This window comes from Lycium ferocissimum, chromosome 6, assembly GCF_029784015.1.
Source record: "Lycium ferocissimum isolate CSIRO_LF1 chromosome 6, AGI_CSIRO_Lferr_CH_V1, whole genome shotgun sequence".
In the NCBI taxonomy this organism is placed as follows: Eukaryota; Viridiplantae; Streptophyta; class Magnoliopsida; order Solanales; family Solanaceae; genus Lycium; species Lycium ferocissimum.
Window position 1 is genome coordinate 25,579,053 of NC_081347.1, and position 59,146 is coordinate 25,638,198.

Here is a 59,146-nt window from a genome sequence, read left to right on the forward strand (position 1 = left end):
GCATAGTTTCGTGGTATAACCTTTTGATATGTACATATGTTGTTATTCGGGGTACGGCGGGGCCCTGTCCGTCATATGATGTCGTTGTCACTCTTAAGTCCGCGGGTCACAAGTGTGGGTCTATGTATGGTTGTTGTTTTGTTATATGCTTATGACTTGTGTCTGAGGCGTACCCATTTGTAGTGGCAGCCTTGTCGGCTTGCGTAGCTATATATGTTTATCATGGCAGCTGTGTATGAAGGTAGCCTTCTCGGCTTATGTTTTGTTGGGACGTTCTTATATATATATGACCTTGCCGGCTTTGGTGCGATATTAACCGTTATAGGTCAGAATCCTTCGGGAGGTAGACAGCTTCGACTTGCATATGTTTCGCCCTTATATTTATAACAGCTCGTTCATGCTAGTAGTGTATGACTATAGATAGCAAGTGTATACGAGTGTCCAGCTCGGGCACTAGTCATGGCCTACGGGGTTGGGTCGTGACAACTACTGTTCATCTTTCAGCAAAAAATGGTAAGAAAAATATAGAAGCAAGGTGTTGGATCCTCTCTATGTAAGAGCACCAGGTGTTTTTTTGGGAGAAATCCAAAAAGAAGAAAAAAAATCAACCGACTCGTGGGAGAAATAGTATGTATTGGTAAGTTCATTTGGTAATATATTTTTGTAATAATCTAATTAGTTTTGTTAGATTATAGTGAAATCTCAAAAATTTGACGCACTGCCAATAAAAAATTTGTTTGAGAACAATGTATACACTCCTCATCAAGCAACACCGCCTATATCAGAAGTTAATTGGTAAGTTAGTTTTCTTTTATTATTTTTTCATAGACATTTCTTATGTTAAACACTTGTTCCATATTATTAATTTATCTTGAATTTGTCTTTTTTTAAGGATACTGCTTTTGACTTGGATTTGGATGATTCAAATGTATCATTTATCATTTTTAACCTTGTTACAAGGTGTTGAGAATACTACATAAGTACTCTCACAACGTTAGGGGTAATACAATTATGATTAGTATATTTGAATTTTTTTTTATTCTAATTATTTCTTATTTGTGTAGCAATCGTCTGCAAGTACATGGAGATCAGGGCGAAACTACAATTGAAGTGTCATATCTTCACGAAGAATGATGGGATACTATGATTTTGAGGCATTCGTAAAAGATCCTTAATTTCTTTTTTTGGGTAGTAAAAATTATTTAGAAAACTTTTGATTGCTTCGTTGGTTAAAGCAACCAGTAACATAATCAAAATTGTACTTGATTTATTTTTATTGCTTGTTGAATTTGTGATGAAGATGTACCTTAAGCTTTTTATTTGGAAAAATTCTCGACTAAAATAATTTTATCCTTATATCTACTAGTTGCACACAAATTTTTCATTACCGAAATCTTCTTTGTTATTGCATATTTCTAATTATTATATTTAGGCAGAGCATTTGTCATCTATCACATCCATACTCTCTTAACTAAGTGATTCAGTGAGGAAACCAGTTGACACGCCTTGATTAGTTTCCGAAATCTCTATGTGCAGTGTAGCTATGATTTTCTTGCTGGTTCATGGTTCTAAAATTTGCTGAACAATATTTAGATATTGCTTTGTTTAAGTGTTTTGTAGCCAAGGAAAGATGTTGGCAACTTGGCATTTCCCTAATAGGAACACAGAGCCTTCAGGCTTTCTGAAATAAAAATCATGTATGAAGAACAACAATATTTTGTTTATATATTGTGGGTGTACCATTGAAAAGAAATATAGCCAATCTAAAAGTAACCAAAAAAAAAAAAAATACCGTCAATCTACTTATCGTTAAGAAGATAAAAGAAACAGTGTGAGAATATTTTTATGTTATTAATTTAGATCATGTGCAAAATATTTTATTAACTATGGTTAAATAGTAATATTTATAATTAAATAATGTGACAAGTGTTATTTATTTATTAGTTGGGTGTATACACCCGATGCGGGTAAGTTTTTTCCTTACCGGTACCCCCTAACCATCTAAAATGTGTATTAAATGTCTTTCTAATACACATATAACCTGTTGCACAAGGGGGAGGTGTTACACACTCGCATCACATCAGCGCCACCATGCTGGAAATCTTCTAAATTTTTGTTATATATTATTTTCCTTTTCTTTATTCATTTAATTTTTCTTTTGTTAATTATATTACACTAATAAATGCCTAATTAACCATTAAAATCCTTCAATAATTAAATCTTATTCATTACTAAACTAAACGACTCCACCATGCCCATCTCACCGGAAACACCATATCCGTTGCCACCGCCATTACCACCAATATTTATATCTTCTAAAAGTGTCATTTTGTTATTGGTTTCATAATTAATTATCATTTATTATAACTTAATATTTTTTCTTTTTCCCTGTATCTTTTCGAAAAATCAGACGGGCCTCCAAAAATGGCAACATCCAAATCTAGTTGCCGGAAAACTCCATTAAAGCGGCAGGAAGCTCCATCTATTGAAATGAAAAAAGCTCCAACAAGAACACAAACGACTAAACACGAAGGAACACCCATTTTTTGCTTGTTTGAAAATTGATGAGACATCAAAAAGCCTTTTGCTATTTCTTTTGTACATCACCGTGGAAGGGTGATAGGGCTACTAGCACAAGTTGAAAAGAAAAAAGAAAAAGGAGAATGGGAAAAGAAAAGAAAGGAGAAAGTAGATGGAGGAGGCGTGAGGGTGTGCAGATGAACGAGAAAGGGAGACGAGCTCATCGGAGCTCCGGCAATGGCGGAAATAGGATGAGGTCGTGAGAAGGGGGAAAATGAAGAAGAAAGGGAGGGGTGGGTGGGGGTGAGGGTGAGGGTGGATTAAAAAAATATGGATTTTGCAATAAAAAAATAAAAATAAAAAATGAATAATTTTTTTATCAAAATGCTCCTTTTTTCAATTATTTTTATATTTTGTGTCACATCAGCTCTCAGGGAGACATTTAATACACTTTTTAGATGGTTAGAAAGTAATAGGTCACCCGATTAGTTGGAGTGTGAACTCGACTTTTCGGAGTCTGCAACTTAATTGACCCACAAAGTGTGGGTTGGAACATAAATACCAACAACTACAACAACATACCTAGTGAAATCCCACTGTTGGAACATAAATACCGACTTAAAAAAAAGGTGACAAAACTACCTTTTGCGGCACAATAGGACTTAACTGTAACATTCATCGTTAAGTCCTATTGCGCATTAATTTAGTATGCAATAGGCGTTTATATAAACCCTAACACTTAGTTGTTTTCAAGTCACTCTTCACCTCCTACATTTTCACTCTTTCAACATACTTTACACCCCCCACCCCCACCCCATAAAAAAATCATGTCTCAAATCTCCGAAACGTCAAACTTTGCTATAGAACCCGATGTTTATGAATGCGGTTATTATAGTAAGCAAAAAACATCAAAGACCCAAGATAATCCTGTTCATCTTTTTGGCGTTGTAAAGTGCCCGAAGTAAGTGTTTTTACAAGTTTTTAGGGTTTATTTTTTTTTCACATTATCTACATATTTTACTTTCAAAAACTGATTTTCTTGTAATGTTTATAGAATATGAATGGTTGCAAATATTTTCGATGGGAAGATAGCATTCCGGTGGATAAAACGATGGCGTCGAAGTTAAAAAAGCCTTTTGTTGATAAAGATACCGCGACTTCACGTATCATTAGAGATTCTGTGAAGTTTGACTTGCAGTTTAAGCTTATGGAAGCCCAAGAAAAAATTGACCTTTTGGAGGTCTTGCTAAAAGAATCCATAGAAAAACAAAACTTTTTCAAGGGTAACCTTAGAGACACTCAACACGAGAAAAATGCTTTGAAAGAAAAACTAAAATTTTGGAAGATTATTTGTGCTATCTTGTTGTTGTTTATTATTTCTATGTACTTTGTTTTTTAAGTTTATTATTTCTATGTATTTTTTTGTTATTTTTATGTTTTTTGTTTTTACGAGTTGTATGTTTTCACGTATTATGTAATCGGTACCTTTTATGTACTAATTTATTTGTATTTTCTTAGAAATTGTGAATTGTTGAACTTTTTATGTATTATTAACTCTAAGAAGCTTATATAAATTAAAAACATACTAACTTTTTTCAAATTCATGACTTCAAAATAAATTAAAAATACAAATTAAATCATGAGTCTGAAACAAATGACCCAAAAACTAAGATAGTGAACCAAAATACCTCATAATCATCATTAGAATAGAAGTTCTCAATATCATCCTCAGACCAATATTTTGGGTTTCTTAAGACATATCTTCTTTCTGTAGATGTTAGTTCTCTACCTGTTGATGATGTTTGTTCTTCAGCCAACTTTAGCATGTAAAATCTATAATGTCTTGCTGGCATTCTGTTGTTTTATGTTCTAATACTTTGTACGGCAAGCTCGCAAGTGTGTGCACCTACTCATGATAACACTTATACGAACTTGAGTTCTTATGGAGACATTTTGAGTGATCAAGTGTTGCTGGAAACTCTAAGCCAGCAATTTAATCAAAATTGTAGTGAAAATTGCTAAATATCCATTTTTAAATTATAATTTTGTGTAGTAGCACATGTTTATTTTATTATACGTATGGTAATAGTAATGTTTTTTTGTATCGTTTTAGGGGTTATACACCTGATATGAGTAATACTAGGCAATCCTCTCAATTTGGTGCAGCTGAAAGTTACACACAAAATTCGCCAATGGCACCAAATGTTGATTTTTGTGCAATTGATCTTTCTTCAAACCCTGACAATATTGAACACTATTGGTAGATTCATCACCTTGATATTAAATAATCCATATATATTTTGATGTTGGTATTTAAAATATGTTTCCTATTTTTCGTGTAGGAAGAGGTCTTTACTAGATGGTGATGATTATCCTAATTATATAGAAACATCATTGAGTGATAGCGATGATATACTGAATGCAGAGGAGTCCGACGATAATGATGATGATGAGGTTGATGTTAATCCTCATATGCAGGAATTACAATTAGTAGAAGTAGTGCAAAGTCTGCCAAACCGGCAAGAACCAATAGCCGAGAGCCCAATTCACCAACAAGAACCGATGGCCGAAAGCCCAATTCAGTGACATTCTGACGTGATTCCATATCTTGACAATCTTCAAGGTCGTCCTGATGCCTTAGTCTACACCAGAGAAGATGATCCAATTCACCATAAAATGTGGAAAGAACCAGTCAATCTTGTAAATAATGTTGTTCACCTTGCAAAAGGCATGATGTTCGAATCCAAAAAGTCATTGCAAAGGGCCGTCAAAATTTATAGCTACCAGGGAATGAGGGACTTTAGGGTTGATGATTCAACCCGAAAGCTATTGAGACTGGTTTGCAGACGACAGTATCAAGGTTGTTAATGGATGCTTCGTGATATTGTTAAGCATGATAGTATGTGGATTATCACAAAATTCCACCCATGTAACACTTGTGATATGGGAGAGAATCAAGTAGATCATTTTAATTTAGATACAAATATGATTGCTCAAGTGCTACTTGTTCACGTTGCCGAAAACCCAAGATAAGCTATCCGTCCAAGTTCATTATAATTTTATCATCAGTTAAATTTTCATATCATTGCTAAATGTTGTTTGTTTAAACTTGTCTAGGTATCCCATCAAAGATTGCATTAGAAACGTTAATGAAACATATCGTAAAACGATAAGCAAGAGAAAGGGATATCTCAGGCGTAGGCGGGCTTTTGAGATGATTAATAGTACATAGGAGGTCTCTTTCCAGTAGTTGCCGAGGTATATGACAGCTCTACAGAAATTCAATCATGGTCTTTGTTGTAGAGTGGAAGCTCGTTGCCGGTAATATTTTCAATTTTGTGTTTTGGACATTCAAACCATGCATTGATGGTTTTTCTCATTGCCGGCCAGTCATATCCATAGATGGCACGCATGTGTACGGGGTATACGACATCAAGCTACTGATTGCAGTAGGGATGGATGCCAATGGGTCGGTATTCCCTCTTACTTTCGCCATTGCCGCTAACGAGAGCAAAGAGACATGGGGATATTTTTGACACATTAGAGGCGATACATTATTAAGGATCGTATGGGCATATGCATGCTATTTGATTGACATCAAGGCATATTAAGCAATAAGTTTAATTTGACGGAGTGGCAGCCTCTCTTTGCTTACCATCTCTTTTGTTTAAGGCACATAAAGGCAAATTTCCAAATAAAATTTAGAAACAGCTCACTAAATAAATTGATGTTGGCGGCTACAAAGGAGCATCAAGAAAAAAAGTTTCTTATGCGGATGGAGATGATCAAGGCAGTAAGTCCAATAGCATATAATTGGTTGAAGGATATCGAGGTTGAGAAATGGACATTACATGCAGATGGAGGCAGGAGATGGGGGAGGCTAACAACAAACAGCTCGGAGTCATTCAATAGTTTGCTAAAATCTGTTCGGGGGCTGCCCGTTACTGCAATGGTGAGGATGACTTTCAAGAAAGTTGTGGAGCGGTTTGCCACTAGAACAAGATATGCCAAAGACATATTAGTGATGGTGGGAAAAAGATGCCAAAACCTGCACAAATGTTCGAGCATCATAGGAAAAAATGTGAGCTACACAGGATGGAAGAGTATAACAATGCTGAACATGTGTATGAAGTTCGGACAAGTTATTACCAAGGTCGGGGAGGAAACCTTCATATCGTTTATGAGAGAACGAGAACGTGTAGTTGTGATAAGTGACAATCATACCACATGTCATGTTCTCATGCCATCAAGTGTTTTGAGGCAATGGAAAAAACAGTATCCACTTATGTGGCATCCGAATACAACGTCGAAAGTTATCTTAAAGCATATGTCGGAGGTTTCTACCCACTTGGAGATCAATCTTATTGAACAAACGAGTCATTTTCAATGATTGCTAACAAGGAGTATATCCGTAAAATACATGTTAACGCACGAACTCGGATTCCCAATCAAATGGATGTTCCGGATAGGACATACTCTCAAAGGTGCTTGACGTGTAGGGAGTTTGGCCATGATAAGTGTTTGTGTAACCAATGGGTCCGTGGTGGTGCAAGTACCTCTCATAGTGGAAGAAACTCTCATAGTGGGAGAGACTCTCGTGGTTGAAGATTGTCTTGAATTATGAATGTATTTTAGTCTTTCTTGATGTATTGGAATTGCCTTGAATTATCAATATATTTTAATTCTTCTTGATGAATTTGAATTGTCTTGAATTATGAGCGGCAAAAAAAATACTCGAAAAAAATATCTACACATCCTTAATAATATAATGCCTTGACTAAATAATAAAACACTTAAATCAAATCCTTAAAAAATAAAACACTTAAACCTAAGGTAACAAGTTTTCAAACAAACAAAACTTACTTCGGGATACTTTACAACCCCTAAAACGACAACCCAAACGTTTAGGTATACTCGATGTATTGAGCCTACATTATTATTTGCAGAAAAAGATATTAGGTTCTATATAAAATATTGATATTCCGGTGTTTTGAAACATGACTAATCTTTGGTCAAAGTATGGAAAAAAAAAACGTGAAATTTCAAAACTTTGAAATTACACAATGTGTTGTAGAAATGAATATAACCCCTATTGCGCACTAAATTAGTGCGCAATAGGACTTAACAGGCAATGTTACAGTTAAGTCCTATTGTGCATTAAATTAGTGCGCAAAAGGTAGTTTTGTCACTTTTTTTTTTTTTGGTCGGTATTTATGTTCCAACCCACACTTTTTGGGTCATTTAAGTTGCAGACTCCGACTTTTCGGATATAGTTCAGAGCCAATCTATGTACTTTGCCAAAATTGATTAGTATGTTATTTCTTCAACAGTGAACACACATGCATGTAATGAAGCAGTCAGTTGAACGTATAGTCATAAGGACATGTGAAGTGGACGATAAATATGTGATATGAATTATTTTAAATTCTTAATGTACTTAGAAATAATATTTATCTTTTACGTTTACAAGTACACTGTGTTGGGATTTTGTTTAAATATAGTTATTATTTTTACATTTAAAAGTTAAATGGAATGACGTGTCTTTTATTAAAGGGTGTGTTGGTTATTAAATATTATATATATATAAAGCAATTCAACGTTACTTTGCAGAGTAACTTTTCTTTCTCTGCAAAGTAACTTTTTTCTTCTTCTCAAACCTTCTGCAGATACTCCTTCTCCTATTCCAAAAGATTAAGTTCCATAGTTCTTGCTTTCCAATAGAATTTCTTCACGATTTACTTAGTGCAGAAATTCATAGGCTTGTCATATCCACTGAAACTATGTGAGTAAATCCCGTAGCAATCTCGCAGAGGAGAGGGAGCAAATATAATTTTTGGGAAAACGTTTTATACATGTTTCAAGCCTCCAATCCAGTGTTCTTTGTTCATATTTTCTAAGACACTGTATATTTCATTGTACTTAGGTTGGTCCTTCCTATTAAATTCTTCTCTTTCAGCCTCAACTTTATCGATCAGCCATGTCATCTTCTGCCACAAACCAAGACTTTTCTACTACTTCTCTCTCAAATATCAAAGAACAAGAGAGAAAATCTTATTTAAAAGAATACTATTCCGTGATAATCAAATGTATTCTAACACAATTATATTCGTCCAACTATAGGAATAGAAGAAATAAAAGATAAATTCTATGAATCGTCGTTTCAAGATGTTTTGGCCGTCTTTGTATTGTTCTCCTGTCAAAAGTCTCAATCTCCTTTGAAAACGTGTATAAGATTTATTCATAGTGTTAGAATTTGATATTGGGCCGGACCTCTATGTATGGTCCAAAACCAATTCGGATTGCTGGAAAAATACACTCGTGCGCTGCTTTACCTAGCTATGATGTGCAACGCACCAAGTCAAAACTTCAATGAACTAAAAATCTGCATGTTTTCATTGACATTTAAAGTGAGGCACATGGGGTACCTTTCCCATGCGTGGCACCAAGTCAATTTCCACGATACGCCATTTTTCCAACTTCTTTCTTGTATACTTAGCCCTCGAGGGCTTACTCGATCCGAATACTTGAAAATGACTTCTAATCAGACTTTGAAGTCATCTTCCATCTCTTTTTGTATGAAATCATCGGCTTCCATCAAATCATATCTTACACGCACGAACACACATAACCAGGAATAAATTGATCAAAATGAGAAAAAAAAATATGAGGTGTAATGCATCTAAAAATATGTACTTTTAGAGGCGATCGGTTATTTTATTTTATTTTTTTGGCTTGGGGAGGGGTTTAATAAGTGTGAAAGTAAAAAGGACTACGTACAAATTTTATTTGGCCGATTGCATTTTATATGGCTAGTTTTTGTTAATACAAAATTACGGCCAATGCTATGCATATTTTTTAGTGAGCATGTACAAATTTTATTTGACCGATTGCATTTTAAATGGCTAGTTTCTGTTAATACAAAATTATGGCCAATGCTATGCATATTTTTTAGTGAGCGGCTAATTGTATGTTTTCCATTTGTCCTAGAATATTTTAGAAAAAAACCTAAACCAGTTCTTATATATAGAAATTGACAAATACTATAAGGGTCTGTTTGGATAGCCACCGGGTAATTGGAATTGTTGTAATTACTATAGCCACCGGGTAATTGGAATTGTTGTAATTACTAGGGTAGTAACTACACGTACCTAGTAATTATATCGTATTGTAATTACGACGACCTGTTTGTTTGTCATTGTATAATTTACAAGTTCTTGTTTGGTTGCACAAGTGCAATTACACAGTTAGATTAAATTTTAAAATAACCTTAATTATAAAAAATTAAAAATTACGATTTGTTACCTTTATAAATGTTATTAAATTTGATAGTAAGATACTTATTGTTTCTTGAAAATATATTAATCACAAACCATGTATTTGTAATTACTATTGTAAAAATAGTTGACATATATTTTTCAAATTAATAATATTTTACTTTAATTAATTATAAAAACTAAAAGTACATATTTTGTAAGAACATCATGGACTGGATGCTTAATAAGTCAATATTACTAAAACAAATAAAATAGAACCGAAGATACAACATAAATCCAAAATCCAAAAAAAAAAAAAAAAGTTACATAATACTCTTATGTCAAAGTACAACATAACATAAAATAAGTTTTAACATTACTTAAGTAGATATAATTCAAAGAAAAGGAAAACATAAGTCCATAACCTCACTCAACAACGAGATTGTACTTTAGTGACATCACTCATTATATGCCAAGTTTATTAATGACTCATTCTTTCTATTATTAGGAGGTGTAGTTTCAAAAACTAGAATAATAGCACAATTATGCTAAATGAAGAAAAAAAAAATGCGACCAACTATATGGAATCATAAAAAGTAAAGGTTGGGAAATGTGATGCGATTCGGATTGGGATAAACACCAAATCAACAACGAAATGCAAAAAATTAAGATAGATAGAAATAAAGAGATGAGAATTCAAGAACAGGGATGAGAAGAGCGGGATAAAAGCAAGACCCAATTAAGATTGGATTTATGGTCAAACTTGGATATATGAAATCCAAATCCTCCCAATTGAATTCAACCTAATAGAACATATACTATTTGAAATCAAGGCAAGAGGAATTCAATTAGAAATCACAAATGAACAACTCTTCATGAAATCAATGGACAATTGGTTCATAAGCCAACAATGGAATTACACTCCATCAATTAAGTCTAAACCTAAAGGCTAGTAAGCCAAACACACTATGATAATCCTATCTACTCTCCATTCATCATTATTCATAAACTAAGTAATGAAATAAACTAAGTAGAGTATTTATACTACTAGGCTAAAGAAGACTAGACTAACTATTACAAAAATACCCTTAATGAAGTAAAGGCCTTGTTTGGTAGTCTTTTTTGAATCCGCGACTTAAGTAGTACAAAAAATAAAAAGTTGAACCAAACTAGTACAAAAAAAAAAAAAAACATAAGTAGTATTCACACACGAAATTCGTGCGTGAAAGGACAAACCGCAAAAACACGCTTTTTTGGCCTTTCACGGGTAATTTAAATGCGTGAATGGGGTGACCAAAAAACAAAAGAGAATATTGGTATCACGCACTAATTTTGTGCGTTAATGTTGAGGCTTCTTTTTTTTTTTTTTTTTTTTTTGCGTTACCATTCCAATCACGTTTTTTTCCATACTTTGGGCAAAGATTAGTCATGTTTTAAAATCCCAAAATATCAATATTTTGGGTAAAACTTAATTTTTTTTTTGCGTACAATAATGTCGGCTCATTACATCAAGTCCACCTAAATGTTTGGATCATCGTTTTAGGGCTTCTAAAGTGCCCCGAAGTAAGTTTTGAAACTTGTAATATTTATAGGGTTTTGATTTAAGTGTTTTAATAATAATTCATCCAATACGAGAGGTTTATACTAATTAAAAAATAATTCATTTCATTTAATTACAATACTAATTCAAAGCAATACAATAATAAATTACAATAACAATACAATCTTCAAGTTCTAGAGGCTCTATTACTTCGAGACGTGCTTGTACTACCACGGCCTTGTTGCCCACACGAACGCTTGTCATGGCCATATTGCTTGCATATAGAGCACTTGTGAGAGTAAGTTCTTTCACTAACATCCATTTGATTGGGTCTACGACTCCGTGAGTTAATGCCCAATTTTCTAATGTAATCCTTGTTAGCAACCATCGGAAACGGCTCGTTTGGCCAATTCCACCCACTTGGTAATGAAGCTTACTGGCCAAACGAGCCGTTTTCGATGGTTGCTAACAAGGATTACATCAGAAAATTGGGCATTAACTCACTGAGTCGTAGACCCAATCAAATGGATGTTAGTGAAATAACTTACTCTCACAAGTGCTCTACATGTAAGCAATATGGCCATGACAAGCGTTCGTGTGGGCAACAAGGCCGTGGTAGTACAAGCACGTCTCGAAGTAATAGAGCCTCTAGAACTTGAAGATTGTATTGTTATTGTAATTTATTATTGTATTGCTTTGAATTAGTATTGTAATTAAATGAAATGAATTATTTTTTAATTAGTATAAACCTCTCGTATTGGATGAATTATTATTAAAACACTTAAATCAAAACCCTATAAATATTACAAGTTTCAAAACTTACGGGGCACTTTAGAACCCTAAAACGACGATCCAAACATTTAGGTGGACTTGATGTAATGAGCCGACATTATTGTACGCAAAAAAAAAATTAAGTTTTATATAAAATATTGATATTTTGAGATTTTAAAACATGACTAATCTTTGCCCAAAGTATGGAAAAAAAACGTGATTGGAATGGTAACGCAAAAAAAAAAAAAAAAAAAAAAAAAAAAAAAAAGAAGAAGAAGCCTCAACATTAACGCACAAAATTAGTGCGTGATACCAATATTCTCTTTTGTTTTTTGTCACCCCATTCACGCACAAAATTCGTGCGTGAAAGGCCAAAACTCGTGTTTTTGCGATTTTGTCCTTTCACGCACGAATTTTCGCATGAATACTACTTATGTTCTTTTTTTTTTTGTACTAGTTTGGTTCAACTTTTTTTTTTTTGTGCTATTTAAGTCGCGGGTTCGTCTTTTTTAGGATTAATGGCTTGAATTGCGAAAATAGCCTCTTGCATAGCTATCCACCATCATGTCCCACCATCTTATCTTCGCTCCACACGACCAAGCAATCATCCATACGTCATATGCTCGATTTGTCTCATGTGCTCCTCGGGATTGTATCATCCTCCCCTTCTTCAAAAGGATTCGTCCACGAATCCGTACCTTGCAAACTGTAGAAGAGAATGAGTACATATCCTCTCACAAAACAAACAAGGTAATCATCATAAGGCAACTGATAATACCTAAAGTAAGATAGCGGGCAACCCACACACTAACCGACTCACTCTTATGATATAACTAAGCATCATATGGATCTAGAAAGAACATGTATCCAAATATGCCAAAGACAATTGGCTATTCAAGGCAATGGAACAAAGGGGTAAATCAAAGGAACCAATGCACCTAGAAAAACAATCTTGCAAGTTATCATTAGTCCTAACAATCAAAAGGCACATATCTCCCCTTAAGTCTAGAAATAAGTAAAATCCCTCATGGCTAAGTGTAATATCACAAATAAGCCCAACCTGAGTCGAGGGTCTAACCATCACACTAGCCCACCTCAATAAAGGACTCACTACGAAGTCAATACCGGGGTCAAATACAAAGGTATCACCCACACTATTTTGCTCACAATCCGCATGCAAGCCCAACATGAAATCAAGTAATAACACCGTAAAAGAATCACATGAATGGATAGAAGTGCTACTACTATACTTATAACATAAAGAAGTTACCTCCTTGGCTTTAGAAAGCCCAAGAATAAGCATGAGCCACGAATACATACCGTCCTTGAAGGAAGTGCAAGATGTGACTTCATACCAAAGTGTAGTCCAATGAGGTATCCTCAAATGGTCTTCATCTTCAAGACTCCTCTTTTGATAAAACTTCATAAACAAGTTAGTCAAATTACCAAGATTATCAAGGGAGAGAGGTTTACCTTTAGGCTCATTGAACCTATGGCAAGCTTTGAGTAGCATCTACTCACCCGTAAGGTTAGAAGATCTAGCATAGTCCTTCCAAGAAGTGTGCTCTTCTCCCTTCAAACTGCTCCCCTTCTTTAAAGAGCACTCATCACTTTCAGAAGCCTTTTCCAGATTCGACGTTGGTCCATCAAGTGGGCCACAAACCCTTAAGAAGGACTCTTCGTCATCGGGGATGGTGTCAAGAACTTTACCTACTCTATGCTTGTCATCAAGATGAAACTCATCATCATTCCATAGTGGGTCACAAAACACATTATAGCCTCTAAAGGAAACTAAATGCTCAACATTACCATACATACCACTATGTTTATCATCCTCGCTAGTCATGTTATCATAGAATAAGACATTATCTTTAAAGAGAGAACAATCAATCAATGACGAGGATTCAAAACATGCTACTTCACTCTCATTAAGACAAACATCATTTTGTAAAGCACCTTCATGCGCATGCCTTTCCAATTGACACACATCTTCACAATCTTGAGTCTTATCACATACAATTAAATCACGTCACTGCGCTCAACCTCTCCTTTTTCCACTCTAGAGTTGTCACTTTTCACTCTCTTACTCCTCTCAATATTTTCTCTCTCATGTTCTTCGGGAAGGGAATGAGTTCCCAAAATGCCCCTTGGCTTATAGGACCTTTCCTCTTCTAATTCCGCTTCTATAAGTTTGTAGCTTTATACATTTGGAGATCTCATGATTCAAGTTGGCTACAAATTTTATCACCGTGAAACCCCAATACTCTTCGACCTTAGCCCTTATCCTTAAGTTCTCAAACTCGTCGAAGTACCTTTTAACACTCTTGTCTCCTTGTTTTAGCATGTACACCTTATTGAGATTTTCCTCAACCGTATCGTTATAGAGAGGGTTCATATGGTCGGGCGCTAGGTTAGGCTCTTGATACAAGCCTTGTGGAATCCCAACATGACTCGGGCTCTCAATTTGTTCACACCTAGACTCCAAACTCCTTATTTTCTTCTTCACTCCTCCTATACCCCTCCTTAGCTTGTCCATGAGCTAATGGATTAGAGAAAGTGAACTAATGATAGATTTTGGGTTCTTCCCTTCTTGGGGATGTCTTCCAAGCTTAGACATTAAACCTGTAAAACTTAGCAAACATTAGTAGTAAACTCCTTACGTCACTCGTGTTTGCACTCAAGCCTTACCTCACTCTATTATTCTTTCGAAGTTGGCAATGAACCACCTATCCAAATCAATTCACAAGGTTACGAATTCTTTGTCAAAGAATAGATTCTTGTTAATTGAAAGACAGACGACTCGATTAAAACTAACGGACTTGTATCAACGAGATTGAAAAAAATGAGGAAAGTGTGAAAAAAATTGGCACAAAAGAAAGACGGACTCAAGAACTAGCATACACAAGTAGAACAAGTACTAAATGCAAATTCATTGAAGGACACAAGAAAACGAAATGCTAAAATCAGGAAAGAAATAAAATTCTGAGCCCCGTTGGGTGATAACTTGAGAATGCGGCCGCAAAGCCCCAATTGATCTAGGGCATCAATTTGAAACAACTAAATTTTTGAAATTTCTATACTTTTTTTTTTTTTTTTTTTTTTGCGCTCCCTACCAAAAGAATAGGGACACAAAGCCAACAATCAAGGGTCAAGAAATTTTTTTGAGAAATGGAAGTGGGAGATGAAATAAAATTTGGACTTAAAAATGTACCTTGAATGTACGGTTGGAGTGGGGGTATTTTACGGTCCGTATAATATTTTACGGACTATGCAATTGTATCTATAACGACCCGTTCGGTCGTTATTGCATTTCCAACCCTTTTGGTCCCTTTCTAAGCTTTATTAGCTCATATTTAAATCGTGGGAACCGCTGGCATGCGTCCCGAGGTCATCGGACTTAATTTGGGTAAGTTTTGAGAAATTTGGCTTTTAAATGAAAACCATTTGACTCATAGTTGGCTTTTGAGTAAACGGGCTTTTTTAGGGAATCCATCGATTTCGAGAGGTTTGGAGGGTCTTTTAGAACTTGTGCATATATTCAGTTTGGTTCCTAAAGCACTCGGGTGCATTTCGGAACTTGGGTTAGAAAGTTAATTTTGAGGTATCGGGGGTTGACTTGGTCAACGAGATCTCCGTTGGTAATTCCGAGACCACGAGTGCGTTTGTAGTGTATTTTTATGTGTGTCTGCATATGTGGTATGTGAGCAGATGGCCTCGGTTGATAGTCAAAATTTCGGGTTGAGATTGTGATTTTTGGGAGTTTACTAGTTACGGTGCCCGTATAGCGCGCATTGCGCAAGACGGCCGCGGCCGGCCGTATAGCGGTGGCCATGTCGCAAAAGCGACCCAGTGCATTGATTGGCTGACTGCAACAGCGGGCGGAGGGAAAGCCGAAGCGGGACCGCCGCAGCGGTCTCGTTGTCGCAGGGCCGAGCATCGAGCAGATACATTCGTTAAATGAGTATTAAAAGCTCTAAGTCCCTCATTCTTTATTATTTTGACTTTAGAGTTATTGGGATCATTTCAAGGTGATTCTTGGGGGGAAATCTTTGTGGTATGTCCTTCCATCTTCTTTGCTATTCCATGTTCAATAATCACCTCAGCATTCCATTATCATGCTAGTTCACTAAGAGTTTAGGAATTAAAAGAGGGTTCAAGGAGTTCTTCTTTCTAGGCCTTGTAATATTGATTTATTGATTGGGTTAACTTCATTAAGTATGGAATTGACGATTAGAATCAATTATTTCATGATTTCTTCCTAATTAGTGGCTAAATTATGGAATTGAAAGTTAGGGGTTATGCCCAAATTTGGGGGTTTTGCCTAGAATCTGAATTTAAGTAAATTGTTGTTTCTTCTATCTTGTCATTGATTGGAATTGATCATCTAAAGCATTAATTTCATGTTGAGACCTTTAGATACCTAATTTCATCCTTCTAGTTCTTAAACCCTGTCCCATAGGTTAGGAATTTAGGTATTGAATAGAAGTAGGGTTTTTGGGTCATGAATAGAAGTAGGGTTTGAATGATGTTCTTCTTTATTCTAATTTCATGATTCGGATATGCTTAGACTTTCATTATCTCGATGCTCAATGGAAGGGAAATATTAAGGTTTGATACTGGAGACCTTACTGTTCGGTTCTCCAAGTAGGTTATGGTTTACCTTATGGTGAGAATTCGATTAGCGAAGAGTATGTTTAGATGATATTGTCGGAGAATGCATGTAAGCTTTCGAGTATGAAGTTGGGATGGATTTTGTCTTAGGTTGGGCCTTGTTGTATGATTTGGGGGCTAGCCATTCCGTTATGTTGTTGACTTATCTTAATCTATTTACTTGCTGGTTCGTTGACACGTTGAGACATAGGTAACTGTGACTAGCGATATATCATAGCTATGATATTGCGGTATTTTAATTGATTGATACTAAGATGAGATTGGTGATTCCATTATGGCTTATTGTGTAGCCTTTTTATTGATATTGTTGGTGCACCCATATGTGGTACTGTTGAGATTGATTTAATTATTGATATTGAACTCATACATTTCACGCATTCTCATCCTTTATGATATACTGTTGATACATTAATGATATACAAGGAAACATTGTTATGAGCTGGGCTCAGTTGGATGAGAGTGACATGAGGACCGATGTTCGATGTTTATCCCAGAATCGAGGTATGAGTGCTAGTAGCGATTGCTGAGGTCTTTGCCGAAATCGTGAGGATTGGTATATGGACTTCTCGGGTCCTACATGGATTGTGCTGCCGGGATGTGATGTCCATCATCGGAGTATATGTGTATCGGTGCATATGCATTGCATCCATATTTCATACATTATTCCATTGCATTGTACCTTTGGCTTCTATTGTGATATTCTTGTGATATAGTTGTGATATACGGATTCAGATTAGATGTACTGAGACTTGGCACAGTTGGGTTTAGATGCTATAACATAGGTGATGACTTGTACTTGGTTACTGGCTCGTGTTAACTTATACCTTGTTGATTTACCTGTTTATCTTACCTTATTGTCTTGGTATATGTTAGCTAATCTTAGTCGGCCTATGATACCTACCAGTACGTGTTGTTTGTACTGACCTGCACTTGTTGCATTCTTTTATGAATGTAGAGTATCAGGTAGGATCGACGTCTACTCCTCGTGGTTGAGAGTTCGAGGCTGCTGATTCGAGTCTATTGGGGTGAGTATGTGGACGCTTCTCTACCCGAAGACTCTTTTGCTATTATGTCTTACTTTGCTATGCTGAGACATTATTTGAGACTATTGATGTATTATTATTACTTCTAGACTTATAGATTTTAGTTAGATGCTCTTGTATGACCAGACCAGATACTGGGGTAGTTTTTTATTTACTTCTGCACTTATTATATATTCATATGTCAGACTTACGTTACTTTATTTTCTTCCGCCATTTATACTGTGTTTATGAATGTTGGGTTAAGGGTTCGCCTACCCAAGTGGGATAGGTAGGTGCCCGCGCGAGTTGTGAAATTGGGTCGTGACAAAGTTAGTATCAAAGCCCTAGGTTACCCATTCTATAATAAAAGAGTGTGTCTATTAGAGTCTCGTGGATCGGTACGATGAGCTCCGTACTTTTCTGGGAGAGGCTATAGGATATTTAGGAAACTCCCATTCTTTCATTCTCTTGTACGACTTCATTCAAATTGGTATCTAGTCGATTCTAATTATACCTGAACTTTCTTATCTCAATCACCCATGGAGGGTGGAAACTCTTCTGGAATTCTTATGCGAATGGTCGATCTATGATGTGTTGTGGAATGGTACGAGATGTGTTATCCTGATTTGGACGTGTGATCCGGTTCAGTCTCTAGTTATAGCTTGAGGATTCGAGTCTGTTGAGTCGCGATTAGACTCGGTTGTTGTGCAGAGTCACAATTAGACTCTCTTATTGTGGGAGTTCGTGAGAAATGGGAAAGATAGTTCAGAGCATTACATCGTCTTCATGGGAAAGATAGTTCAGAGGATTACATCGTCTTCATGTTTTAGCGTTGGGTTGGCTCGGAAGTGACAAGTGCATTAATGGCTTAACAATAGTGGGTTGCTCGATGATATGATCGATTTGACTTCAGCTTCATAAAGGCTTTATAATGGTGTGTGTGACACTGGTGAACCAATGGCGGGTCGACGATTCAGCAGCGGTAGAGTATTAGACTTCGGTATGTAAGAACAAGTGTAAGTTCGGTGATGACCATCGAATGTGGGTAAACGTATTGTGATCGCGTGTAATAAAAAAGAAGAAGTTGACAATAAGGACATGAAGGAAGACTTTTGTGAAAAGCGTGTAGCGAAGAGAGACTTCATAGAACATCTTAGACATGAGTATTTTTCGTGAGATTGGGAAGGGAGAAATTAGTATTTGACATGGTTGTCAGGATAAGGTTGCAATTGATGCGAGGGCGAAATTCGTGTTCAGTTGTGAAAGGTAAATGGGGTTCGGCATGACAGAAAGGTACCAATGGAAGTGGTCGTCCGAGCTATGGTTATTATGGAGTATTAAATCTTGTGGAAATAATTAGGCATGGTTTCGTAATAGTCGTACTTACAGGTTCGCGTGATATCTCAAGAATATGGTACTAAAGGTCATTCTTGATATGAGGTCGTTGATCTTAAAGGACTACGCTATTATTAAGTGAATGCTCTAGGCATATTGTTTGATTGGTAAATTTGACTGGGTTGTAGACCTCTGAGGAGCTAGCAATCGACTGATAGAAATAACTTTAATTATGGGCGAATGCGATGAGTTAATGACTTGAGGAGTTACTAGTTGTTTCACTTAGATTTGAGGAGAAATATGGACATTGTTTTGTGGTTTGTTTGGCTTAGATGGATGGTTAGTTTAGAGGATCGAGTGGATTTGAGTGTTTATTGGTTGACAGTGATAAAAGAGATTTGAAATGAAATATAGGAACTGAAGGATTGCGATGAGACATTTTGCTATGGTGTTCAGGAGATTAAGGTTCGTAAGACTCGAGGTGTGGTAAGATGAGTACTTGAGTCGTGTTTAGATTGCGGGGACATTATATCATGATGTACAGTAAGGGGTGTGACCGATGAGATTGATTGGTGTTCAAGGTTAAGAGCAGAAAGGAAATCGTTGAAGCAAGAGTTAGTGACGTGAGAGCTTGGTTGCTATTGGATAGTGTAGAGTGGGCTTGAGAGTTTATGGATAAGTTGTATGTTCGGTTATGTCATAGACTAATAGAGATCAGTGGTGGGCTAAGGCTGGGAACCTTGTATTCATTGTGTAAATTTGACTAGATCCCGCTACTAATGGTGTTATTACTCTGCTTATGTGATTGAATAAAAAGGGATTAGCATGCGAGTGGTTAGAGGTGTTCAGATTCGATAATTGAGGTAAGAGGTGATTCTTCGAGGACTAGTAATGTTAAGGATTTGAGTAAGGGATTCATAAACATGGGTACTTGAAATGGTAGATCAATGAGGGTTAACTGAGTTAAGTTCGCAATAACATTTCGAAAAGTGAGTAAGGAAATTTGGGCACGGATGCTTCAGTGATATGTATAAGAATATTAATAAGACTATTATGTGATACGCCGGATTTAGAGAGTGTTCAGTTTAGATTGGTAAGCGTTAAGGAAACTCTAATGTGCAGAGTGTGTGGTACGATCCTATCTCGAGGATTAATTCGGCTAGCTTGAAAGATTTATGATTATGTGGTATTCGATGGAGTGGATTCGAGGATTTATTATGGTATCGATGATCGTGAAGTGATTACAAATTGGGAAATTGACGAGTCTATAAAAGGTATAGTGATCGAGAGTCGGCAAGAATGAGGTACATCTTGGGGTTACTTGAGTCTATTTAGATTGTGGAATCGTTGTCTTGCAGATTCAGATGAGGTGTGATCGTTGTGTGATCTTAAGAAGGAAATCTACAGGAATGGACTATGTGATATGAGAGAGTTTCGTAAGGCTTGTGATCAGCGACTAGTAAGAAGAATATTTTAGGTAATCGGCACATTAAGGCTAGAGTTATATTTTCGAGATGAGACCATATTCGTGGTAGTGTATTATGTTGCTAGTAATATTGACTGACCAGCTTGGGTGAGCACTTTGGATATTAAGGACTTAGGAATGGTTGTGCTGAGTTGGCGCAAGAGGTTGCGAGGTCTGATACTTTCGATGAGTTTCGATTCAGATATGACATATGGAAGATTTACCGAGTTTTATCAGGGTTTACAAGTAAATTTGAGGATATTGTTACTGAGATCAGTTATTCGGGTGCTATATGGTTACAATGGGTTTGGTAATGATTGAGTAGATGCCATGGCTGCTATATGTCTTTAGAGCGATCAGATGGTTCCTACGGGCTCAGTTGGTAAGGTATTCAGTGGTATGTTCCTGTATTGTGATTTAAGGGTTAAAGACTTGGAACTAGCCATGTTGGTACGTGAGTAAGATAAGTTTTGATAGGACTGCGTAGAATTCTCAGATGGAGCCGGGGTTCATTTCTGGCAAGAGTAAGTCATGGTTTCGAGCTTGCGGTGTGTGTTTATGTGTTTCTAAGAAATCGCGATGCGAGTAATAGCTTTAGCAGATTTGGGAGAAGGAGTTAGCGGAATTAGAGTTTTTGTGTGTTCAGAATGGACTAGGGTTATGGCCATGTTTCAAAGGATTGCGTGGGTTTGGGAAAGTGTTTGTGGGGCCTACTGATCGCATTCAGAGTTCCAATTTTATCAAATCAGAGAATCCCATTCGTTTATTTGAGGACCACTTGCGAAGAAAATTTGAATACGGAGATACGAGAGTTGGATTTTGAGCTAAGTTTAAAGAGTTGTGACTGATTAAGTGAGTGCGCAGGTTCTTCTGAAGATTACACCCATGTGGGGTGTCATGTGACTTGGGGAAGATGGGCAAGTAAGCCCGAGGTGTATTGGCCTGTTTGAGACTATCAGCTGTATTAACCTGTGCTTTATAAGTTAGTTTTCACCAGGCCATTCAGATGTTCATCCGATTTTCCATGTTCCTATGTTGAGGAAGTACCATTCTGATAGTTCCTATATCATTCGCAGGAATTCAGTTTTGTTCGATGAGAATCTTCTCTATAAGGTAAAGTCTGACATGTGTAGCCGATATCCTCAGTTATTTGCCGATTCAGGTATTTTCCCGTCCCCTCTTCCTTATCGCTCGAGGACAAGCGATTGTTTAATTGGTATCTGATGTAACAACTCATTCAGTCGTTATTGCGTTTCCAACCCTTTTGATCCTTTTTCGAGCTTTATTAGCTTATATTTGAACCACGGGGACCGTTGGCATGCTTCCCGAGGTCATCAGACTTAATTTGGGTAAGTTTTGGGAAATTTGGCTTTTAAGTAAAAACCATTTGACTCATAGTTGGCTTGAGTAAACAGACTTTTTTCGGGAATCCGTTGAGGTCCGGAGGGTCTTTTAGAACTTGTGTGTATATTCGGTTTGGTTCCCAATGCACTAGGGTGCATTTTGGGACTTGGGTTAGAGAGTTGATTTTGAGGTATCGGGGTTGACTTGGTCAACGAGACCTCCGTTGGGAATTTCGAGACCACGAGTGCGTTCGTAGCGTGTTTTTATGTGTGTCTGCATATTTAGTATGTGAGCAGATAGCCTCAGGTGCTAGTCGGGATTTCGGGTTGAGATTGTGATTTTTGGGAGTTTTCTGGTTCTGGTTCCCCGCTATAGCGGCATTAGTACCACATCAGCGGCACTGCTATAGTGGTTGCCATGCCGCGGAAGTGGGCCAGTGCACTGATTAGCTGATCGTCGCAGCGGTCTGAGGGAACGCCGCAGCAGTCTCGTTGTCACAGGAACGGGCATCGGGCAAATACATTCATTAAATGAGTATTAAAAGCCCTAAGTCCCTCATTCTTTATTATTTCGACTTTAGAGTTATTGGGAGTATTTCAAGGTGATTCTTGGGGGAAAATCTTTGTGGTAAGTCCTTCTATCTTCTTTGCTATTCCATTTTCCATAATCACCTTAGCATTACATTATCATGCTAGTTCACTAAGAGTTTAGAATTAAAAGAGGGTTCATTGAGTTCTACTTTCTAGGCCTTGCAATCTTGATTTATTGATTGGGTTAGCTTCATTAAGCATGGAATTGACGACTAGAATCTATTATTGCATGATTTCTTCCTAATTAGTGGCTAAATTATGGAATTGGAAGTTAGGGTTTATGCCCAAATTTGGGGGTTTTGCCTAGAATCCGAATTTAAGTAAATTGTTGTTTCTTCTAGCTTGTAATTTATGAGAATTGATCACCTAGAGCATCAATTTCATGTTGAGATCTTTAGATCCCTAATTTCATCTTTCTAGTTCTTAAACCCCATCCCATAAGTTGGGGATTTGGGTCTTGAATAGAAGTAGGGTTTGAATGATGTTCTTCTTGATTCTAATTTCATGATTCGGATATGCTTAGACTTTCATTATCTCGAGGCTCAAAGGAAGGGAAAGACTAAGGTTTGATACTGGAGACCTTGCTCTTCGGCTCTCCAGGTAGGTTATGGTTTACCTTATGGTAAGACTTTGATTAGCGAAGCGTATGTTTAGATGATATTGTCGGACAATGCATATAAGCCTTCGGGTATGAAGTTGGGATGGATTTTGTCTTAAGTTAGGCCTTGTTGTATGATTTGGGAGATAGCCACCCTGTTGTGTTGTTGACTTATCTTAATCTATTTACTTGTTGGTTTATTGACACGTTGAGACATTGATAATTGTGAATAGCGATATATCATGGCTATGATATTGCAGTATTTTACTTGATTGATACGGAGATGAGATTGGTGATTCCATTGTGGCTTATTGTGTAGCCTTTTTATTTATATTGTTGGTGTGCCAATGTGTGGTACTGTTGAGATTGATTCGATTATTAACATTGAACTCATACATTGCACACATTCTCATCCTTCATGATATATTGTTGATACATTGATGATAGACAAGGAAACACTGTTATTAGCTGGGCTCAGTTGGATGGGAGTGACGTGAGGACCGATGTCCGATGTTTATCCCGGAGTCGAGGTATGAGTGCTAGTAGCGATTGCTGAGGTCTTTCTTAGAAATCGTGAGGATTGGTACATGGACTTCGCGGGTTCCCTATGGATTGTCTTTGCCGAGATGTGATGTTCCATCATCGGAGTACATGTGTATCGGGGCGTATACATTGCATCCATATTTCATACATTATTGCATTGTACATTTGGCTTCTATTGTGATATTCTTGTGATATAGTTGTGATATACAGATTCGGATTGGATGTACTGAGACTTGGCACAGTTGGGTTTAGATGCTATAACATAGGTGATGAGTTGTACTTGTTTACTGGCTCATGTTGACTTATACCTTATTGATTTACTTGTTTATCTTACCTTATTGTCTTGGTATATTTTAGCTAATCTTAGTCGGCCTATGATGCCTACCAGTACGTGTTGTTTTTACTGACCTGTACTTGCTGCATTCTTTTATGAATGTAATGTATCAGGTGGGATCGACATCTACCCCTCGTGGCTGAGAGTTCGAGGCTGCTGATTCAAGTCTGTTGGGGTGAGCATGTGGATGCTTCGCTACCCGAAAACTCTTCTTCTATTATGTCACGACCCAACCCGCCATGACTGGCACCCATATAACTCCTAGTGGGTAAACCAACACGGCTAACCATCCACTCATTCAATCCATTTTAGTTAACTAATTCATAATAGTTGAACACAAGATAAAATCAATAAATAGTCATGCCATAAAATAATAACGTAAATGCGGAAGTCCTAGCTATTACAACCCCAAAATATAAAAGTCACCGTACAAGGACTCTAATCTAAATCATATCTAAGGAATATATATTGTCTGAAATAAATAACCATCAATGTCTGGAACGGAAATAGACATTAGAAAAAAAGAAGATCTTCAGGCGGCCTGGCATGGATAAAAGCTCACCCTCAATCCGTCAGCAAATGGCTTCAACGCTAAATATGAGGTCGGGTAGCAGTCTCTGGATCAAAATCTGCACTCAAAAGAATGCAGCAAGGTCATATCAGTACAAATACTATATACCGGTAGATATCATAGGCTGATTAAGATTAGTATTATGCATGAATCATAAAATCAATAAAATAGACAGACTAGTAAACAACACATAATCAAATAACCCAACAACAAGTCAACCAAGGATATTAACAATCAAGTCACCCAATGATATCAAGAATTAAGTCAACTGAAGCATACAACGGAAATAAGTCTATCGACAACAATCTCGATACTCAATCATTGATCACTCCTGTACACACATGCTAATTGGTGTCATTGCCCAATAGTCATGACCTGCAGCGGACCTATGGTGTCCATGTAACACCCGTTTCGGATTCACTCCTCGGACCCGAGCTCACAACAAGGCCACATCCTCACCCTCAGTCAAATGTGCCTGTTCATATCTAGGTCTCTCTCATCGGTCAAATAGTCTTTTCATATATATATATATATATATATATATATATATATATATATATATATATATATATATATATATACACACATATTTATTGTCACATCGCTTTCATAATCGATTTATCATTTTGTACCTCAATTTTACCAAGAAAATTATATTAACTTCTCACCAAACCATCATCAACCTATAGGTCCCAACATATCGAATAGTGGCACTAAGCCCAAATAATCACTCAATCAATAGCATATAGGAATTTCAACCACACATATTATGCTTGAAGACTAGAAATGCTTTCTCCTATCAATTTCAAAACGCATACAATCAACTAATCAAAGTCTGACTCAAGTAGATTGTAAACTACCTCAACTGTAGAGCTGGAACAATGCAAATTACTTCGTTATAGACTTTCCCTTCCGTAACGCCTCGGAACGCTCAAAGTCTAGCAATTAAGATGCTAAATAAGTCATAATCACTCTAGTCACAAAATCAATTCAATGAACGGCCTTCCCTTTTTTCTCCATTCTAATGGATGAATGATTGCTAGGTGTAAATCAATCTAACATTGGCCTTAACAAACACGAACTATCAATTTACAAGACTATTTAATCAAATTATCTTCTATAAAATGTTTATATAGTCAAGCTACTATCTTTATGAAACCCTAAGTCTCAATTCACTTAGTCATGTCTCTAATGGTTCAATTATTGATTAAAAAGTGATAACCCAAGTCATTAGATGATAACCACACAATAGCAATCATAACCCACCAACTATTGAAAGTCTATTAAGTTCTAGGGTTACTATTCCCAATTCACCATTGTAGACCCATAAAACGGATGATAATCATATAGATGAAAGCGTTATGATGGAAGAAATGGTTGAGACTTACCTCTCAAAGATACTTTTGCCCTAGCTTAGAATTTTGCCCTAGGTGCTTGTGGGGAACTGTTTTGGAGTTTTATGAATAAACAATTCGGAACTAAGTGTTTAAAAATTGAGTTATATCCTCGCCAACCGCTACTATGTCCAACCATCGCTAGGGGTCCCTCTACACACCAAACCGTCCCTCCATGGACCACCCCAAAACTATCCCTCCGTTGTGGAAAGCCTCGGTCCCCGCACAGCGGTCCACATGTTAACACCACCGTTCTATAGCGGACACCCCTTTTCCCGAATGACTGAAGAGAGGGCAACCGTTACATACCCCCGCGTCGGTACATACCCCGCCACAATGGTACCACTAAGCCAGTACGCTCGCTAATTTTACAGTTTTTTACTCTATCAAGCGACACTTCATCCGAGGCCTTACAAACAAAAATCAAACATGCACATTAATGTAAAAACATCATACAGACTCACCCGTGGCCTCGGAATTCCCAACGGAGGTCTAATTTCTTACGTCACCCCCAATGGACTCAACAAAATCAAACAGTAATCACAAACAAGTCAAATTTTTAGTTCTTAGACTTAGACATTCGAGTTTTTATTAGCTCGTTCTACCCTTGGAGGGGTTCTATTTGGTAGGGTGATCCTAGATTTTCCATAACGATCGGGAGGATCGTTACATCAAATACCAATTAAAACATCGTTCGTCCCCGAACGGACAAGGATGAGGAATCTAGGAAAAAGGTATTGTCGGCGAAAAGCTGAGGAAACTTGCTACGCATATCCGATTCTGTTTCCAAGTAGCTTCCTCAACTTTGCGATTCTTCCACTGAACTTTCACGGAGGCTATTTCCTTCGATCTTAGTTTACGAACATCTCTATCTAAGATAGCAACAGGCTCTTCCTCATATGTCAAGTTCTCATCTAGCAAAACCGAATCCCAACGGATTATGTATGAACCATCGCCATGATACCTCTTCAACATCAAAACGTGGAATACCGGATGAATACCTGATAAGCCCGGAGGTAAAGCAAACTCATAAGCCACCTCTCCCACGAGCTTGAGAATCTTAAATGGCCCAATGAATCTCGGGCTAAGCTTGCCCTTCTTCTCAAATCTCATCATACCTTTCATGAGTGAGACTTTCAACAACACTTGTTCTCCGTCCCCAAAGTCAAGATCTCGGACCTTACGGTCCGCATACTCCTTTTGCCTACTTTGTGCTGCCAAAGCTTAGCTTGGATCACCTTCACGTTCTCCAATGACTCTCTCAGAAGGTCCGTACTCCAAGGTCTTACCTCAAACGCATTGAACTACCCAATAGTAGACCTACACCTCCTCCCATACAACGCCTCAAATGGGGCCATCTCAATGCTCGAGTGGTAACTATTGTTACATGTGAACTCTGCCAATGGTAAGAACTGATCCCAATGACCATCGAAGTCTATCACACAAGTCCGAAGCATATCCTTAACAACTTGAATAGTCCGCTCAGACTGTCCGTCAGTCTGAGGGTGGAAAGTTGCACTAAGGTCCAACCTAGTACCCAATTTCTCATGCAGATGCTTCCAAAATCGAGATGTAAATGTTGTGCCCCTGTCGGACATAATGGAAATAGGGACCCTATGTAGCCTAACAACCTCACGAATGTAGATCTTGGCTAATTTCTCCGCGTCATAAATTATCCGTACCGGAATAAAGTGAGCAAACTTAGTCAATCTGTCAACAATAACCCAAATAGAATCAAACTAGTCAATCTGTCAACAATAACCCAGATAGAATCAAACTTTCCCAACATCTTCGGAAGACCAACTACGAAATCCATAGCTATTCTTTCCCACTTCCACTCGGGAATGGGCATCCTCTGAAGTGTACCCCCAGGTTTTTGATGTTCATACTGCACCTGTTGGCAGTTCAAACACTGAGCAACAAACTCCACTATATCACGCTTTTTCCAAGTCCACTAGTGGTGTTGTCTCAGATCGCGATACATCTTAATAGCGCCATGATGAAAAGAATACCTCGAACTGTGAGCCTCTGCCATAATAGTCTTGATCAAATCACCTACACGTGGCATGCAAACTCTCCCTTTAATCCGTAACACCCCCTCTTTGTCAATCACGACCTCCTTAGCCTCACCACGTAACACCTTGTCATGAATTTTACACAACTTAGTATCCTCAAACTATCTAGCATTAATCTGCTCTAGAAATGATGACCGAGCCTCAACACAAGACAACACCCTGCCCGTGTTAGAAATATCCAGCCTCATGAAACTGGTAGCCAGAGTCTGAGCCTCTCTAGCTAACGGACGCTCCGAAGAGATCAAACGAGCCAGACTTCCCATACTAGCTGACTACCTGCTTAACGCGTCGGCCACTATAGTTGCCTTACCAGGATGATACAAAATGGTGACGTCATGATCCTTCAGCAGCTAAATCCATCTCCGCTGCCTAGATTTCATATCCCTCTGGGTGAACACATGCGATGGTAAGTGTACACCTCACAATGGACACCATACAAGTAGTGCCTCCAGATTTTAAGCGCAAACACCACTGCTGCCAATTCTAAGTCATGAGTAGGATAGTTCTTCTCATGCACCTTCAACTGCCTAGAAGCGTAAGCAATCACCTTCTTTTCCTGCATCAAAATCGTACCCAAACCAGAGCGTGAAACATCACAATAAACAACAAAATCCTTGCCCTCCACGGCAATGCTGTAGAATAAGAGCCGTCATCAACAATGTTCGAGCTTTGAAAGCTCTCCTCACACTCGTCAGACCACTGAAATGGTAACTCTTTCTGAGTCAAATGGGTCAAATAAGAAGCAATAAAGGCAAACCCCTTCATAAATCGACGGTAATAGCTAGCGTACCCATGAAACTACAGATTTCGGTCACTGATGTGGGCCTTGCCTATTCCCTGACTGCTTGAATTTTCTGCGGATCCACCATAATACCTTCCTTCGAAATTACATACCCCACGAAGGACACGAAAGACATCCAAAATTCACACTTGAAGAACTTAGCATACAACCTCTCCTCCCGTTGTACCCCAAGAGAAATCCTCAAATGTTTCTCATGCTCCTTCTTGCTTCTAGAATACACCAGGATATCATCGATGAACACTATCACAAAAGAGTCTAAATAGGGCTTAAACACGTTGTTCATCAAATCCATGAATGCAGCCGGGGCAGTAGTAAGACTGAAAGACATAACCAAGAACTCATAGTGTCCATACCTGGTCCTGAAGGCTGTTTTAGGAACATCTTCTGCCCGAATTTTTAACTGATGATACCCTGACCTTAAATCAATTTTAGAGAACACGAAAGCTCCCCGTAACTGATCAAACAAGTTATTAACATGGTGATGGGAAGTCATTAATACGGGGAAGGGATACTTGTTTCGGATAGTGACCTTATTCAGCTGACGGTAATCAATACACATACGTATAAACCCGTCCTTGTTTTTAACAAACAACACAGGAGCACCCCGAGGAGAAGTACTCGGGCGATTAAACCCCTTACTCAAGAGATCTTGCAACTGCTCTTTTAATTCCCTTAATTCTGCTGGCGCCATCCTATAAGGTGGAATAGAGATAAAAAGAGTCCCTGAGTCTAAATCAATCTGGAAGTCAATGTCACGGTCAGGTGGCATACTTGGCAAGTCCGCGGGGAACACATCCGCAAACTCGCATACCACTAGAAATGAATTAATAGATGGAGTATCTTTGCTGGTATTACGGATATGTGCCAAATAAGCTAAACAAACCTTCTGCACTAACTTCTTAGCATGAACGAAGGATATGATTTTCTTAGAGAGGGGACTAAAATTACCTTTTCACTCAAGTCTAGGTGTCCCGGGCATAGCTAGGGTAACAATTTTAGAGTGACAGTCTAGAATTACATAATGCGGGGACATCTAACTCATGTCCAAGATGACATCAAAATCTACCATGTCTAGGATCATTAAATCCGTCCAATTACTATATCCCATAAATGTAATCGCGCAAGAAGGTAGACTCTATCTACCACGACAGAATCCCGGACCGGAATAGATACATGGATAGAGGCATCAAGAATATCACAAATCATATCCAAACCCACAACAAAATATGAAGACACATATGAAAAGGTAGAACCCGGATAAAATAAAACAGAAGCCATTCGGTCATAAACTGAGATAGCACCTGTGATGACAGCATCGGAGGCCTCAAACTCGGGTCTACCTGGGAAAGCGTACAAGTGACCGGGCCCTCCCGTAACTCGTGAACTCATTAGGATTACCCCGTCCCCGCCGAGCCCGCCCCCGCCGGCCGTCGTCCACCTCTCGCCGTCCGAGGACCGCCTCGGCTAGGGACGGGCGCCATCCCTATCCTCGGTGTGGCTGCCCCGCCCTGCCGGTGCATGGTCCTTACCTCCTCTATTTGGTGCAAATGGAGTTCGGGGAGCCTGATACTGAGTCCCCTGACCACCCTGTCTAAGTCTGGGACAAAACCTCTTAATATGCCCTGGCTTACCGCACTCGTAACAAGAACAGTCCAGCGTAGGTCGCTGAATAGAAGCTGATGAAGCAGTATAACCCCCATGTTAACCCAAAGACTGATAATTATCCCCTGATGGGCCCCCAACAGACACCTGCATAACGGACTGAACGGGACGCCCTGAATACACCTGCGAACTCTGACCCCTAGAGAAGGAGTTGCTGAAATTCCTACCCCTTCGGGCTTTTTTCTCTACCTACTTTGCATAACTCTCCTGTCTAATCCCCTCAACAACATAGACATGCTCCACTACCTCCTGGAATGAAGCCCCAGTGGCTATAAGCTGAAGAGCTGAAGTCTAGTGTTCAATCCCTTCATGAAACGCCTGATCCTCTCCTCCTCAATAGGCAGAAACTGAAAAGCATATCAGGATAAGGAATGGAAACGGGACTCATAAACAGCAACGAATGAGTTCCTTTGATCAATATTAGCAATCTCATCCTTCCTCCTATCCCTCAGAGTACGCGGAACATACTTATCTAGAAACATGAATAAAACTGAACCCAAGTCAACGGAGGTGACCCCACTGGCCTGCATTCCACATATGCCCTCCACCACAACTTGCCATCACCCAAGAACTGGAAGGTCACAAACTCAACACCATATTTGTCCACAGCCCCCATCTTATGAAGCCTCTCATGACAATCTATAATGAACTCGTACATATCCTCTGACTCAGCACCATAGAAAATCGGAGGCTTCATTTTAGTGAACCTCCTAAAAATAAATCATGCTCCTCACCGATCATCACCGGCCCCGCAACCGGTCTCGAAAAGCCTTAAAACCCAAAACTTCATCAAGCGAGTGCCACTACCGCAAAGCATGCTTAACTCCCGCAGCTCGAACCCCGTCCGACCTCGGGGCTATAGTCCCTGCACCCCTTACCTGCTAGAACGGTCGATATTGCTCCGGTCTATGCCAATCCATGCAACCCGCCCAAGCACCTAAGCCGATCACATCGACACCTATACTAGCCGGGCCCCCGGGAGTACCGGCACTTCCACCGGGCCGAGCCGGTGTGGCCGCATCTCCCACGGCCTCATTAGGAGCCACTGAGACACGGGATCAACTGCTGGGACTCCGCCCCCAACCAGTACTGCCCTTCTACCTGCTCCTCTACCTCCACCTCTACCTCTGGCTGATGATGCACGTGTTCTCGCCATCAGTGAGAGAATGAAGGATAGTCAGATACCAATTTGAATCATCCAGATGCCAATTCGAATCAAGTAGCATGAAAGAAAGAAAGAAAAGGGAATTTTCCTAGTGCCCGGTAGCCTCTCGAAGATAAGTACAGACGTCTCCGTACCGATCCACAAGACTCTACTAGACATGTCCTTGTACAACGAGATCGATAAACCTAAAGCTCTGATACCAACTCTATCACGACCCAACCCGCCATGACTGGCACCCACACTAACTCCTAGTGGGCGAACTAATACGCGTAACCATCTACTCATTCAATCCATTTTTAGTTAACCGATTCATAATAGTTAAACACAAGATAAATCAATAACTAGTCATCCCATAAAATAATAACGTAAATGCGGAAGTCCTAACTATTACAACCCTAAAATCCGAAAGCCACCGTTCAAGGACTCCATTCCAGAACATGTCTAAGGAATTTATACTGTATGAAATAAATAACCATCTTTGTCTGGAACGAAAATAGACATCAGAAAAGAAGATCTTCGGGCGGCTCGGGCATCGGATAAAATCACACCTCAATCTATCAGCAAATGACCTCAACGCTAGATATGAGGTCGAGTAGCAGTCTCTGGATCACAAACTACACTCAAAAGAATGCAACAAGGTAGTATCAGTACAAACACTATGTACCAGTAGATATCATAGGCCGACTAAGATTAGTATCATGTATAGATCACAAAATCAATAAAATAGACAAGCCAGTCAACAACACATAATCAAATAACCCAACAACAAGTCAACCAAGGATATTAACAATCAAGTCATCCAATGATATCAAGAATCAAGTCAACTGAAGCAAACAACTGAAATAAGTCTACCGACAACAATCCCAATACTCAATCACTGACCACTCGTGTACACACATGCTAATTGGTGTCATTGCCCAATAGTTATGACCTGCAGGGGATCCATGGTGTCCATGTACCACTCTCGGACCCGAGCTCACAACTAGGCCACATCCTTACCCCGGTCAAATGTGCCTATTCATATCTAGGTCTCATCCTCACCCCTACCTATATATATATATATATATATATATATATATATATATATATATATATATATATATATATATATATATATATATTGTCACATCGCTTTCATAATCGATTTATCATTTTGTACCTCATTTCACCAAGAAGATTATATTAACTTCTCACCACAACATCATCAACCTGTAGGTCCCAACATATCGAATAGTCGCACTAAGCCCAAATAATCACTCAATCAATAGCATATAGGAATTTCAACCACACACATTATGCGTGAAGACTAGACATGCTTTCTCCTATCAATTTCACAACACATACAATCAACTAATCAAAGTCTAACTCAAGTAGACTGTAACCTACCTCAACTGTAGAGCTGGAACAATGCAGATTACTCCGATATAGCCTTTCCCTTCCGTAACGCCTTAGAACGCTCAAAGTCTAGGAATTAAGATGCTAAATAAGTCACAATCACTCTAGTCACAAAATCAATTCAGTGAACACCCTTCCCTTTTTTCTCCATTCTAATGGGTGAATGATTGCTAGGTGTAAATCAATCTAACATTGGCTTTTACAACCACGAACTATCAATTTACAAGATTATTTAATCAAATTATCTTCTATAAGCAGTTTATATGGTCAAGCTACCATCTTTATGTTATGAAACCGTAAGTCTCAATTCACTTAGTTCATGTCTCTAATGGTTCAATTCTTAATTAGAAAGTGATAACCCAAGCCATTAGATGATAACTACACAATAACATTCATAACCCATCAACTATTGAAAGTCTATTAAGTTCTAGGGTTACTATTCTCAATTCACCATTGTAGATCCATAAAAAGGATGATAATCATAGAGATAAAAGCGTTATGATGGAAGGAATGGTTGATACTTACCTCTCAAGGATATTGTTGCCCTAGCTTAGAATTTCACCCTAGGTGCTTGTGGGGAACTGTTTTAGAGTTTTATGAATAAAGAATTCGAAACTAAGTGTTTAAAAATCGAGATTCTGTCCCCGCTGACTACTGCAGCGGTCCCGCTATAGCCGGCAAGTGCCTGCCATAGCGGACCACTCCAACACTGTCCCTACGCTGTGGCGAGCTCGGTCCCGCCGTAGCGGTCCCCCACGCGGCTCGTCCAAAGGCCCGCCATAGCGGACACCCCATTTGTGTGTGTGTGTGTGTGTGTGGCAAGTGTGTGTGTGTGTGTGTGTGTGTGTGTGTGTGTGCCCGCGCGCGCGCGCGCGCGCGCGCGCGCCCCACCGCGCGCGTACCACCGAGCTAGCGCGGCTCGCGCTAATTTTCATAGTTTTTCACTCTATCATGCAACACTTCATCCGAGGCCTTACAAACAAAAATCAAACCTGCACATTAATGTAAAAACATCATGCAGACTCACATGTGGCCTCGAAATTCCCAACGAAGGTCTAATATCCTACGTCACCCCCCAATGGACTCAACAAAATCAAACAATAATCACAAACAAGTCAAATTTTCAGTTCTCAGACTTATACATTTGAGTTTCTATTAGCTCATTCTACCGTTGGAGAGGTTCTATTTGGGAGGGTGATCCTAGATTTTCCATAACGACCGGGAGGGTCGTTACATATTATGTCTTACTTTGCTATTTTGAGACATTATTTGAGACTATTGATGTATTATTATTACTTCCATACTTAAGATTTTAGTTAGATGCTCTTGTATGACCAAACCAGATACTGGGGTGGTTTTTGATTTACTTTCGCACTTATTATATATTCATATGTCAGACTTACATCACTTTATCTTCTTCCGCTATTTATACTGTGTTTGTGAATGTTGGGTTAAGGGTTTGCCTACCGAGGCTAAAGATAGATAGGTACCAGCGTGACTTGTGAAATTGGGTCGTGACAGTACCGTAAAATAGGAGCAGTAGCTCGGAATTTTTTGACTTAAATTTACGGACCACTTTTACGGGCCGTAAAATTTTTACAGTCTGTTTTTTCTCACTGAAAATCAAGAACAGTAACTCGGGATTTGCAACTCAAATTTACGGACCAATTTTTACGGGCCGTAAAATTTATACGGTCCGTATAATGGCTTCAGTGATTTCGTGTTGAACTCGTTTTTCTCAAAAGTTGGGCCGAATTTCTTGGATCTGGTGACGTTTTTGGGCCCACACGACCTAGTACTTACCCCTTTCAGCCCAACAAACAACTTTTCACTTGTACTTGGAAATTTTTTTGAATCAAACCTTCTTTTTTGGTCCTCTTCTCCAAATATATATCTATGAAGGTTCTTATGAACACCAAGAACACCCAAATACAATCTAGGGCCAAATCAACTTGTTTTTGCTCCAATTTTCAGATCTAAGCTCCTCTTGACTTAGAGAACAAAGACCACTATTAATTTAACTCCAATTTGTCCTCAATTACCAAACCCAAATTTTGAGTTCTTCAAGCTTGGATGAAGCTCCAACGGTGAAAACTTCAAAACCCACCCAAACAACTTCAAATCTCGGATTTAGATGTTTTTCACCTCAATGAACGCAAATCTAGAAAAAAAAAACTCTAATCAAACCACAAGAACAATTTTTTTAGATTTTTTTTTGTTTTTGTTTTTCAAAATAAGATGAACCTAGGATTAAGAATTGTAAGAACAATCCTTTAGCCTAAGCTCCGATACTAAATAATATGATTCGGGTTGGGATAAACACCGAATCAACAACGAAACACGAAAAATTAAGATAGATAGAAATAAATGGATGAGAATTGAAGAAAGGGGATGGGAATAGAAGGATAAAAGCAATACCCAATTAGGATTGGATTTATGGGCAAACTTGGATATATGAAATTCAAATCCTCCCATTGAATCCAACCTAATAGATACTATACTATTTCAAAATCAAGGCAAGAGGAATTCAATTGGAAACCACAAATGAACAACTCTTCATGAAATTAATGAATAATTGGTTCATAAGCCAACAATGGAATTACACTCCATCAACTAAGTCTAAACCTAAAGGCTAGTAAGCCAAACAAACTATGATAATCCTATCAACTCTCTATTCATCATAATTCATAAACTAAGTAATGAAATAAACTAAGTAGAGTGTTTATACTACTAGGCTAAAGAAGACTATACTAACTATTACAAAAATACCCTTAATGAAGTAAGAGCCTTGTTTGGCTGTCTTCCTTAGGGATAATGACTTGCATTGCGAAAATAACCTCTTGCATAGCTAGCCACCATCGTGTCCCACCATCTTATCTTCGCTCCACACGACCAAACGATCATCCATACGTCATATGCCTGATTTGGCTCATGTGTGCTCCTCGAGATCGTATCAAAATGAGAATATTATTTAAAGTTTAAAAGCTAATTCAGTAATTCTAACATAGTTAAGTTTGCATATAACCTCATTCAACAACGGAATTCAACTTTAATGATATTACTCATTATAAGTCAAGTTTGTGGATGACTTATTCTTTTTAATATTACGAGGTATAATTCTTTTAGAAAAATTAGAATAATAACATAGGTAAGTGGAAAATAAAAAATAAGAATTAAGAAAAAAACCAAATACGAAACATTATGTAGAAGCACGTGAAGTAACGATTGGGAAATGAGAGATAAAGGTATAAAAAAGAATTGCAAAAAAGAATTTAAGAAGTTAAAATAAAAAATAAATTAAAAAGAAAAATAGAATAAAAATAAAAAGTAAATTAAAAAGAAAAGAAAGGCATTGGAAAAATAACATGTAATTAGAGCAATTCTCGAGCCCCCCCTCCAATTGCACCCAAGTTCATGTGGCTTTCCAAACAGGCTCTAAATTAATTTCTCATTAATATATGTATTGAAAAAACGAAAAAGAAATAAACTCGGAATCCCCGTCTCACCCTCGTGCCACTCCTCCCACGGCTCCACTGGCAGCCCAAAACCACTATCTTCTAAACTCCAAACTCAAATAGAAATGAATCCATTTCCTCCACCGCCACCGTCGACCACCTTTCCTCCACCACCTTACTTTCAGCACCAGCCCACCAATGATCTTCCTAATGCTCTCTCATCTCTTACATCTCTCCTCAACTTCTCTTCCACTACTCTCTCCTCCCTAATACCCCTCCCTAACCCCTCTCCGTTCCACCCATTAATTCAATGCCCTTTCAATCCGAACCATCACCTTCCCATTTCTTCCCTCTTTTCCCACTCCTTTCATTGCCCCTCACACACCATCCCCTCCAATCACATCCTAACCCTACACAGTTTACTAAAATACCCCAACACCCACACAATCCGCTCCTCCACAAACCCAGTTGAATCCCGCAAAGTCGAGTCTGGGGAGGGTACAGTGCAGACAGACCTTACCCCTGCGGAAAACGATACAATCGATCCAAACGTTAAACAACCAACAACAACTACCTACCCAAACCCCTTCACCTTAACGTCAAATTCACAATCAGACCTTTGTTTCTCTCTTGAAAATTATCTTGACTTAGAAAATCCTGATTTCTTTTATTCTAATTGTCCTGGTGTTGTTTCTTTCCCAATTAATGAAAATGCAACTCCACCAATGCTTACTTTGCCTGCTATTTTATCCTCAGAATGTTCTAATTTTGGTCGGAATTCGTTGTTTTTTCCGAATGAGTTTGAGTTTATTAAGGTTCTTCTTCCTTCGGAGGTGTATGCGATTAGGAACGAGACGGATCGTTGGAGTGATTTTCCTTTTACGTATTCGTATCGTGTTCTTCGTGGGATTTTGGGATTAGGGATGAGTAGTTTGGAGTGTTTGTCGACGTGGGTAGTTGTTAGTTCGGTTAGGTGTTATAATATTGTGCTTGATTTAGCAATGAGGGATCATATAATTGTATTGTTTAAGCTTTGTTTGAAGGCTATTGTTAGGGAATCCATCGATTTAGCTAGTAAGGCTGAGGGGTCAGTTTTGAGTAACCGAAGTTTTAAGTGTCCCGTCTTAGTTCAGGTGTTGATGTGGTTGGCAACCCAACTTTCTGTGTTATATGGTGAAATGAACGGGAAATTGTTTGCTATTAATATGGTAAAGCAATGTATATGTGATTGTGCGTTTAGTTCTTGCATGTTCAATGAATCGACTGATAGGCAAAAAGGGGATGACAAAAGTTTAAGTGGTGAACCGCTTAAAAGTAGAATGGAGAATGAGGGAACGAATGTATCATCGGATGAAGCACTCTCTAAAAGCCCGATTTTTGTTGCCCAAGTAGCAGCAGCTGTTGCAGCATTGCATGAACGATCTATGCTTGAAGAAAAGCTCAAAGCATTAAGGAGTTTACCATCACTTCCAGCTTACCAACGGTATATTAATTTTGCTCTTCTTAGAATGGTACTTCTGAAGATGCCCATATGTCTAGATGTGCATCACAGCATTTGGTCTACGAGTACTTTGTCAATTCTATACACGTTAGCCTCTGCCTATTTAAGAAAAAACACAAAAGTTCAGTAACTCTTACTTAAGTGTTCTATTAGTTTTGTTTTCATTTTACTGTCATTTTTTTCAACATTTAAGCTTTTTTTGGGCAAGTGCATGCTTTCTGTTGAGAAGAATTGTGTATGCATAGATGTCAAAAGTTGGGGGTTAACTTAGTTCAAATTGTAAGTTATGATTCATGAATGACATTGCAACTAAGCCCAGAGTTTCAGCTGGTTTTGTAATGACTATCTATGTAGATGCATATGGCAATAAGATACAGTTGGAGGGTGGAAAAGCCTGTCTTGAACTATGTAAAAAGTTGTATCTGGCTTACAGTTGATTTATATGCAGATGAATAGAATTTGTGATGGGTGTCAAGAATAGGAGTCTTTTATTGCTGTGGTCTGTGATAAAATACTTGAAATACTGATTCAAAGATACAACGTCTACAATTTGTGCAAAGTTGTCAAGAATAGGAGTCTTTTATTGCTGGTTTTTCTGATCTCACATTTTTCATCAAGCATGAAATAAAAGATATATTAGTCCTGGAGTATATTGCTAAGCAGTTTTCGTGGCAGATCGATGGAGCACGCTTACATTTCGAATAAAGCAGATGAGGAACGGCAAAAACGCCCTAATTACAGGCCTCTGCTTGAGCATGATGGATTTCTGTGGCAGCGTTCGCGAAATAATCAGGTATGTTTGCTTGTCAAAATGGTACTTTGAATCATTATGTTTGCTTGTCAAAATGGTACTTTGAATCATTACTTATCGTGAAGCAACAACTCTATATAACCCTATAGTGATAATGACCAGTGTAGAATCAACATTCAGGATAGAAGTAGCTTCTGAAATTGTTTTCTGGTTTTGGGAGGTAAAACATAAAAGAGGATTTTTTTCTTGCTTATATTTCTGTTTTCCGGGCTGATAGATCTTCCTGGGAAAATTCCACCTAATAGAGTACAATAAAGGAAAATAAAAATTGATGCTCTCTGTTTTTTCCTTTCCTCATCGTCTCTTCTAGCACTGAGTGGAGACATGCTGCCAAAAAGACTGTTATTTTTAAAAGTTTAATGTGTTTTTTGAGAAATACAAAACTGGAATGTGTTTCAAGCTGTTGATGTCTGTCTAGAAGTTTCGAATTTATTGCTCTTGTTGGTCAAACTGTTTATGGAAGTTACTGTGTGAGAGCACTTCTGCTAGTACGAAAGGTTGCAAGGACCAATTTATGCTTGCTGAACAAATACAAATTTGATGTGAAAATTAAAGATCAACTTATTACATATAAGGGTTCGTTTGGTTGGAGAGATTAGAAAAAATAGTCAAGGTAGTATTATTTATCCTGTGTTTGGTTGACATTTTTGTTTCCAGAATAGCTATTATCTTATATTGGGTGCAACACGGAAGAACATATATCGTTAGAAGATGTACTCATATTATTAATCTCCGCATAACTATACCGGCATGAGGATCTCAACTATTCTGTGAACCAAATGACCTCAAGTGGCATTTACAATTTCTTCAAAATTTTAAGTGTTACAAATTTGGGTTATCAGTGAATGGATGATGAGCAATCACTAAATATCATATAAATGCATCTCTTACAAATCTAAAAACTTATATTAAAAGCTAATTTTGATAATTATCTGGGTTTATATTGATTAAGTAATTAAAAAAAAAAAATTCATACAAAGAATGTTAATATATAACAAAATTGGAAATTTACTGGAATAGTACCAGTTTCAAAAAAAATTAGAAACTTACTGGATGTTGGAACTAATACTCCTTCCGTCCCAATTTAGGTGATATAGTTTGACTAGGCACGGAGTTTAAGAAAGAAAGAAGACTTTTGAAACTGGTGGTCTAAAACAAGGCATAGATATTTGAGTGGTTGTAAATTATTTCATTAAGGTAGAAGGGGAAGTTTTAAGTTAAGTTATTTCTGAATATAGAAATGTATCATTCTTTTTGAGAAAGACTAAAAAGGAAAGTGTATCACATAAATTGGGATAGAGGGAGTAATATTTTTTTGGCTTCCATCTACATAATGAATGAGACATTTATACTTAGAACCCATTTGGGTAAGCTGATAAGCATCGCATCGAGTGCTGAAAATCACTTCTAGGTGCTGAAACGGATTTTATAAACAAGCGACGTGTTTGGATAGAAGTGCTAAATCTGATAATAGCAGTTAATTTGTTTGGTAAAAAGGTGTTGATAAGCACTTTTTCTGGTAAATGACTGAAAAATATCCTTAAAGCTACAACAACAACAACATACCCAGTGTAATCCCACAAGTGGGGTTTGGGGAGGGTAGAATGTACGGAGACCTTATCTCTACCTTTGTGGGTTAGAGAGGCTGTGTCCGATTGACCCTCGGCTCAAAAGACCTTAGAGCTATTTACAAAATAATACTCCCTCTGTCCCAAAAAGATTGTCCTCCTTTCTTTTTTAGTCTATCCCAAAAAGATTGTCCCCTTTCTATATTTAGAAACAATTTAACTTTATGAGATGATTTACAGCCACACAAATATCTAAGGCTTGTTTTGGACCACACATTTCAAAAGTCTTTCTTTATTTCTTAAACTTTGTGCCAAGTCAAAAGAGGACAATCTTTTTGGGACGGAGGGAGTGTAAATTTAAAAGTCTTTCTACATGAAAAAGGACGAATGACAGAAATAAAATAGAGAGATAATTAAAAGTTATATTTTGTGAAGAGTATTTCGGAGCGTATAAAAGATAGTTTGGATAAAATCATAAAAGGTTTGGTCAAACCAAAAGTGCATATAAGCTGTAAATCATAAGTTAGGGGTGACCAAACTTATGGCTTTTGGCTGATTTTGACTTATAAGCAGCTAGTTTGACAAGCTTGTAAGTATAGCCAAACACCTTCTTAGCATTAGACATTCAGATGATAACGTAATACCTTGATTCCTTAAAATTCAGTGACTTAAATTCTTCAGTGATGCGAAATTCACTTAAAATTGGTGAATTAAATATTATTTAGTGATATGTAATTAAACTTTCAAGCTTCAGTTATTTTGGTTTTATCAATTAGACTCTTACTCTTTTCTTAATCTTTCGTGTGACATTTCAGGACTCAAACAGAACAAAGACGAGAGAGGAATTATTAGCTGAGGAAAGGGACTACAAACGTAGAAGAATGTCATATCGTGGAAAGAAGATGAAGCGGTCAACAACACAGGTACATTTATCTTCTTAATATTTGGCCATATGTTTTCCTCTGTTATTTTCCTATCAGGTCATGCATATATCCCACCTCAGTCTGTCTTTGTTCCTTAGTAAACCAATTTACCAAGAAGAATTCTATACATGCCCATATTGTAATGCAGAAAGCTTTGTGGATTTCAATCATTTGAACTTGTTACAAATCTGGATCGTCATGTCTACTCATTTTGTGTGGTCAACAATGACTTCTTTCTGTTCTTTAATCACCTTTTTCTTTTACATTTCATTGTTATCCTCTTCTACCTTTAGATTATGAGGGACATAATTGGGGAATACATGGAGGAAATCAAACAAGCAGATACCATCAATTGTCCAACAAAAGGAGCCGAAGAGGCCAAATTTCCGCCTTCAGCAACCTACAGGCCGGATAATTATTATATGGATAAAGCTGAGTCTGGAAAGATGCAGCTGGATTCATCTGCTTTAAGAAAAGGAATGGAGGGTGGTTATAGGAAAGAGTTTCATACTGATGAAGAAGTCCATTCGACAGGCTTCAAAGATGATTATTCTGAAAATATGGAAAAAGCATCTCAGTGGCATCATCGACATTTAGTGGCCGAGAGAAGTAATGGGAGATCCAGACAGGAGAGAAACGATTACTCTAGAAGCCCAAATAAGCGAGACGGTGGTGCCTCTTTGCGTGAAAAATCAATCAGCCAAGAGAAGAGAGACTATTCAAACGATTTTAGAGATAATTTTTCCAGAAGCTCCAGCAGAAGGTACCACAAATCAATTGAGAAAAGTAGTTCACATAGGGAGAGAAGTGGTCGTAATCTTGACCTCAAGAAACGGAAGGCAAGGGATGGTTCTGATGATTTTGAAGACCGATATGATCCATCAGAACCTCAGAAACACTGAGAAAATGTCCAACTATTGCAGCTAGTTCTCTGTTGTCAGGTTATCTGGAGATGCATCAACATCAGAATTTGCTGTTTCTGATCTTATCAGAAAAGAATTTCTTGCGACTGGTGCCTTTTGTTCTACTGGTCAAATTGGCTAGGTAAGCAGTTATGGTTTTGACTAACCTGGATACTTAGTTTATTTTGCTTTTTCAGGAAAGACTGAAATCTTTTTCCTGGTTGTTTTTTTCCCATTGAACCTTGCTGTAGGAAGTCATGCCGGTGTATGCAGTTTATCCTCCTGTATCCTTCCATGTATCCTTTATATTGATTTTTCTTGGCATTGTCTTCTTAGATTTACTATTCTTCTTCCTTTTGCCCCTATCCAAAGAAATAATTCTCTCTTGGATTTTCAATTGCACATAGTATACGGCTAGAACACCAGTGATAATGTTCTTCATGTGCACATCATATAGTAAGTTGTTCTTTTCCATTGTGCTGGGTGTAGGTTGACCTGAATCATAAACATTTGTTGCTGAGTTCCTTTTTTATTTCTGGAGCAAACATTGTTGCACAGATCTAATGCTAAATCTTTTGGTTTGCTTGGTTATGCTTCTATGTGCAAGTGTAAACACAAGTTATTAAAGTAAGATTTGCCTGCTACATACTTGGTTCACAACTGGGTGAAGTATCTGGTTCTAAAGGCTTCAAAACTTAGCTTTAGGCATGTTGAAGATGACATTCCAGTTATGAACCCTCCCCAGACCCCGCATGGTGGGATTTCACTGGGTTGTTGTTGTTGTTGCATAACTATACATGACTATACACGAATAATGCAGTAGTATTATGGCGGCAATATTTGTCACTTTACATATGGGTAACTGTCATGTATGTTAGTAATATTACAGAGGACATAACAAGTAGAAGGCTATGTTTGATGCAGCTTCAGGTGTAGACCTTTAAAGGTGCAATCTTATTATTTATGTACTTCCAGTGGCAGACTTAGAAAGTGGGGCAGCCACATCTGCAAAATCTGATTGTTCTTGTACTTTTACTAACAGAAATCAGGTGGTGAGAGCCACACAAAATAAAGATCGTTGTAGAATCAGTCAATAGGATTCTTAAGTTAGCAGCTATAATACAACCTTGATGCCTTGTGGAGTTGTGGTACCTGAATTCTGTGAGTTAGCTTTACCGAAAAAAAAAAAGATTCTGTGAGTTAGAATAAACTTGTCTTTTACTATAATAGGAATTGCTTCCTGTGGACGAGAACAACAACAACACCCACAAGTAGGATCTGGGGAGATTGGGGGTTGGGGGGGCGGGGGTGGGTAGGATGTACGTAGACCTTACCTCTACCTTTGTGGGTAGAGAGGCTGTTTCCGATACTTTTGGCTCAAAAGAAACGTAGTCAATGCAGGATTGCAAGAAAAGAAGACAATAATATATCAAGATATAAAACAAATGGAGCAACACATAGTAACACACACATAAGGATAATAATCTACCTGATACCTAAATAATACTACTAAGAAAAGAGAAAAGGAGATGGAAAGGCTAGCCCCTCTCACACACAGCGTGACAAAACTCAACCACCTACTAACTTTCTATCCTAATCCTAATCCTAATCCTCTATCTCCAAATCTCCCTATCTAAGGTCATGCCCTTTGTCGCCCTCCCCCCAGTTCTGCTTCGGCCTACCTCTACCTCTCCTAACTCCTGCGATCGCTACTCTCTCACACCTCCTAATTGGCGCATCCTCACACCTCCTCTTCACATGCCCGAACCATCTCAGTATCGCTTCTCTCATCTTGTCCGCCATGGAGGTCACTCTGACCTTGTCCCGTATAACTTCATATCTAATCATCTTTCCTAGTATGACCACACATCCATCTGAGCCTCCTCATCTCCGCTACCTGAGCGTTCTTGACTTGCCATCATTCTGCCCCATACAACAATGTTGGTCTAATCACCTCTCTGTAGAACTTACCTTTCATCCTAGGCGACACCTCCTTATCACAAAGCACTCTGGAGGCGAGCCTCCATTTCATTCATCCTGCTCCAATACTGTGTGAGACATCATCGTCAATCTTCCCGTCCCCTTGTATTATGGACCCAAGATACTTGAAGCTTCCTTTTTTGGGTATAGCTTGCGCCTCGATCTTCACTTCCACATCTGTCTCTTGCATCACGTCACTGAACTTGCATCTCCATGTACTCTGTCTTAGTTCTGCTTAACTTGAAATCTTTAGATTCTCAGGTCGTTTCCAAACTTCCAGCCTATCGTTAACTCCACTATGCGTCTCTTCAAAGAAAATTATGTTGTCTGCAAATAACATACACCACAACACGTCCTTTTAAATATGTTGCGTCAATTGTTCCATCACTAAGGCAGATAGAAACGGGCTAAGGGCTGATCTCTGGTGCAACCCTATCACGATTGAAAAGTGTTCTGAATCACCTCCTACTGTCCTAACTCGGGTGTTGGCACCCTCATACATATCCTTAATTGCCCTGATGTAGGCCACAAGCACACCTCTAGACTCCAAGCATCTCCAAAGGAGCTCCCAAGGGACTTTATCATATGCCTTCTCCAGGTTAATGAACTCCATGTGTAAGTCTCGCTTTTTGTCCCTATACTCTGCTCCAAATATCTCCTGACAAGATCAATAGCTTCTGTAGTTGATTGCCCCGGCATCCCTGTGGACGAGAAAGCATCTAAAACTAAGCATTTCAAGAATGACATGAAGATGTGGATAGATGTTCTCTTGTTTTATGTTTTGTTGCTTTGTTTAATTGTTCATCAATGTACTTATCAAAGGAAAAAATTGTGAGTCAATATACAAGTATAAACCCAATTATGTTTTAGAAAGTTAGTCGTAGTATACATGCTAGATTCACATCTGGATAAGCGTATGTATATTAAGGATGACATCCGATATAATACGGGAATGATACATCAGTTTTATGGTTGCAATATTTTGCTAAATGTACACGGGCAAGTGTCATGTACAGTAGGTATATTGCAAAAGACATTCCAGGTAGGAGATGTACGCTTGATGCTTCCTTCTTCGGGTGTAAATTTTTCAGGTTGCAGTCTAACTGTTTTTGTGCTTTATATTGCAGACTTAGAAAGTGAGGCAGTCACAATAAAGATGGCCACACTAATACCCAACTGAAGCCTTGGGAGCTTGAAGCATCTGCTAATTAGTTTAAACAGGGTTTAGAGAATTCTAAGATTTGTTGTTTCTAATGCCTTGGTATAACCTGAATTATTTGTCATATGAGGATTTTTTTTTTTTTGCTCAAATGAATCTGCTCCGTCTGAATAGTGTTGGATAGTAAGCACCTCGAGACTGACTTCTACGAATTATTGAATGACGAGCCTTATCAATACCCTCTGGAATTATAAATGTCTCTCGATACTCTGCCTGGCAGGACAATATTTTATGTTCACCTCATCTATGGGGTTGGCCTTGCAAAACTGAATGTCATACAGTACCCATTTAATTTCATTTCTGATATACGTATGAACAAATGTTCATCACCGTGTTTGTACGTTTGTGTACCAGTTAGCATCAATCAATTTTGACATCTATCTACAATGTTTGTATTTGTTACTTTGTATATCGCATTGAGTCATTCTAAATTTCTTATTACCAGATGCCAAAAATTCTTTAAGCAATGTCATGCATCTTTCGAAAATGCCTAGAGTTTATCTATAATGCTTTTTCTAGGTGCATTCCTAATCTTCATTGAGTAATGGGAACAGCACTCTAAATGGACAGGTCAGGGAATATGCTGTGCCAAAGAATAATTTAGTAGCTTGTTATGTGTATTAAATATACATCTTGCTGCAAAATAAAATATAAGTATATAAATGTAAAGATGAATAGGAACAGATTTACCATGGAAGTATAATCCTTAAATGACAGTTTGTTTTGTTTAAAGAATTAGCGAGCGATAAAAGGAGCGATTGGGGTATCAGATCAATGAATACTACTTCCTCCGTCTCAATTTATGTGATATAGTCTGATTAGGCACGGAATTTAAGAAAAAAAGGAAGGCTTTTAAAAGTTGTGGTCTAAAACAATTCACATATATTTGTGTGACTGTAAATCATTTCATTAAGAGCAAAAGTGGAAGTTTAAGTTAAATTATTTTTAAATACATAAATGCATCATTCTTTTTGAGACTGACTAAAAAGGAAAATGTATCACATAAATTAGGATAGAGGGGATGTGTGTTTTCTGTACATATATTTATCACTTAATTATGCATTGGTTGAGCTATATTCTCAGACGAGTCTTAAAATTAAAATGCTTGGCTTGGTCCAAATATCCAGTACATAAATTTCTACCTCAGATATTTAACTAGTTCGTGTCAAATAAGTTAGCTTGCTGATTGTCGGCGTTGAAGTTCTAGTTTAGGACAGTGGTTGGTCATCAACATATATTGATAAATGACGAGTTAATTCCCTAAATGATACTCAAGTTTAGAGAATTGACTTCAAATATCACTTTTATTTTTTTTAGGACAATAAAGTCACTCAATTATTACTATAAATATACTAAACACCTCAAAAGTTTCATTCTCTCCTAGTTGGCATGACATGTCATTGAAGCCAATTGTTTGAATAAAATATACCTATTAAACTCATTCAACCGAATTCATATTTAATACTCAATCAAATATGACCCGATTAAGAAGCACTTGAATTAAACCATACTTTCTATTAAGCCACTTTTAAATAAACCATCAAATTAAGATTCTTTTATCTCAAATCAAATATATTACCTTTAAATTTATATTTGAATGTAAATAATTTTATCTTTCTATTTAAATTCAAATATTTTTAAATATCATATTTTTTCCAAAACTCTCTTACCCGTTTAATCTGATAGATCTTTGTTAAAAAGATTGTTGAAATTACACACAAAATTTGGCAGTTTTTTCGTACATATTCTATTGCATTGAAAAAAAAAAAATCTTTTACTATTATTACGGTAGCCTATAGATTTAGAGAAAAAAAGAAAAAAGAAGAAACAAAGTAGTAACTACTATTTGGGTAAACACATAAATAAGTATATACATCTTCTATCGCATTGGAACAAAAAATCTTATACTAATAATTACTGTACGCTTGGAAATGAAAGAAGAAGAAACAAAGTAACTATCTGGTACAAAGGAAAAGATTATATCTAATTAAATTTAGCTTAAAAAGAAACGGGTCAGCGAATTTGGATTTACAAAATGAGTGGGTTTAACTTTTAAATTAAATAATACATGTGGCCAATCATAATAAGCCACATGACTTTTTTAAATTGAAAAAAAAAAACTGGATCAAATTCGATTAGATATAAAATATGAGTTTGGTTAAATGGGTTTGATGAGTTAAATAGGTCTATTATTAAAAAAAAATTAATGATGTGACATGCCAACTAGGAGAAAAGAAGACTTTCGAGATGTTTAGTATATTTTGTGAAGAATTGTGATAGTTGAATGACTTTATTGTCCTAACAGAAACAAAAATGATATTTGGAGGCAATTCCACAAACTTGGGTGATCATCTAGGGAATTAACTCGATAAGTGACATGGTCATAAACTAACATAGATATTTGGCTTATTCCATAGAGTAGCAGCTTTCATGCTTTTTGCTTTTGTAATTTATTGGGAAACTTACATAAACAGCTACCTTTTATAAGCTCCTAACAATATATAGTTACAAGTTTGGAAATTACAAACCGTAGCTACCTTTTATGTGGTTTTGGTTGTATTTCATTGTTTTGAAATATAGTGAAATACAAAAAATGTGAAAATAAAGTGGAGTAAAAATAAGCTCTATATTTGGAGCTACATTTTATGTGGTTTCGGTTGTATTTCACTGTTTTGAAATACAACGAAATACAAAAATCGTGCTAACAAAGTGGAATAAAAATAGGCTCTATAGTTGGAACATTCACTGTATTTACACCAAAAAAAGATGAATACATTCAAATCCTTTAAAAAAATACACTGTATCAAATACACAATTTCTCCTTCGAAATACAGAAATACAAGAGAAATATAAAATACCATTGTATTTACACCAAAAAAAAAAAAAAGATTAATACATTCAAATCCTTCTATGAAATACACTGTATTCGGGTGTATTTGATTATTCAACTACACATTTTCTCCTTCGAAATATAGAAAACAATTTAATACAAAAAAAAAAATACACTCTTAAGTATACTAAAAAATGGAGAATACAGTCATATCGGTCGGATCTCCGGGTGAAAATACAAAACATACACTCTATGTACATTAAAATATATTTTCTCCTTGCTTGCATTCACCGTGTCCCTACCACTGCTTTCCCTTCCCCTTTCAACGCACTCACCGCCTATGACCTCTACATGCGCCGCCGCATTTTCCTCACGCCGCTACTCGACAACGAGGATCAAAATCCGATGCCACCGTGACAGAAACAACTCTTCCAGGCGTGGCGAATGATGTCGCCATTGATTTCTCCGGCAACGCTTATATCACCAATTCCGATGGGGATTTTATATGGAAAGTGAACGTTGATGGAAAAGCTTCGGTTTTCTCGAGATCGGAGGTCTACAAATCTCATCTTATGAGGGGTGAGATCAGAGAGAGAGAAAGAGAGGGGTGAGATCTCACAGATCTGGGGGTGAGGAGAGGGAACGGAGAGAGAGAAAGAGAGGAGTGAGGGAGAAGATAGATTTGGTAGGTGAGAGAAAATCAATTTAAAAGAGGAACTTGTGAAATACAAGACATAAAGCCTGTTTGGAAAAAAAATAAGTTGGGATAGCCCAACTTATTTTTTTTTTTTTTTATAAGCTCGTTTTCACTTATGTTCGCTTTTAGATGTTTCTAAGTCAAACGGGCCCAATTATTTTTTTGAGCTTATTTTAAGCACTAAATGACTTTAAGCTGGCCAGTCAAACACTCAAAAAAGCTAAAAACAGTTTATAAGCAACTTATAAGCCAATCTGAACGGGCTCATAGTTATGATGTGTAATTTAAGAAAATATTTTAGCTAGAAAAAATAAATAAAATAAAAGCTTGTTATTATTCATAAATAGGTCTTAGAGGTAGTTATGATAAGTAAATTTTCCTAATTTATTTGCTACTCTTTGAAACTATTCGAGTCAATGATCACCTCTTTTTGTGCATATATAGCAGTTTGAAATTTGAATATGCAGAAAATCAACTTATCTGATCTACCTAACAACAAGCATTCCAACACATTAGAATTTTACATATCCAAAAAAATACAAAATTGAAAATTCATTGCTAAAAGTTTTGATAAAGATATTAATTGGTTTATATCATACAGGTTGGTTAGTTGGCTGACAGTCGGTGTTCTCGTTCTAGCTATATAGAACCCACAGACTGTCATCAAAATATATTTTTGACAAGGAATTTAACGAGTGACACGTCTATTGGTTTTGTTCCATGGCGTTGCGGCTTTAATAAATTATCTTTTTGTATTTTATTTTGCCAGTATTATTTAGAAATAAAAGTTATTTAATCTACATAACGACAAATACTCCAGCATAATGGAATACACATCCTAAAAAGTTTTTCCAAGAAAGTAAAAGGGAATGGAAAGTGTCTTGTATCTCATTTAGGTGTCAAAACTTGCTTTGTCATGAGCAGTTAATTCTTTGGGGGCCGGGCATCTAGCTTCTTGATTTCATTATGCAAATTTTATATGGTTCATGCCGTTAACAATTTTGCTTTCTTTACTGATAGTTTTTCAAACTGCTCAAGTCAACTTTGATTTGCGAATCTACTTTGAAATTTACTCTAATCAAAGTAATTATATATAACGCAATAGCACCTTGATCGTGCACACTTAAAATATATCGAAAATCTCTTAAACTTATCAGTAAATTTTATATAGACAAAACTATGGCCTATTTCGTTAAGCACCTGAACATATGATATAAAATATTTCATATTATACACTTTTGGCCCAAATTTTAGAAAAGCTTATGTGCGTGTTCAGGTGCTCATTGAAACAGATTGTAATCTAAGTTTCTGAATGAAGTACTGATCAGTTTAAGAGATTATTGATGTATTCTGCGAATCAAATAATTGTGACTCCTATTTGAGATTGTTTAGTGGCTTGAAAATCTTGCTGAATGGTGAATTTGTCCAAAGTTGTATGTTTCATTTCATATGTGTTGGGTCCAAAACATACACACACGTATATGCGGTCAATATAGTGAAAAGTAAAATATTTTTTCACGAGAATTTGTTATTAATTGACCAAACTATTCTATTACGAATTATTTATTCAAGTGATTATTCAAAATTCGAGATCCGATACCATTAAAGATTACTCAAAATCGGAGTAGTCAAAAACTAGGATTAGCTTTCTAATGGAGTCCATTTAAGTGTTCAAAACCTTAAAATCACATCTTTTCCCATTAATTAATCCTCATAATCTAGAAGTCTAAATTCACATAGCATAATTTAAATAATCCAAAAATTAGTTTAAGATCATCACCTCATCAGTTTAGCCTGTTTACACCCTTCAATTTTGAGTCATTGTCCAAAAAATGTCAAAGGGTCTATCACTGTTCGCGATTGCTGGGGATTCTCCGCAAATGCGGTGGCACCAGTAATTGTGCACCAGCACAGACTTTGAACTTAAATTTTGGTCAAAATCCGTCTGACTCCTCGAAACTTAACCCAAATCATGGGTATAAATTATAAAGAGAAAATACATAAAATCACCCCTAAACTTGCACTGAAAAGTTACTTTAGCAATTAAACTTTATTGGCAATATTTTACTCCCCTAAACAACTATACGTGAATTATGTTCAACCTTACTTTGCCCATACCAGTTGAGAGTTGGGTATTGTTTCACCACTTGCTTTGTGATAGATCCACCTCATTTAATGATTTTTTTTTTTTTTTTTTTATAAATTTGTCGAAACTAACTAACAAATAATTAAATAAATTTCAACCAGCCCGAACTAAAGAACCTGACCCATTCCCAAACAAATACCCTAAACCTAAACAAATAGTCAAATCAAACACAAAATCGCACCCGATCAAACCTAATCGCACACCCAATATCCCAAACTAACACAAATCTCACTTGATTACTTTGCAATTTGGAGGGATTACCAGAGCCATGTTAGAATTTTGCAGTTAAGGTTAGTGTAGAAATTGGGTTTAGTGTTTTAGTTAGAAAAAAACTCGATCTTCAACTTCTATTTCCTTTTGTTTGTGAAAATGGTGAATTACTAAGCTTGTACTTTTTTTGTAGTTTTCAGTTTGAGGATGATAGACGTGTACGTGACTTTAAAGTTTCACCATGGAGGGAAATTACAATAAACCCCTCGTATGAAGCACCTTGGAGGTATTGTTACTGATTGTTTTTGTGTTGATATTGATAAATCTTCATATTTTGAGTTTGTGGACTATGTTAAAGAAATTGGTTACAACTGTTCCTCTTGCATTGTATGTATCCTAATGTCGACATTTAGTAGAAGTTAAAAGTGATAGGGACATCATTGATATTATACCTCAATTAAAAAATAGGGATATTGTTGAACTCTCTGTGACCCACTTAATTGAAGAACCTGTTGGTCCCCCTTGCTCTTCCATAGCTAGACTATGTGGGTGGAAAATCCAATGCTTTTTTGATAAAGAGTCTAGTCAAACCTTGGAGGTAGTGCAGGTTTAGGGTTTGAAGAGGCTACACAAACTCAGAATTGTGTTAAGGAGGCTCTGGGAGGGATTGCTGGTATTGGGAAGGTGTTTGATAAAGAGTGTAGCCAAACTTTTAAGGGTACTGAAGGTTTAGGATTTGAAGAGGCTGGTGTTGGTGAGGAGTTGGGTGGGACTACTGGTGTTGGGGAGGAGTTGGGTGGGACTTCAGCTACTATTGTTGTTACTGCTGCTATTACTACTTCAACTGCTGCAGCTGATGTTCCATTAATGGGGTCTGATTGAGAAAGTGAAACTGAAGCTAGTGAAGAGTCAGACAATGTAGTGATAGAGGAAGGTGAAGAAAAAGAATATGTTAGTGATGTTCATGAGGAGGATAGGATTCTTAGGCAAGAAAAAGTGGCTACCAAAAAAAAAAAAAATGAAGAGAAAAGAAAAGGGTAAGAGAGCTGGAGGGGTTGATTTAGGTAAAAAGGGTATAGATATAAGATATGATGAGTATTTGTCTAGAAATAAGAGTACTCTTGAAGGAAAATGTAAGGACTGGTTTGGCGTTTTGAGCTTATAGACTTCTTTTCCCCAAAATACCCTTACTGTAGCTTTGTATCGGTGTTTAAGATTTGCGTGGATGGGTGGTACAGTTCCCGAGGCAGTCGGGCGAGTTTTGATTGGTTTTGGTGGTTTTTAGAGGTTCTAATTTAAAGGAATGAAAAGGGTTGACCAAAGTCAACGTCGAGGGTATTTCATCATTTATGAAGTTTCATCAATTCCACTAGGTCTGGAACATCATTTTTGACTTAGTGGAGTTCTTGGTTTGGCTTTCGAGGTGCTCGGGTGGAATTTGAGTCATTGGTTAGAATTATGGGTTTTGGATATTTTGGAGTTGACCTTGGTCAACATCGGGTTAAGGAAACCTCTTTTGAGAATTTTCAGTGCACGATCAAGTTCGTGGCATCATTTATACTTAGTTTGCATATTTGGTTTATGTCCGGGAGATTCCGGGTGAGTTTCGGGTATCACTTCCGAGTTCGGGGCTGGTGTTCAGTTTTGATTTTCTTCTTCACATTCGCGATGGAGGTACCGCAATAGCAAGGTTCGTGTTCGCGAAGAGGAAATGGTTTAGGCCAGCCCAGGCAAATAGCCCCGCATTTGCGAGTCTCCGGTCGCGTTCGCGAAGGACAAATTCTTGGGCGGGGTCGCGTGTCGTCGCGATCACGAGGTGCTTCCGCGATCGCGATGAAGGGAAATTTCACTGAACAGTGTTAAATTCCAAAAATCGATGGTGAAACTTCATTTTCAAATATTAGGATTTCTAGAGCTCAGTTTTTAGTGATTTCAAGTTCTGGTTTCAAGATTCTTCATTGGGGTAAGTTTCTAACTTTCATCTAGGCTTTAATTCATGATTTCATCCATTAATTTTCAATTCAATCCATGATTCTAGGTATGAGAATAAGGGTTTTCCATGAATTGGGATTTTGAGTAAATAGTGGAATTGAAGACTTAAATGCGGTTAGATTCTCATGAATTTGTGATTATGACTATGACTATTTAGACTATGCGTAACCTATTTCCGCAAAAAAATTCTAGTTTTGCCCTTGGGCTCCGGTTTGATAATTTTGGGTTCATTTTTGGGTTCTGTACGAAAGTATTGCACTATGGGTACTATTGGATTCATGTGGCCTCGTCGAACACTATTTTGACCATGTTGAACTTGATTTCACAAGAAATTACAATTTGGATATCCGTAGAATCGTATTTTAACGTAGACTTCACATTTGATAGACTTTGACTGTTCAGAAGCATTCCGGAAGGAAAAACATTCGCTTGAGGGCTCGTGGCTCCTGTATGACCTTGAGGTAGGTGACAGTTTATTTCTTTAGATTTCAATTGGAGGGCACATATAGTTTATAAATGTTGAGGGGTATTGGGCATGAAGAAGGGGTCCCACCATAGTGAATGTGATGAACATTTGAGTGGGTACCGGTGTAACTGCGTGGGTCGTTATTATGAATAGTGATTTGAGATGTGGAATATATATTGGGGCCTTCGCCCATGGTTGTAGTGATAAATCCACTAGGTTGGTATGATTGTTGTTTATGTGGGCCATGAGAGCCATGTTGATAAATACTTGCAATTATTTGATGTCATTTACCTCATCACTCTATGAATTGTGAAAGGATGATCTATGTTGGTGCTTGAGTTGAAATATTGAGAGTCCATGATATACATATGCTTATCCATTCCTATATATATGACATATGACATTTGATATTCTGCATAAATGCATTCATTTATACATATTATCCATTCCTACATATATGACATATGACATTTGATATTCTGCATAAATGCATTCATTCATACATATTGATGGATAAGTTGTAGTAGAGGTTACAATGAAGTTTCCTAATTGTGATGATATATTGGATCGTGTTGCACGCCACACCATGGTGATCGGGTTGCATGACGCAACATATATAATCTATGAATCGGATTGTACGCCACAACATGGGATCGGGTTGCATGCCGCAATACGGTATATGGACCTCGCAGTCCCTCATGGGTCATGACTAGACAGAATGACTACTAGCGTGTGTGTACCAAGTTTAATATTGGCCAATGCATTGCATTCACGCATTCATATATCCATTTGTCTCTTATTTTCCTTATGTGACAATGCTTACCTGTCTTGGTGTGGAACATGATCTAAAGGGCATAGTTGGTGAAGCTAAGATGAATTGACGTTTTGAGTGTTGGAATTCAACCTTTATATTCTGTATACGTGTTTCCCTTCGTTGTCAGCCTATGATACCTACAAGTACTAGTGGTTGTACTCATACTACACTTGCTGCACTTTCTTTTGGGTGCAAATACTGATCCTTGTTCCAGCACTAGGCCTTATGGCTTATCCTGAGGTGGTCTATTTTGAGGTTTCAGGGTGAGCCATATGACACTCCAGCAGCCTTGGATCTCCTCCTATCTTATGTTTCCGTCTATTTAGATTTTCATACAGTTTTCTATCCTGTATTTAAGACTTGCAATGCATTTAGAAGCTCTTGTACGAGCTAGACCATGTTTTGGGGATTGTAAAGACTAAGTTATCCTTTCCGCACTTATGTATACTATCAATCCTGTTAAGTAGTATCAATGTACTTAATTTACTCATTATCATGTCTTATAAATGATTGATAAATTGGGGATGGTTCGCCTACTGGAGGATAATATAGGTGTCATCATGATTCATGAAATGGGTCGTGACAAATTAGTATCAGATCCCTAGGTTCACCAATCTCACGAGTGCAAGAGCAATGTCTAGCAGATTTTTGTGGATTGGTACGTAGACGTCATTACCCATCCTCGAGAAGCTATATGACATTTAGGAAATTTTCATTCTTTCATTCTTATTTTACGAGTTTGTTCAAATTGGTATCTAAACTTTGTTGTTATTCTATTCTCTCACTAATGGTGGGAACACGTTCTTGAATTCGCACGCAAGTGGCTTGATATGATGTTGTGTGGTATGGTACGAGATGTGTCACCGTGATACAAATGCGTGACCAAGTTTAGTTTTCAGCTGTGACTAGAAGATTAATTTGAGTGGGGATATTATTACGACTCTTTAGTTAGGTGATATCCCCGGGAGATGGAAGGGACAGTACGAAGGACTGCATGATCGTCATGTCTTCAATGGTTAGTTGCTCGTAAGTCGAGGAAGTGCATTTTATGGCTTAGCAATATTGACGGCTCGAGGTGTGATTGGAGTGGGAAAGTTTTAGCATCGTCCAAGTTTATCATGATAGTTTTGTGGAATGGGGTACCAATGGCAATTCATCAATTCATCATGGCAGAGTATAAGTGTCGATATCTGGAGATGAGAGTGTAAGCTTAGGAAGGATCGTCTGATGTGACAAGAAGATAATGACCATGTTAAGACAGTGAGAGAAGTCGAGGATAAGGACATGAAAGGCCACCTTTTGCGATACGGTGTGAGGAAGTAAGGCTTCTTAGGGAAGATTATACGAAGTTTTCAGCTGTTCTATGGAATGGGAAAGTAAGGAAGAGAATTGAAAATGGATCAATCCCTATTATATGAAGAGAAAAATTAGTATCTGACGTGCTCGTCATGATAAGGTTTCAAGAATAGGCGAAGGTGGTTGTTGGATAAGGTTATGGAAAGGTAAGTTGAGCTTTGGCATGATAGAATCGTGGTGATGGAGTAAGAACTAGTGGTTTGGTGGTTCCTTGAGAGAATGGCTATTGGCCTTAGGTCAAGTGGGGGAAGGTTACCCTTGGTGAGGAAATCTTAAGGGAATAGGCGGTTGTGATTCTTCAATAATGGGAGTGTTTGTAAGGTCGTTTGATGTTTCGAGGTTAGTGATAAAGGGGACCATTTTTAGACTTACAACTTGTTGATCGTGTGAGATGGATTGCATGCAGTTGTTTGATGCGGAGGGATGATGAGAGACACTAGCTAGGCGTCCTTAAAGGTCATGGTGTTTGAATTGGGGATGAATCCATTAGGAGGTCATGGAATAAGACTAGTCTATTCATAAAGTGGAGGTAATGGAACATGAATTAGTTGGTATGATTAAATACATCGTAGGATACTAGAAGACAATGATTTATTAATGGAAATGACTCTAGCGATGGGCATTGTATCTATTATTTAAGACTGGTCAAGTTTCTGCATTTACTGGTGAGGTGACTCTGCAGAGTTAACAAAATGAGAGGGATAATCGCACGATTGATGGAGTTGTTCTAGTTAGGAAAAATAAGGAATGAGGTGGTTCTTCGGGGGCAAGCATCGCTTAAGGATCCTCGAGTGAGGTGTCGGTCAATAAGGACAATTAAAGTGGAAGATCAATGATGGTTTTAAACTAATTCATGTTGTGAAGAGTATTCAGAAATTGAGTTAATGATTAGCAATACCGATCAAACCAGGAGAGGTGAGTTCATTATAGAACATTTGATTATCAATGTTGGGTTAGCAAACTTATGAACCAAGATAGAAGAAGGAATGTTTAGTTAAAAGATTTTGGCAAGGGTACTTCGATGAGCTATATGAGGACGTTAGAAGGATTGTGTATACAGTCATTAAGGATTGCCCTATGGACTATAGACCAGTTCAATAGTGGTTTGGGGTATTGCATCGACAATAATTGAATTTTTATTAGAGTAACCAGAGTTGGTCAATAATTCTAGTGGAGAGACTTCATGAAGGATTGTACATGTGATGTGTCAGATTTAGAGAAGTATTCAGTTTTGAAGTTCGAGGAAGGCAAGGGGACTCTATTGGCATACGCATGTGTGAGTTTTGATGATTGACAAAGTAAATGTTCAAGGCTAGTAAACAAGTTTCAGAGACAGGTGTTTGAGATAAAGCAAAGGAACTAGACACAGACAAATCAGGGACAAAGTGACTGAACAAGGTGTGTGAACCAGGTCTAGGGACATGTTCTATTCAAGAGAGTTGCAGACAAAGCGCATGAACTAGGCCTGTAGACATGTTCTATATCAGAAATAGGTGAATGAGCTAAGAATGAATATATCAGAGACATGTGCAGAAAAGGGTAAATGAAACAAGCCTATGGACATGTTCCATCTCAGACACTAAGAAGATTCAGAGAAGGAAAAATCGGGTGCTTGAACCAGATCCAAGAAATATGTTCCAGCACAGCATCTTATTGTGAGTAGGATTTGTACTTTATGGTAAATACTTGGTGGACAAGTTTGCAAGATTTCTTGCGATAATTATTGAGATACTTCAGACTTCTACAAGGACACTGAAGATGCATGAATGCAAGAATCCCAAGTCAACTCAAACCCTAACTCTCATAATAGGCCTTACCTTGTAGGGCTTGAGTTCAGCCGACTTGATGCAAACCTAGTGCTATAACTATTCAAGTCATGCCATGGAGAAGTTTTGCAAGTCACAAAGAGAAAATCATAATATTGAGCGAATACAGTCAATGTTATATTGAGTGTTCTGATTCCAAAAGTGCCGCCTGATACGAAGAAGAAGACCGAAGAACTTGTTTAATAGATTTTATGTTTTACAGTTCTTTATTCTAGATTCATGTATTAGGATTGTTTATCGAGTTGTACCTTTATCTACTTTATTAGAAGCAAAATTGTAGGTATAAACGTTAGTCAAATTCAACTTAAAGTTGGGATAACTTGAAGAGGGCTCATTAGTCTAGAGAGACTAGTGAGAAGGGAATTAGAGTTTAGTTCTTAGGTTATAGAGTTTCTAACTTGAATTTTCATAGGCTCACGCGTTTGTAGTGGAGTTTGGGAAAATCCTACAAAATTGTAGGTCATAGTTTTTTCATCCTTGAGAGCTGGGTGGTTTCCACGTAAAATATTTGTGTTCTTACTTTACTGTTGTTTACTATTTTGTAAATGCTAGTTTGGAACATATAGGGTAACGTGTTCTATCCTTAGGCAAAAATCTGGTGTAAAGTAGGATAGATAACTGATCGTGCAAACTATCAGATTCTCTGTTGTTTGAGTGTGTAGCATACTACTATCATCAAGATTGGCCCAACTATTTTGCAAGGCTTATGATATTATGGTACACTCTTGAGTGTGTTTGGGTGATGTTCGGTCAATAGCGGTTAATGTAATTCTAAATCGAATATGGGAATTGAATATTGAGATAAAGGCATGGTTGAACTAGAATCGGAAGGAGTAAGGTACATCTTTATAAAAGGAAAGGATTGGATTTGAAGCAACGTGATTACTTGAGTCGGGAGTGGATCATGGTATTGTTGTTTTTGTCACGACCCAACCCCGTAGGCCGTGACTAGTGCCCGAATTGGGCACCCAAACACAATCACAATTCCGAGACGCAAACAGATGGCTTATACAGATACAATTATCAAACGCTGTCTCAGATCATATCAAACTGTCGCAAACATATCTCAAACACAACCGTATATATATCAAAGCCGGCAAGGCTATCAAATGGCGCAACGGCCCAAAACATATACAAATGCAAGCCGATTTAGGTCGCTACACATGCGAACGGGGACGCCGTAATATATATCATACAAACACAATCGTACGTAATGGGCATAACCCACATACACGTCCACAGACCTCTAAACAGACAAACAGGATCATATGACGGGACAGGGCCCCGCCGTACCCCTGAACAAATATACACAAATGCAACGAACGAATATATACCAAAATGTGACTCCGGAATAAGGGGAGACTCAAAATGCCAGAAGAGGGTGTCCTAAATCGGTGGAT

The 59,146-nt window shown here is 37.7% G+C and overlaps 1 protein-coding gene across 2 annotated transcripts; it reads left to right on the forward strand.

Annotated features, from left to right (window-relative positions):
* The first annotated feature begins 36,298 nt into the window (after positions 1-36,298).
* LOC132059567 (U11/U12 small nuclear ribonucleoprotein 48 kDa protein) lies at positions 36,299-45,604 on the forward strand. 2 transcript variants are annotated; one of them, XM_059452210.1, is made up of 5 exons: positions 36,299-37,988; positions 38,682-38,799; positions 41,201-41,308; positions 41,602-42,352; positions 45,318-45,604. In XM_059452210.1, exons 1-4 carry the CDS (start codon positions 36,631-36,633, stop codon positions 42,208-42,210), a joined length of 2,193 nt encoding a protein of 730 aa, XP_059308193.1. In that variant the 5' UTR covers positions 36,299-36,630; the 3' UTR covers positions 42,211-42,352; positions 45,318-45,604. The 2 variants fall into 2 exon arrangements, with proteins under 2 accessions (XP_059308193.1, XP_059308192.1); XM_059452209.1 differs by lacking the exon at positions 45,318-45,604 and adding an exon at positions 42,466-42,859 and having other exon boundaries at positions 41,602-42,359.
* Positions 45,605-59,146: the final 13,542 nt, after the last annotated feature.

Coding starts and splice junctions, on each gene's coding strand:
- LOC132059567 (XM_059452210.1), top strand. CDS start 36,631: ATGAATCCATTTCCTCCACCGCCACCGTCGACCACCTTTCCTCCACCA. Junction 37,989..38,681: donor TCACTTCCAGCTTACCAACG/GTATATTAATTT, acceptor TTTTCGTGGCAG/ATCGATGGAGCACGCTTACA. Junction 38,800..41,200: donor AGCGTTCGCGAAATAATCAG/GTATGTTTGCTT, acceptor GTGACATTTCAG/GACTCAAACAGAACAAAGAC.